This window comes from Panthera pardus, unplaced genomic scaffold (assembly GCF_024362965.1).
Source record: "Panthera pardus isolate Hobbes unplaced genomic scaffold, ASM2436296v1 HiC_scaffold_12, whole genome shotgun sequence".
In the NCBI taxonomy this organism is placed as follows: domain Eukaryota; kingdom Metazoa; phylum Chordata; class Mammalia; order Carnivora; family Felidae; genus Panthera; species Panthera pardus.
The window spans coordinates 114,931,502-115,003,590 of record NW_026526677.1 but is presented as its reverse complement, the minus strand read 5'-3'; the positions used below and the strand labels follow the sequence as shown (position 1 = coordinate 115,003,590).

Sequence of the window (72,089 nt, the reverse complement as noted above, 5' to 3'; positions counted from 1 at the left end):
CTTGGTGTGGGAGGAGGTCACCCATGCAGATTGCCACTTTTCAATGAGGGAATAGTGATGCCATTATTAAATGTGACGTTTCATGAATGGTTATTTTCAATTTCACAGCTGAAGTAGCAGACAACTCTTAAGGTAAGTGTTCGGGTTAGCATTACCATTAACGGTTAGGGTAAAGGTTAGGTCATGCTTCCACACCCACCCCGTCGTCTCTAGTGTGTATTCATGCAATAGCACCGCCCCTCAGTGTGGGAGAATATTCGTGCGTGTGTCCCGCCCCCTTCAGCGTGGGAGGGTGTTCACACATATGCCCCATCCTCTTCAGCTTGGAAGTGCGTTCACGCATTCTCACATTTGCACCACCCGTCCCAAGTTGAGGGAGGGTGTTTCCACATGTGCCCTCTCTCCCTTGGCATGGGAGGTGGTTCACACATGCTCCTCATCCCCTCGGTAATGGAGGGTGTCACCCATGAACAGTGCCACCCCTCGGAGAGGGAGTACTGTTGCCACTATTAAATGTCACCATTCATCAATGATTCTTTTCACTTTCACAGCTGAAGAAGTATGCATCACTTAAGGTAAGGGTTAGGGTTAGCATTGCATTTAGGCTTTAGGGTAAGGTTTAGGTCATGCTTGCTCCGCCTCTCTGCGAGAGGTGTTTCACTAATACTCCCTGCCCCCCTTGGCACAGATGGGCACAACCCTCTGTCCGTGTAGAATGGTGTTCTCACGCACAACCCTCCTTGGCGATGGAGGGCTTTTGTTCACGCACCCTGCCCCATTAGTGCGGGAGTTTGTTCTCACGTGTGTAAGGCCCCCCTCCTGGTGGAAGGGCGTTCACCCATGTGCACCATCCCCCCACTTTGGCATGGGAAGGTGTTGACCTATGTGACGTGACACGTCAGCATGGGGGAGTATTCACGCATCTGCCCCGTCCCCCTCTGCCCGGGAGGGTGTTCATGCATGCGCACAGCCACCAGTCAGTGAGGGACGGTATTCATGCATGCGCACAACAACCCCTCCATGAAAGAGGGCATTCACATATGCGCCATGCATCCCTCAACAAGGGAATGGTTCAAGCATGTGCCCCATACCCATTTTGGCACGGGATGGTGTTGACCTATGCACCTTACCCCCTCAGCGCTGGAGGGTGTTCATAGATGTGCACAGCCCCCGTTATGGCGGAAGTGTGTTCACACTTCTGAACAACCCCGGCTAGGGGAGGGATGCCATTCGCACGTGGGCCCCGCCCCATACCACTGGGTGCTGTTCACACATGTGCACAGCTCTCCCTACTGGCGGAAGAGTGTTCACACATGCACAAAACTCCTGCTCCAAGAGGTAGGGCGTTTCCACATGAGCACAATCCCCATCAGTGAGGGAGGGCATGCATGCATGCTCCTTACCCACTACCGCAGGAGGCTGTACAGGCATGCGCACAGCCCCCCCCCCCTACTGGTGTATGTTCATACATGCACACAGCTACCCTCAATGAGGGAAGGCATTTGCACATGCGCCCCCCTCCCCTGGGCAAGGAAGCGTGTTCAGGCATGCACAGAACCACCACCTCAGCCAGGGAGGTCGTTGGTGCATGCACCCTGCTCCACTTAGCACAGGAGGTGCTTCAGGCTTCCGCCTGGCCCCCTGTCAGCATGTGAGTCGGTCACCCATGCACAGCGCCACCCCTCAGGGAGGAAGTACTGATGTCACTATTGAATGTGATGTTTCATGAATGGTTCTTTTCACTTTCACAGCTGAAGAAACACGGCCAGGGAGGGCGTTGACGTATGCTCCCCGCTCCCCTCGCCAGGATGGTGTTCACGCATGTGCAAAGCCCCCCCCTCCTTGCCAAAGGGGGATCAGGCATGCCCATAACCCCCGCTCTGTGAGGCAGACCATTTGTACAGGCACACAACCCTCCCTCAGCAAGGGACAATGTTCATGCTTGGCCCCACTCACCTCAGTGGGAAGGGTGTTCACACATGCACATAACCCCCCTCAGCATTGGAGGGCATTCAAACATGTGCCCCACCCCACTTGACACCAGAGGTGGTTCAGGATTCTGCCTTGCCCCTGGTTGGTGTGTGAGATGGTCACCCATGCACAGTGCCACCTTTTAGGGAGAGAGTAGTGATGTCACTATTAAATGTGATATTTCACGAATGGTTCTTTCACTTTCACAGCTGAAGAAACACACATCTCTTAAGGTAAGTGTTAGAGTTGGCACTGACATAAGGCGTAGGGTAAGGCTTAGGTAGTACTTCCTCCACCCTGGGTATGAGAGGTTTTCAAGCATTAGCGTCCCCCCACTTTGGACAGGAGGGGGTTAACACATGCGCCCTCCCACATCAAGGGAGGGGGTCACCATTGCGCCACTGTCTCTGCAATGGAGGGGTGTCACTCATGTTCTTTCCCACACCTTGGCACGGGAGGGGATCATGCATGTGCCCCTTCTGCACCCCTTCTTCGGCGATGTAGCCTTGATGTTTCTTTTAGGCCAGACGTATTTTGCACTGCCTCAGCCGTTCAGTGGATTAAGTGTCCCACTTCAGGTCATAGTCTCACAGTTTGTGGTTTCAAACCCTCGCTTCACCTCTATGCTGATGACTCTGAACATGCAGCCTGCTTCAAATACTGTGTCTCACTCTCTGTCTGCCCCTTCCCCACGTGTGTTCTGTCTCTGTCTGTCTGTCTGTCTCTCTCTCTCAAAAAACAGTGAAGCTAAAAACATTTTAAAGCAGCTCCATCAGTCTACTTGTCTTCTTGCTCTATTCCCGCCTCTTCATGGGAAGGTCCATTTCACCGATTGGAAGAGACAGTAAAACCCTCGTGTGGTCATTCAAATGAGTCACTATTTAGGAAACAAGTGATTATGCTACTTTTCCACGGTCAGGATACCATGGCCATTTCATGAATGTCCCTAGGCAGGCGGGGCCTCTAAAACTAGAAATGCTAGAGGTGATTTTACTGGTAAGCAGGTGGGGTTTGTGTTCACTGAGTTCCTTTTACTTCCTTTCATCTTTCCTTGATTGCCTATCTGTGTTGGGTCAACAATTGGTTTGGTATTGACTTTACAGTTAGGTTATTTTTATCTCATGGTTAACTATCCATGGTTATCCGCTCTGATAGAGCTTAAGCAAGTACAAATATTTCTTGTTGCACATACTAGCATTATTGTTTCCTGTGTACCTGCAGCTGTTTCTCCCGGCCCACAGGGAGCAATCACTTCCCATCCAGCACCACCTGCTTTGTCTTCCTATGCCTAGCAGTGGCTTCAGATGGGGTTGTGCCCATCTGTGCCAAGGGGGGCAGGGAGTATTAGTGAAACACTGGCTTCAGATGGGGTTCTGCCGGTGCCTGCAGAACTTCCCTTGTTCTGTTCCCTTGTTCTGTTCTACTGTTTTGTGTGTGGGTGGAGGGGGGTTATTGTTTTTTTTTTCTGTGTGTGTTTGTTTTTTTTTCAGTTTCGATAGCATTGATTTTTGCTGTAATCTTTATCATTTCTTGTCTTCTGCTGGTTTTGGTTTTATTTGTTTTTCTTTTTCCAGCTCTTTAAGGTATAAAGTTAGGCTGTGTATCTGAGACCTTCGTACCTCTTTTGGAAGGCCTGGATTGCTATAAACTTCCTCTTATGACTACCTTTGCTGAATCCCAGAGGTTTAGGGGTGTGGTGTTATCCGTTTCGTTGGCTTCCATGTACGTTTTAATTTTCTCTTTAACTTCTTGGTTCACCCATTCTTTCCTTTTTTTTAATTTTATTTTTTATGTTTTAAAATGTACATCCAAATTAGTTAGCATATAGTGCAACAATGATTTCATGAGTATATTCCTTATGCCCCTTACCCATTTAGCCAAACCCCCTCCCACATCCCATCCAGTAACACTCTGTCCTACATAGTTATGGGTCCATTCTGTTTTGTCCCACTCACTGTTTTTATTTTATTTTTGTTTCCCTTCCCTTATGTTCATATGTTTTGTCTCTTAAAGTCCTCATGTGAGTGAAGTCATGTGATTTTTGTCTTTCTCTAATTTCACTTAACATAATACCCTACAGTTCTAACCACGTAGTTGCAAATGGCAAGATTTCAGTCTTTTTGATATGTATATATATATATGATTTATATATATATATATATATATATATATATATATAAATTATATATATAAGTGATATATATATATATCACATATTTATCACTATATATATATCATATACATATAAGTGATATATATATCACTTATATTTATCACTAACTACATATATATATATATATATATATATATATATATATCACTTCTTTATCCATTCTTCCATTGGTGGACATTTGGGCTCTTTCCATACTTTGGCTATTGTTGATAATGCTGCTATAATCATGGGGGTGGTGCATGTGTCCCTTCAAAACAGCACACCTGTATCCCTTCGATAAATGCCTAGCAGTGCAATTGTCGGGTTGTAGGATAATTCTGTTTTTAGTTTTTTGAGGAACCTCCATACTGTTTACAGAGTGGCTGCACCAGCTTGTATTCCACCATTCATTCTTTAGTAGTATGTTCTTTAGTCTCCAAGTGTTTGTTATCTTTCCAAATTTTTTCTTGTGGATGATTTTGAGTTTTATAGCATTGTGGTCTGATAATATGCACGGTATGATCTCGAACTTTTTGTACTTGTTGAGGGCTGATTTGTTTTCCAGTATGATATCTATTCTGCAGACGTTCCATGTGTCCTGGAGAAGAATGTACATTCTGCTGCTTTAGGATGAAATGTTCTGAATATAACTGTTAAGTCCATCTTGTCCAGTGTCTCACTCAAATCCATTGTTTGTTTGTTGATTTTCTGTTTAAATGATCTTTCTGTTGTCATAATGGGGTGTTGAAGTCCCATACTATTATGGTTTTATTATCATTGAGCTCCTTTATACTTGTGATTAATTGATTTATATCTTTGGGTGCTTTCACATTGGGAGCATAAATGTTTACAACTGTTAAGTCTTCTTGGTGGATAGACCCCCTCAATATGATACAACACACTTATTCATCTCTTGTTACAGTCTTTATTTTGACGTCTAGATTGTCTGATATGAGTAAGGCTACTCTGTCTTTCTTTGGCGATCATTAGTATGATAGATGGTTCTGCCGCCCCTCACTTTCAATCTGAAGGTGTCTTTAGGTCTAATATGGGTCTCTTGTAAACAGCATATAGATGGATCTTGTTTTTTTCCCCACCCTGTTACCTTGTGTCTTTCGATTGGAGCATCTATGCCATTGACGTTTAGAGTAAGTACTCACAGATATGAGATTATTGCCATTATGTGTCTTGTAGCATTGGATTTTGTGGTGGTGTTTTTTTGTGCTATCCAGTCTTTGGTACTTTTGGTGTTTTTTTATTCTTTTTATTTTATCTTTTCTCCCCTCAGGGAGCCCCCTGAAAATTCCTTGAGGAATTGCTTAGTGGTCACGAACTCCTTTAAGCTTTATTTGTCTGGGAAACTTTTAATCTGTCCTTCTATTTTGAACGACAGACTTGCTGGATAAGGAATTCTTGGCTGCATAGTTTTCTGATTCAGCACATTGAGTATATCTTGCCACTCCTTTCTGGCCTGCCAAGCCTCTGTGTGTAGGTCTGCTGCAAACCTGATCTTTGTTGTCTTCCCTTGTTGGTTAAGGACTTTTTTCCCTTGCTGCATTCATGATTCTTTCCTTGCCTGAGTATTTTGTGAATTTGAATATGATATTCCTTTTACTGGTGGATTTTTGTGGAATCTTATGAGAGTCCTCTGTGCTTCCTGGACTTTAATGTCTGTGCCTTTTCCTAGGTAAAAAAATATATATATATCCGCTATGATTTGCTGACTTAACACTTCTATCCCTTTGTCTCTCTCTTCATCTTCTGGGAGCCCTCTGATTCTGATGTTGTCCTTTTTAATGAGACAGGGTTAGGTGTAGGTTGAGGGTTATGGTTAGGGTTAAGGTTAGGGTTAGACTTAGGACCCAGGATGCTCCAGGCACTGAAACCCCAACAGTGCACTTGTCTCCACGAAGGGCTGAGTGGAGTACACAAGGGAGGGTACCAGTCAGGATTAGTCTTTGGGTTCCAAGACCAGACAACTCTATGGGACGTTCTTCAGGTAGGCCTAAGAAATACTCTCTTGTAGGCACACTCGCGCTTTGGAAATCACATGGTGATGTTTCAGGTTCCATGCCAAGTGTTTCTGCACCTATTTTCGAACCCGTGTGCGTGTTGTAGTCAGACTTTGGAATTGGGTCCCATGGGGAGAGAGCCATAGCTATGGTTAGGGTTCGGACCAGGGACATCGACAGGGCTGAGATGACACCAGTATCATGAATTCCATGGAGGACTGAGGTGACGGCACATGCACAGCTGTGGGCCTGCTTTAGAGTTAGTGTGATAGATAGGGTTAGGAGCAGGTTGAGGGCTAGGGTTAAGATTACGGTTAGGGTTAGGGTATGTCCCAGGAGACTCCAGGCACTGACCCCACATCAGAGCAACTGTCTCCCCGAAGGGCCGAGTGGAGTACACAAGGGAGGATGCAGGTCAGGATTAGTCTTTGAGTTCCAAGTCCAGACAAATGTATGGGCCACCCTTCAGGGAGGCCTCAGGAATTCTCTTGGGCAGCTGCAGCCAGGCCTTTGAAAGGACATGGTGATGTTCCAGGTTTTTTGCCGAGTGATTCTGTACCACTTCATGCGCCCAGACTCGTGGTGTTTTCAGACTTTGGTATTGGGTCCCCATGGGGAGAGACCTTAGCTAAATTTAGGGTTCGATTGAGTGACATCACCAGTGCCGAAGCGAATCCAGTCTTGTGATCTCCATGGAGGGTTGAAGTGAGGGCCCATGTGAAGGTGCAGGTCATGAGTAGGCTTTGAATTGAGATAGGGTTAGGGTTTGTTGAGAGTTCTGGCTAGTGTTAGGGTTAGGGTTAGTTTCCAGGGGGATGCAAGCGCTGACCCCACAGCAGTGCAGTTGTCTCCCTGAAGGGCTGATCGTGCTCGTCAGGATTAATTTTTGGGTTCAAAGGCCAGACAACTGTATGGGCCACTGGTCGGGTAGGCCTCAGGAATTCTTAGGGGCAGCTACAGTGGAGCTTGGAAACAACATAGTGATGTTCCAGGTTCTATGCCAGGTGATCCTGCACCGCTTCAGGACTCCAAGTGTTGGGGTTGTCAGACTTTGGTATTGGGTACCCATGGGGAGAGAGCCTTAGCTAGGGTTAGGGTTCGATCCAGGGACATCGCCAGTGTTGATGAGACCAGTCTCGTGACCTACCTCGAGGGCTGAAGTGGGGGCCCATGTGATGGTGCGCTTCAAGTGTAGGGTTAGAGTTCGAGATAGGGTTTGGTTTCACCTGAGGGGTCTGGTTAGGGTTTCTGTTAGGTTTAGGTCTCAGGAGCCTCTAGACACTGACCCCAAGGCAGTGCAGATGTTTCCCCAAAGGGCTGAGTTGAAGACACAAGGGAGGGTGCCGGTCAACATTAGGCTTTGGGTTCCAAGGCCAGAAAAATGTATTGGCCACCCTACAGGTAGGCCTCAGGAATCCTCTCATGCAGCTGCAGTCGCGGTTTGCAAATTACATGGTGAATTTCCATGTTCCATGCCGAGTATTTCTGCACTGATTGTTTATCTCATGTGCGTGCTGTTGTCAGACTTGAAATTTATTCCACATGGGGAGAGAGCCTTAGCTAGGGTTAGGGGTCGGTCCTGGGAAGTCACCAGAGCTGAAGCTACTCCAGTTTCATGATCTTCCTAGAGGGCTGAGTGAGGGCCCATGCGAAGTTTCAGGTGAAGTACAGGGTTAGAGTTAGAGATAGGGTTAAGTGTAGGTTGAGGGATATGGTTTGGGTTTCGGTTTCAGTTAGGGTTAGGTCCCAGGAGGCTCCAAGCACTGATTCCACAACAGTGCTGTTGTCTACCTGAGGGGCCGAGTGGTGTCCCCAGGGAGGGTTCAGTCAGGATAAGTCTTTGGGTTCCAATTCCAGACAAATGTATGGGAGACACTTCGGATAGGCCTCAGGAATCCTCTCGTGCAGCTGCAGTCGTGCTTTGGAAATGACGTGGTGATGTTCTACATTCCGTGTAGAGTATTTCTACACTGATCTCGAAACCGTGTGTTTGCTGTTGTCAGTTTTGGAATTGGTTCCCACGGGGTTAGCGCCTTAACCAGGGTTAGGTTTAGGTCCAGGGAAGTCGGCAGGGCTGAAGCGACTCCAGGTTCGTGATCTCCCTCGTGGGCTGAATTGAGGGCCCAGCAATGATGCGGGTCAAGTGTAGGGTTAGAGTTCAAGATAGGATTAGGTTTCGGCTGAGGGTTCTGTTTAAGATTACGTTTAGGGTTAGGGTTAGAATTAGGTCCCAGGAGGCTCCAGGCACTGAAAGCACAGCAGTGCCGTTGTCTCCCCGCTGGGCTGAGTGTACAAGGGAGGGTGCTAGTCAGGATTATTCTTTTGGTTCCAAGGCCTGACAACGCTATGGGTCACTGGTGTAGTAGGCGTCAGGAATCCTGTCAGGCAGCTATAGCCAGGCCTTCGAAAGCACATGGGGACCTTCCAGGTTCTATCCCGAGTGATCCTGCACCGCTTCTGGAGCCCAGGCATGTGGTGTTGTCAGACTTTGGTATTGGGTCCACATGGGGAGAGAGCCTTAGCTATGGTTAAGGTTCTGTCCCTGGACGTCGCCAGGTCTGAAGCGACTCTGGTCTCGTGATGTCCCTCCAGGGATGAAGTGAGAGCCCATGCGACGGTGATGGTCAAGTGGAGGGTTAGTGTTTGAGATAGGATTAGGTTTCGGTTGAGGGTTCTGGTTAGGCTTAGGTTTAGGGTAGTGTTAGGACCCAGGATGCTCCAGTCTCTGAACCCACAGCAGTGCAGTTGTCTTCCCGAAGTAATAAGGTGAGGGCACATGGTAGGGTGCTTGTCAGGATTAGTCTTGGGCTTCCAAGACCACACAACTCTTTGGGCCACTGGTCAGTGAGGCCTCTGGAATCCTCTCGGGATGCCGCAGCCGGGTCTTTGAAAGGACGTGGTGTTGTTCCAGGTTCTATGCCGAGTGATCCTGCACCGCTTCTGGACCCCAGGTGCATGGTGTTGTCACACTTGGTTTTGGGTCCTCATGGGGAGAGAGGCTTAGCTAGGGTTAGCTAGGGTTAGGGTTTGGTCCAGTGACATCGCCAGGGCTGAAGCAACTCCAGTCTTGTGATCTCCCTCGAGGGCTGAAGTGAGGGCCCATGCGACAGTGCGGGTCAAGTGTAGGGTTAGGGTTACAGATAGGGTTAGGTGTAGTGTGAGGGTTATGTTTAAGGTTATGTTTAGGGTTAGGGTTAGGTTCCAGGAGTCTCTAGACACCCCACAGCAGAGCAGTGTCTCCCCAAAGGTCTGAGTGGAGTACACAATGGAAGGTGCCTGTCAGGATTAGTTTTTTGGTTCCAAGTCCAGACAATTATATGGGCCACCCTTCGGTTAGGCCTAAGAAGTCCTCTAGTGCAGCTGTCATAGCTCTTTGGAAATGACGTTGTGATGTTACACGTTCCATGGTGAGTATTTCTCCACCGATTCTTGAACGTGTGCATGTTGTTGTCAGACTTTGGAATTGTGTCCCCATGGGAAGAAAGCCTTACCTAGGGTTAGGGTTCGGTCCAGGGACATTGCCAGGGCCAAAGTGACACCAGTGTTGTGAATCCATGGAGGGTGACGTGAGGGCACATTCACGGCTGTGGGTCTGGTATAGAGTTAGTGTGATAGATCGGGTCAGGGGTAGGGTGGGTTATGGTTAGGGTTATGGTTAGGGTCAGGGTTATGTCCCAGGAGCCTCCAGGTACTGAACCCACAGCAGAGGAGTTGTCTCCCTGAAGGTTTCAGTGGAGTACACAAGGTAGGGTGCCGGTCAGGATTAGTCTTTGGGTTCCATGGCCAGTCAAATGTATGGCCCACCCTTCTGGTGGGGCTCAGGAATCCTCTCGTACAGCTGTCTCCCCGAAGGGCTGAGTGGAGTACACAAGGGAGGTTTCCAGTAAGGATTTGTCTTGGGTACAAAGTCCAGACAAGTGTATGGAATGCTCTTCTTGTAGTACTCATAAATCCTCTGTTGTAGCTGCAGTCGTGCTTCAGATATGACATGGTGATGTTCCATGTTATGTTGAGTATTTCTGCACCGATTCTGGAACCCATGTACGTGCTGTTATCAGACTTTGGAATTGGGTCTCCATGGGGAGAGAGCCTTAGCTAGGGTTAGGGTTCAGTACAGGGACGTCGCCAGGGCCGAAACGATACCATTCTCGTGAATTCCATGGAGGGCTGAAATGTGGGCACATGGGCGGGTGTGGGTCTGGTTTAGAGTTAGTGTGAGCGTTCGTGTTAGGTTTAGGTGTAGCGTTAGGGTTACGTTTCTGTTTATGGTTGAGATTAGTTCCCAGGAGGTTCTAGACCCTGAACCTACAGCAGTGCAGTTGTTTCCCCGAATGGCTGACTGGAGTGCAGAAGGAAGGGTACCGGTCAGCATTAGTCTTTGCGTTCCACGGCCCCACACCTATATCCGCACTCTTCGGTAGGCCTCAGGAATCCTCCTGTGCATCTGAAGCCCTGCTTTGGAAATGACATGGTGATGTTCCACGCTTCACACATAATTATCCTGCACCGCTTCTCAACCAATTGTGCCTGCTCTTGTCAGACTGTGGAAATTCGGTCTCCATATGCAGAAAGCCTTAGCTACAGTTAGGGTTTTGGCCAGGGAAATCTCCAGGGCTGAAGTGACACAAGTTCTTTGATCTCCCTGAATCGATGATATGAGGGCACACGCATGGTGCGAGTCAGGTGTAGGGTGAGTGTTAAAGATGAGGTGAGGTTTAGGTTCACGTGTATACTGTGGGCCACTGTTAAGATTAGGGCTTGGTCACAGGAGGCTCCTGGCACTATACCCCCAGTAGGGCCATTGTCACCCCACAAGGCTGAGTAGAGGGGTCTAAGGAGGTTCCCAGTCAGGCTGAGTTTTGGGTGCCAGTGCCACTCCTCGGTTAGACCTCAAGAAGTCCCCTGTGGAGCTCCTTCTGGTCTTTGGAAATGACATTGTGATATTCCAGGTTCCATGCCATGTATTCCTCCTCCGCTTCTCGGCCCCATGTCCGTCATGCCCTTAGACTTAGGAATTGGGTCCCCATTAGGAGAAAGCTTTTGCCAAGGTTAAGGTTCGTTCCATGGATGTTGCCAGGGCCAAAGCGACACCAGTGCCGTGATCACCCTGAGGGCTGAATGAGGGTCCATGCACGGGTGCGGGTCATGTGTAGGGTTAGGTTTAGAGTTGGGTTGAGGTTTAGTTTGAGCGGTATGTGAGTGTCACAGTTAAGGTTAGCGTTAGGTCCCAGGAAGCTCCAAGCGCTGAACCTCCGCAGGTTAGTGGTCTCCCCAGAGGATTGTGTGTGGACCTCATCAGAACGGGCTGTTCAGGCTTAGACTTTGTGTTCCAGGAGCAGCCTCGTGTGTGTGCCATCTTCAGTTGGGCCTCATCAGCCCCCTTGTGCTGCTCCATGAGGGCATTGGAAATTTCATGATGATGTTCGATGTTCCATGTCGAGTAATTCTGTACCGCTTTGGGCCATTTGTTTGTGGTGTTCTCAGAGATAGGAATTGGGTCCCCATCTAGAAAGATTCTTAACTAGGGTTAATGTTCTGACCAGGGACTTCACCAGTGTGTATGTGACACCATTCCTGTGTGTCGTGTGCGTTGGGTTAGGGTTTGGGATTGGGTTTGGTGTTAGGCGTTAGGGTTATGGTTAGGGTTGTTGTTAGGGGTTACTGTTAGGGGTTAGAGTTAGGTTTATGCATTAGGGTTATGTTTAGGGTTATGGTTAGTGTTTAGTGTTATGGTTAAGTGTTAGGTTTAGGCATTAGGTTTGGGCTTGAGTTAGGCTTAGGTTTAGGGTTATGGTTTGGGTTTGAGAGTTAGGGTAATGGTTAGATGGTGGGGTTAGGGTAAGTTGATAGCATTAGTGTTAGGGTTTGCGTTAGGTTTAGGGATAAAGTGAGGTCTAGGTCTAGGACTTGGGTTCGGGTTATGGGTGTGGAGATTCGATTAGCGGTTAGGGTTAGTGTTCGAGTTTTATGGTTAGGGTTAGGGTTAGTGTTAGGTTTTAAAATTTTAGGGTTAGCGGGTAAAGTTAGAGCATTAGGGTTATGGTTTTAGGGTTAGAGTTATATGGTTAGGGTTAGAGGTTTAGGCACAAGGTCACAGTTAGTTCAGGGATTGTTTACTTTCTCAGTTCGGTAGGGTTAGTTTTGGGTTTAGGTGTAGGGATAGGGACAGGGTTTAGTATTAGGGTTATGGTTAGGGTTAGCTGTTATGTTTAGGTGTTGGGATTTGTGTTAGTGTTAGGGTTAGGTCAAGGACAAGAATTAAGTTATGTTTGCACTCCCACTTGGAACGGGGAGATGTTTATGCGTAGACATCGACCTGGATCTGGGAGGGAGTGTGTTCATTCTTTTCGCCCCTGTGTCTCTGCACCGGAGGTTCTTTTTGCCTTGCCCCATTCTTGCTTGGCTCTGGACTGTTTCACATCGCCACCCTGCCTCTCTAGGTATGGTAGGATTTCACGTACTGCCTCATCCGTTTTTGATGCATGGGGTGCATAGTTTTAATCTCTATATCATTTGTTTCTTTTTTGATTTTAATTATTTTCTTCATTCTGTCCTTTGTGAGTTTTGTTTGTTGTCCTTTGTCTGGTTTTTATTTTATAAAGTTATGGAGTTTACTTCAGTGTTTTTTTTTTTGTTTGTTTGTTTCTTTTTGCCTGAGGCAGACTTGTATTGTTATAAACTTCCCTGTTAGAACCAGTTTTCCTGCTTTACAGAAGTTTGGATTCTTCTGTTTTCATTTTCATTTGTTGCCATGTTTTTTTTTTTTATTTTCTCTTTGATTTGTTGGTTGAGCCATTGTTTGTTTAGTGGCATGTTAACTTCCATGATTTTGTGCCTTTTCCAGATTTTTTTTTTCTTGTTGTAGACTTCTAGTTTCATAGCTTTGTGGTCTGAAAAGACACATGGTATGGTGTCAATCAGTTTGATTTTGTTTTGGCTTGTTTTATGACCTAATATCGAGTGTGGGGAATGTTATGTGCACGTGAAAAGAATATGTATTGTGCTGTTTTAGGATGGAATGTCTAAAATATATCGGTTAAGTCCATCTGGTCTACTCTATCATTCAAAATCTCTACTTCTTTGCTGATTTTCTGATGGAAATATCTCTCCATTGATGTAATTGGGGTGTTAAAGTGCCCTACTATTATTGGATGACTATCAATTCTTTAGTTTTGGACTGTTTTGTGTATTTGGATGCTCTCAGTTTGAGCGCATATATGTTTACAATTGTTCTATCTTTTTGTTCGATTGTATCTTTTATTATTATAGTGTCCTTTGTCTCTTGTTACAGTTTTATTTTTAAATCTATTTTGTCTGGTAAAGGTACTGCTAGTGCAGATTTCTTTTGAAACCTTAGTTCTATAATTAGTCTCTTGTAGGTAGAAGATAGATGGGTCCTATATATTTACTCATTCTATCACCCAGTGCTTTTTATTATGAAGAGAGTGAGCACAGGCATGGGAGGGCGGGGTGGGGGGAATGAGGGAAGAGAGAGACAGAGAGAGAGTGAGAGAGAGAATGAGAATGTGAATGAATCCTCACCAAGTTCCATGCTCAGTGCAGAGCCCAGTTGGGGCTCAATCCCATGATCCTGCGATCATAGCCTGAACCGAAATCAAGAGTCGAAATCTCAAGCGATTGAGCCATCCAGTTGCCCCTATCTGTCACCCAGTGCCTTTGATTTGAGAATTTATTCTGTTTCTATTCAATGTAATTGATAGACATGTACTTGTCCTATTATTACTTGATATTGGTTATTTCTGATTTTTTCTGATCCTTTGTTCTCTTTCTCTTAATTTGATTTGCTGGGTTTCTTCACAATTTCACAGTTGAAATTGTTTGTCTTTATACTCTGCATATGTATTAGTAGTGTTTGATTTGTGGGTATTATTAGGTTTGTACCTAACCACTTCTGTATATAGGAGTCTATATTAAGTTGATAGTTGTTTAAGTTTGAACCAGTTGTTTACTCCTCTCCTTCCCGTGTTGTAGCTATGTAGTGTTCCTATTTTGAAACCTTTCATATTGTGAATACCTTGACTGATGTTTTACAGATATACTCATTTTTATTGCTTTTGCGTTTCACACTTTAATATTGTCACTTTAGGTGTTTCTTTTCCACTTAAAGAGTCCCCTTTAACATTTCTTGCAAGGGTGGTTTGTTGATTGTGAACTCGCTTAGTATTTATTTGGGAACCTCTTGATCTCTCCTTCCATCTGAATGATAGTTTGCTGGATAGACTCTTTGGCTGCAGATGTTTTCCATTCGGCACCTTTACCAAACCGTGCTGCTCACTTACGGTTTCAAAGTTTATTCTGAAATACATCCAGTGATAACTTTATGGGGTTTCCCTTGTAGGTAACTGTCAACTTTTGTTTTCTTGCTGTGAAAATTTTTCTTTATCACGACATTTTGGGTTTTAATTACTATACGACTTGGTGTGGACCTGCTTCTGTTGAATATAATGGGGGTTCTTTGTGCCTCCTGCTCTGTATCTCTTTCCTTCCCCGCATTAGGGAAGTTTTCATTTATTGTGTCTTCAAATAAATTTTCGGATTCTATTTCTCAGAGTTCTGAGAATGAGAAATAGGACAGAAAAGACTTATTGAAGGTTCTCTGATGAGTCACTGGCTTTGCATGCGTGGAGGATAGATTTGAGACTCAAATGAACAACCTGCCTTTAACTTCTAAGAACTAGAAGAAAAAAACAATCTATGCCCAATGTTCTCAAAAGGGAGAAATTAATCCATATGAGAGTGGAAACCAATGAAACAGACCATGAAATCAATAGAAAATATGAAGAAGACCAACAGTGGGTTTTCAGAAGAGTGAAACAAAATTGTCAGGACTATACATAGACTATGCTAAGACATAAAGAGGACCAAATTCAAAAGAATTATACATAAAAGAGAAGATATTATGCCTTATACAAAAGAAACATAAAGCAGACAAAGTGGCAACAGTGGCCAAATTAGATGACAGAAAACTACCTACCTAGAAGAAATGGATAGGTTCTTAGAAACACACAACCTACCAAGATTGTATCAGGAAGATATGGAAGGTTTGCACAGACCCATTAAAGGAAGACTGTATCAATACAAGAAGATAACCAATGTAAGTAAATTGAATCAGTAATCGATGTTCTGCCAAGGAAGAAAACCCCAGGACCAGGTGGATTCATTGGTGAATTTAACCAAACGTTTGTAGAAGAACTAACAAAGCGTCCGACTTCAGCCAGGTCACGATCTCGCGGTCTGTGAGTTCGAGACCCGCGTCAGGCTCTGGGCTGATGCCTCGGAGCCAGGAGCCTGTTTCCGATTCTGTGTCTCCCTCTCTCTCTGCCCCTCCCCCGTTCATGCTCTGTCTCTCTCTGTCCCAAAAATAAATAAAAATGTTGAAAAAAAAATTTAAAAAAAAGAAGAACTAACAGCAGTCCTCTCATTGATTCAAAAGGAATGAACACCACCAAACTCATTTCATGAGACTGGAATTACCCTGGTAGGAAGCCAGAAAGGATACTACCTGAACAGAAATCTATAGGCCAGTATCCCCGTGATGAATATAGATGAATCATTCCCAGTAACATACAGCAAACCAAATTCAGGATCACATGAAAAGGATCATTGACCGTGATGAAGGGTTTTTTCCCTGTAAAGGCAGGATGTTTCAGAAATGCATATCAATAAATGTGACCCCTCACATAATTGAATGAAATAAAAATCAACCAGAAACCAGACTCTTAACTATAAATAGCAAATGGAGGGTTACTATAAGTGAGGTGGGCAGGGGAATGGGTTAAATGGGTGATGGGCTATGGAGGGCGCTAGCAGTGAGGATCACTGGGTGTTGTATGTAAGTGATGGATGACTACATTCTATACCTGAAATTAACATACACTGTATGTTAACCAATTGGAATTTAAATAAAAACTTGAAAAAATAAATACTGAAGAAATGCATACATAAATTTAAACTAAACTAAATAAATACATTTTATTTTATTTTTTTTCAATATATGAAGTTTATTGTCAAATTGGTTTCCATACAACACCCAGTGCTCAGTCCAAAATGTGCCCTCCTCAATACCCATCACCCACCCTCCCCTACCTCCCACCCCCCATCAACCCTCAGTTTGTTCTCAGTTTTTAACAGTCTCTTAGGCTTTGGCTCTCTTCCACTCTAACCTCTTTTTTTTCCTTCCCCTCCCCCATTGGTTTCTGTTAAGTTTCTCAGGATCTACATAAGCGTGAAACCATATGGTATCTGTCTTTCTCTGTATGGCTTATTTCACTTAGCATCACACTCTCCAGTTCCATCCATGTTGCTACAAAGGGCCATATTTCATTCTTTCTCATTGCCATGTAGTACTCCATTGTGTATATAAACCACCCTTTCTTTATCCATTCATCAGTTGATGGACATTTAGGCTCTTTCCATAATTTGGCTATTGTTGAGAGTGCTGCTATAAACATTGGGGTACAAGTGCCCCTATGCATCAGTACTCCTGTATCCCTTGGGTAAATTCCTAGCAGTGCTATTGCTGGGTCATAGGGTAGGCCTATTTTTAATTTTTTGAGGAACCTCCACACTGTTTTCCAGAGTGGCTGCACCAATTTGCATTCCCACCAAGAGTGCAAGAAGGTTCCCGTTTCTCCACATTCTCGCCAGCATCTATAGTCTCCTGATTTGCTCATTTTGGCCACTCTGACTGATGTCAGGTGATATCTGAATGTGTATTTCCCTGATGAGGAGCGACATTGAGCATCTTTTCATGTGCCTGTTGGCCATCTGGGTGTCTTCTTTAGAAAAGTGTCTATTCATGTTTTCTGCCCATTTCTTAACTGGATTACTTGTTTTTCGGGTGTGGAGTTTGGTGAGCTCTTTATAGATTTTGGATACTAGCCCTGTGTCCGATATGTCATTTGCAAATATCTTTTCCCATTCCGTTGGTTGCCATTTAGTTTTGTTGGTTGTTTCCTTTGCTGTGCAGAAGATTTTTATCTTCATAAGGTCCCAGTAGTTCATTTTGCTTTTAATTCCCTTGCCTTTGGGGATGTGTCAAGTAAGAAATTGTTACGGCTGAGGTCAGAGAGGTCTTTTCCTGCTTTCTCCTCTAGGGTTTGGATGGTTTCCTGTCTCACATTCAGATCCTTTATCCATTTTGAGTTTATTTTTGTGAATGGTGTGAGAAAGTGGTCTAGTTTCAATCTTCTGCATGTTGCTGTCCAGTTCTCCCAGCACCGTTTGTTAAAGAGACTGTCTTTTTTCCCTTGGATAATCTTTCCTGCTTTGTCAAAGATTAGTTGGCCATACGTTTACAATAGCATCCAAAACAATAAAATTTATTGGAATAAATTTAGCCAAGGAGGTGAAAGATCTCTACAGATAACTACAAAACCTGTGTGCAGAAATGGAAGAAATTCAATTTGCATGGAAGAAACAGAACACACAAGTCAGTGAAAAGCCACCCCATGTCCATCTGTAGGAGGAATTAATACAGATACAACGTCCATACTACTCAAAGCCCTCTAGAGATTCAGTGCTACCTCTATCAAGACTCTGATGCAATTTTTATGCAATTAGAAACACATATCCTCAAATGTATTTGCAACAACAAAAAGACCCTAAGTAGCCAATGCAAGAAAGGACAAAATAGGAGGCATCACACTTCTCGATTTCAAGCTTCATTCTAACACAAAGAAGTCAGTTATGTCACTGGCATAAGCACACACATAAGACAATGGAACGGAAATTGAGAGCCCAATCTAAACCCATGCATGCACAGTCAACTAGTATTTGACAAGGGAGTCAAAAATACACAGTGGAGAAGGATAGTCTCTTGAATAACTGGTGCTGGGAAAATTGGATATTCACATGTACAAGAATAAAGGTTAGCACTGTATGTTACACCACTCCCTAAAGAGTGAAAGGAAGAAACATAGATGTGGTTAGAGAGAAACAGTGACAAAGAGGAAGTACAAAGAGGAAGGTAGACACCTGCTCGAGGTATGTGGATGGCATTAGATGCATCAGGGGAGAGGGGATGTATGAGATGGCTCTGCGTGCTGGGGCAGAAAGGGATTGTATCGTGGGCATCAGAGTTCCATGACCCCAAGACTCCAACATCCCTGGGTCCAAGCTCTGTAGAAGCCATTGGAATTGAACAGAAGAGTATCCCTCATTTCTTCTGGAATTGTGAGGCTCAGCCTCATGTTCTGTCATGGAGAGGGATGTCTTGAGGGAGATTGTGCTGCTCTTTGGCAGGTATACTCCAAGTCTGCCCTGTGGGGAGGTGTCCTGGGGCCATCTCTCTCACTGCCCCAGGCCCTGTTGGATTTCCCCTCCCCCCCACCAGCTGGCCTTCCTCAAGTTCTGAACCCAGGCATCAGGCATCATGTTGTCCCCAGGTCCTGAAGTCTGTACCTGGAAGAGGTGGAATGCTGATATTGATTTTAAAAAATTGACAATAAGGTCCATATCCTCCCTCTGGGACTAGCGGTGTGCATCCCAATCGTGGGTTGCTATCCTCCTGTCCACAACTAATCTGAGGATTCCAGAAGGTAGGTGAACACTTTAAAAACTCTAGTCTTCTCTTAAATCAAATTCAAAGACATTTTCTTGTCCCAGATTTTTTTTAATGCTGAAGAGATGGCAATTAGTAATTGAAGGCATAACGGTCCTATAGGATATTTACCTATATGACTGGTGGACATTATTTCATCCATCCATGTCCCTAAAGCACATTTCATTGGAAATATTATCCAAGGATACATACAGTAAATTCACAACTGATTCATAGCTCCCTGTAAGTTTCATTCTGACCTTGTCACATATGTGTCATCAAAAATATTATTAGTGACTTTTCAGATAAGCTCTTCACATCAAGATGGTGATGTTAGAAAATCTGGTATAAATGGAATTTCACAAATTCCAAATTAGGAATTATTTTTCATTTTTAATGCTTCTTTTTTCTTTTTTTGAGAGATCCCGAGCTGGGGAGGGGGGAGAGAGTGGGAGATACTGAAACTAAGGCAGGCTCGAGGCTCTGAGCTCTCAGGACAGAGCCTGACGCGGGGCTCAAACTCATGGACTGCAAGATCACGACTTGCGTCAAAGTCGGACGCTTAACCGACTAAGCCACCAAAACGCCCCAGGAATTATAGTTTATTGGCAAAGAAGGAGAAATTAAAAATAGTGTAAAGGATGTGTATTTTTAATTGAAATATTGTTCACACATTTGTTGTATGAGTTTTAGGCATACATTGTAGTCATTCCATATGTCTATAAATTATATTGTACTTAAGCACAAGTGTAGCTATCCTGTGAAACCATGCAACAGTATTATTACAGGATTGATTCCATTCCATTGGCTGTCCCTTGTATCCCTAGGACTCATTCATTCCATAGCTGATGCCGGTATCTCTCTCAAAGGTGTTCATTCTTTATCTAACCTAAGTATTTTGGTGGTAAACACAATTACCACTTGCTCAGCAAGTGTAAATTGGCGGTCTATTTTTCTGTGAACATTGCTTAAAACATTACAAATGATGTCATTACGTTAATAAATTCGGTTTCATTCTTCACTCACAAGAAAGGAGAAGGAAAAGATTTCTTTGTGTCCCAGGCCCTGTCATTAAAACCTTTCCCAATGTGGAGAACAGGTTTAGTTGCCCAGGCACCTTCAGTGTCTCAGCTGAGTGATCAGGGCCTTCCACATTGCAAAAATGCCCATGATGGCCAACAGAGAGAGCTCGAGCACCGCAGACCCGGAGAGGCGGGTGTCTCTGCCCAGGCAGTGATGGCCAGCAGAGGGCGCAACATCGGCTTTTCTGACCCAGGGCACCTGAGAGCAGGAAGGGCGTTGATTGCTCCCAGAGTACTCAGGGCCTCTGCCACTGCCTCAGTACAGAGAGCAGAGCTGCATTTCCAGCAGGTTGTGCCGCCCGCCCCAGGGGAGATCTTGGGAGCTTTGTAGCAACTTGGCATCTCCTGAGTCGCCAGAGAGAATTTGTCTTATTGTACTGAGTGCTGAGGAGTGGGCGCTGGGTGGCTTCCCTGGGCAAGCTGGTTGCTGAGCTGCACAGGCCCTTGCATTTTCTGGGCTGTTCCCGTGTTTCATTCCTCCCCTTCCCGGACAGTATTTGAACAAGACATATTTTACTAAAGGTCTCGTGGATTGCGGAGTCCCACGACATCACCTCATCGATGCAGTTGATGGTTTGTTCCAGATTCAGGCCTGTTTCCGGGAAGAAACCCTGACAGATTCAGAAGAATGGGAGCTGCATTCCGTTAGGACATGAATACATGAAATGCTCGTCTTGGGAACTCCTAGAAGAATGAGCTGGGACCCACTTTCCGAGTCCTGCTAGAACCAGTGACCGAGGTAAGGGCACAAACTGTCCCCCACATCATACATGCCTTTTAAAAAGTTTCATGGTTATTTTTCCAACCTAATTAAGTGATTGCAAACTACAGAAAACCTGGTAGGTACCTGTCATTAACGTACGTTATCTTTAATTTAAATTGCAGTGAGTAAAGTTACAGTGTAGTATTAGTTTCAGGTGTAAAATATAGAGCAACCCTTCCACACGTCATCCGGTGTTCATCCCAGGTGTACTTCTTAATCCTCAGCAGCTGTTTCACCCATTCCCCGCCTTGCTCTGGAAGCCCTGTTTGTTTCCTAGTTAAGAGTCTGTTTGTCACTGTCTCCTCCCCGCCCCCCCCCCCCCGCTTTGTTTTGTTTTATTTCCATGTGTTAGTGAAATCATCTGGTATTTGTCTTTGTCTGAAAGGCTTATTTCACCCAGGGTAACATTCTCTTGCTCCATCCAGCTCATGGCAAATGGCAAGATTTCATGTTTTTACGGCCTAGTAATATTACATTCCATATACCACATCTCAATTTATTCATCAGTTGATGGATGCTTGGATAGTTTCTGTAATTTGGCTGTTGTAGGAAATGCTGCTGTAAACATCATGGTGCATGTATCCCTTTGAAGATTTTGTATTCTTTGTGGAAATACCTTGTAGTGAAATTGCTGGATTGTAAGGTACTTCCATTTCCAGTTTTTTTTTTTTTTTTGAGAAATCTCCATAATGTTTTCCAGACTGGCTGCACCAGTTTGCATTCTTACCCACAGTGCAAGAGGGTTATTCTTTCCCCACATCCTTGGCAACACCTGCTGTTTCATCCTTCATTGATTTTCGTCATTGTGACAAATGTGATGTGTTATCTCATTGTACTTTTGAATTGTATTTCCCTGAAGATCAGTATTGTTGAGTATTTTTTCATGTGTCTCTTGGCCAGGTATATGTCTTCCTTCGGAAAATGTCCATTTTTGTCTTCTGCCCTTTTTTAATCAGATTTCTCATTTTTTGGGTGCTGTATAACTGTATATATTTTGGGCACTAACCCTTTATCTGATGTCGTTTGCAAATATCATTCTGTAGGTGTTTTAGTTTTGTTGATTATTTCCTAGGTGATGGAAGGTTTTAATTTTTATGAAGTCTCGTTATTTTTGCTTGTGTTTCCTTTACCTCTAGAGATATATCTACAAAGACGTTTGTACAGGCAATGTCAAATAAGATACTACCCGTGTTATCCTCTGGGATTTTTATGGTTTCAGGTTTCACATATAGGTCTTTATCCATGTTGGATTTATTTTTGTGTATGTTGTAAGAAAGTGGTCCGTTTTTGTTTTGTTTTGCAGGATGCTGTCCAGTTTTTCCAAAACCATATGTTGAGGAGCCTTTTTTTTAAGTTTATTTACTTACTTTTGATAGAGAGAGCATGAAGTAGAGGGGCAGAGAGAAATGGAGACAGAGAATCCCACGCATGCTCTGCACTGTCCTGAGATCATAACCTGAGCTGAATTCACAATCACATGCTTTGTTGACTGAGCCACCCCTGTGTCCCCAGACTATCTTTTTTTCCATTGGATGTTCTTTCCTGCTTTGTTGAGAATTAATTGACCATATAGGTGTGAGTTCATTTCTACATTTCTATTCTATTGATCTATGCCTCTGTGTGTTGTTGTTGTTGTTGTTGTTGTTGTTGTTTTGCCAGTTCCATACTGTTTTGATCAGTATAGCTTTGTAATATAACCTAAAGTCTGGAATTGTGATGTCTCCAGCTTTGCTTTTCTTCTTCAAGTTTGTTTTGGCTGTTTGGGGACTTTTGTTATTCCATACAAATTTTGAGATTATTTGTTCTTGTTCTGTCACAAATGTTTTTGTTAGTGTGATAGGGATTTCATTATATGTGTAGATTGTTTTGAGGAGTGTAGACATTTTAACAGTATTTTGTGCTTCCCATCCATGAACATGAAATGTATGTCCATTTCTTTGTGTCTTCTTCCATTTATTTCATAGGTGTTTCATAGCCTTTAGAGTACAGGTCTTTCAACTCTTTGGTTAGGTTTATTCCTGGTTTCTTGTGGTATTTGTGAGCCTGTCAATGGGATTGATCCCTTACTTTCTCTCTGTGTTAATTCATGATTTTTGTTAGAAATGCAATACATCTATGTAGCTTGATTTCTGTATATTGTGACTTGTGGAATTCATATATCAATTCTAGCAAGTTTTAAGGGAATCTTTCATGTTTTTTATAGAACACATCATGTCAGTTCCAAATAGCGAAAGTGCTACATCTTCCTTGCCAATTTGGATGCCTCTTATTTCTTTTTGTTGTCTGAGTGCTCTGGTTAGGGTTTCCCGTACTATGTGGAATAACAGTGGTGAGAGGGGTCATCCCTGTTTTGTCCCTGACCTTGGAGGAAAAATTTTCAATTTTTCCCCATTGAGGTGAGATGAGCTGTGGGTTTTTCCTAGATGACCTTTATTATGTGCAGGTAGGTTGAGTCTCAATGTACTTTGCTGAGGGGTTTTATCATGAATGGATGTGACATTTTGTCAAATAGTTTTCCTGCATCTGTTGAAAGCATCGTATTGTTCTTATCCTTTCTTCTATTACTGTGGTGCATCATGTTGATTGATCTGTGAATGTGGAACCACCCTTGCAGCCCAGGAATATATCCCACTTGATTATGGTAAATGATTCTATTAATGTATTGTTGACTTTAATTTGAAGGTATTTTAATAAGAATTTCTGCATACATAGTCATCAGGCTATCGGGCTGCAGTTTTATTTAAAAATTTTTTAAACATTTTTTAAATGTTTATTTCTTTCCTTTGAGTACATAAAAGTGAGGGAGGGGCTCAGAGATAGGGAGAGAGAGAATCCTGGCCATGCCCTACACTGTCATGGCAGGGTCCAACATGGGACTCAAACCCACGCACCGCAAGATAATGTCCTAATCCGAAATTAAGAGTTGAACAGTAAACAGCCCGAGTCACACAGGCGCCCCACCAGTTTTCGGTTTTAGTGGAGGCTTTATCTGGTTTTGGTATCAGGGTAATGATGGCCTCATAAGATGAATTTATAAGTTTTCCTTCTTTTTTATTTTTCGTAATAATTCGAGGAGAATACATCTTACCTCTTTCTTAAATGGATGGTAGAATTCATCAGTTAAACCATCTGGCCCAGAACTCTTGTGTTGGGGGGAGATTGTTTTATTACTGATTTGATTTCTTTCTGTTTTCAGATTTTATGTATCTTCCTGTTTCAGTTTTGGTAGTTTGTGTGTTTATAGGAATTTGTCCATTTTTCTCAGAGTTTCCAATTTGTTGTATATAGTTGTTCATAATATTAACTTCTAACTGTATTTTTGTGGTGTGGACTGTTATTTCTCCTTTCTTATTTGTGATTTTATTTATTTGAGTCCTTTCTCTCTTCTTACTGAAAAGTCTGCCTAGAAGGTTTTCATGTTGATTACTGTTTTCAAAGAACCAGCCCCTGGTTTCATTGATTTTGTCTAGTGTCTTTTTGGTTTGAATATCCCTGATTTCCCTGTGAATCTCTATTACTTCTTCCTTCTGCTGTTCTTCTTCTGATATGTGACCTAGAATATGATCAATTCTGGAGAATGTCCCATGTGCGCTTGAAAAGAATATGTACTCTGCCATTTTAGTATGGAGTGTTCTAAATATATCTGTTAAACCCATCAGGTCCAGTGTGTCATTCAAAGCCATTGTTTCCTTGTTGATTTTCTGTTTACAGCTTCTGTCCATTGATGTGAGTGATGTGCTAAAGTCCTCTACTATCGTTATATTATAAAAAATGAGTTCCTTTATGGTGGTTGTTAAATCTTTTATATACTTAGTGATCGCATGTTGGGTGCATCAAAATATACAATCATTGGATCTTCTTGTTTCATTGTCCCCTTTAGTATGAGATAGCGTCCATCTTCATCTCTTGTTATGGCTTTATTTATTTATTTATTTATTTATTTATTTACTTACTTATTCATTTATTTATTTTAATTTAAGTCATAGTTGACATACAGTGCATTCTCGGATTCGGGAGAAGAATTTGGTGATTCATCCCTTACATACAATACCCAGTGCTCATCACAACAAGTGCTCTCCTTAATACTCATCTGACATCTAGCCCAGCGCTGACCCATTTCCCTCCATCAACCTTCGTTTTCTTTCTCTAACATTAGGAGACTCATGTGGTTTGTTACCACTCTTCTCGTTTCCTTCCCCCTTCCCATGTTTTCATCTGTTTTGTTTCTTCAATTCCACATGAGTGAAATCCTATATTTGTCTTTCTCTGATTGACATATTTCACTTAGCATAATACATTCTAGCTCCATCCACATCATTGCAAATGGCAAGATTTCATTCTTCTTGAAGTTGAGTTATATTTCTTTGTATATACATATGTTTGTATATATGAACGTACACATATGTACATATATATATATATATATGTGTGTATACATACACACACACACACACACACACACACACACACATACACACAAACCACTTCTTTATACCTTCATCAGTTGATGGATACTTGGGCTTTCTCTGTAGTTTGGCTACTGTTGATAATGCTGCCATAAATACTGGGTTCATGAAATGTCACTCTTAGGTATTTACCCAAAGTGTACCAAAATAGAGTCTCGGTTTTAAAGGTTATTTTGCCTGATATAAGTATTGCTACTGGCTTTCTTTTGACATTATTGGCATAATAAATATTTCTTTATTCCCTCACTTTAAATCTGAAGGTGACTTAAGTCCAAATAAATCTTTGTAGACAGCATCTAGATAGGTGTTGTTTTTGTTTGTTTGTTTGTTTTGTCCATTCTGACGCCCTATCCAATGTCTTATGATTGGAGCATTTAGTCCATGTACATTTAGAGTGGTTATTAATAGGTATATATTTAGTGCCATTCTACTAGTTGTTTTGCCATTGTTTCTTGGTGTTTTCTCTGATCCTTTCTTGTCTGTAACACTTTTAGTCCTAGATTTCCACTCAAAGAACCCGATTTAAATATTCTTTTCTTTTGACTGGTAGTACATTTCTTTACTTCTTTTTAATATCTCTCTTTTTTAAATTTAAGCTCAAGTTAGTTACTTTATAGTGGAATACTGTTTCAGCAGTAGAATTTAGTGATCCATCAAGTACAAAATATACCCAATACTCATCCCAAGTGCACCCGTAATGCCCATCACCCATTTAGCCCATACCCCTATTCAATAACCCTCCTGGAACCCTGAGTTTCTTCTCTGTATTTAAGAGTCTCTTATTGTTTGACTCCCTCTCTGTATCTTATTTTTCCTTTCCTTTCACTACGTTCATCAGTTGTATTAAATTCCACAGATGAGAGAAATCATATGATGTGTGTCTTTCTCTGACATATTTTGCTTAGCATAATCAAGTCAGGTTCCATCCATGTTGTTTCAAGAGCAAGATTTCATTCTTTTTGATCGCCGAGTAATATTCCATTGTATGAATATACCACATCTTCTTTATCCATTCATCTGTCAATGGTCATTTGGGCTCTTTGCATAATTTAGCTATTGTTGATAATGTTGCTATAAACATTGCAGTGCATGTGCCACTTCGACTCAGCATTAGTGTATCCTTTGGATAAACACGTGGTAGTGCAATTGCTGGGGCCTAGTGTAGTTCTATTTTTAGTTTTTCTGACAAATCTCCATACTATTTCCAGAGTGGCTACACCACTTTGCATTTCCACCAGCATTTCAAAAGCGTTCCCTTTCTCTGCATCCTTGGCAAATCTGTCTTTTTCGGAGATGTTAATTTTAGCCATTCTGATAGGTGTGAGGGGATATCTCATTGTGGTTTTGATTTGTATTTCAGTGATGACGAGTGAGATTGAGCATCTTTTCATGTGTGACCAATCTGAATGTCATCTTTCTTAAAGTGTCTCTTCACGTCTTTTGCCCATTTCTTCACCGGATTATTTGGTTTTTGGGTGTTGAGTGTGATGATTTTTTATAGATTTTGGATACTAATCCTTTATCTGATATGTCACCTGCAAATATCTTCTCCCATTTCATTCAGTGGCCTTTCAGTTTTGCTGATTGTGTCCTCTGCTGTGCAGATGCTTTTTATCTTTAGGTCCCAAAGTTCATTTTGGTTTTTATTGCCCTTGCTTTGGAGACATGACAAGCAAGAAGTTGTTGTGGCCAGTATCAAGGAGGTAGATTGCCTGTTTTCTCCTCTAGGATTTTGATGGTCCCTTTCTTACATTTATATCTTTCATCCATTTTGAGGTGTGTGTGTGTGTGTGTGTGTGTGTGTGTGTGTGTGTGTGTGTGTGTGTGTGGTTTAAGAACATAGTCCAGGTCCAATCTTCTCACTGTCCAGTTTTCCCAGTACCATTTGCTGAAGAGACTTTTGTTTTTCCATTGGATACTCTTTCCAGTGTTATCAAAGATTACTCGGCCATATGTTTGAGGGTCCATTTATGGGTTCCCTATTCCATTCCATTGATGTCTGTGTCCGTTTTTGTGCCCGTACCATACTGTCTTGATGATTGCGGTTTTCTAATACACCATAAAGTCCAGATTTTAATGTCTCCAGCTTTGTTTTCTTTTTCAACATGACTTTGGCGATTTGGGGTCTTTTCTGGCTCCCTACAAATTTTAGGGTTGTTTGTTCTAGTTCTGTGAGAAATGCTGTTGTTATTTTGATAGGGATTGCATTGAATGTGTCGATTGCTTTGGGTGGTATTGACATTTTAATAATATTTGTTCTTCTCATCCATGAGCATGGAATGTTTTTCCATTTCTTTGTGTTTCTTCCATTTCTTTCATAGATGTTGTATGGTTTGTTCCTTTATTTTTTTAATGTTTGTTTATTTTTGAGAGAGAGAGAGAAAGAGAGAGCACATGAGCAGGGGAGGGGCAGAAAGAGAGAGAGAGAGGGAGACACAGACTCTGAAGCAGGCTCCAGACTCCGAGCGGTCAGCACAGTGCCCATCACGGGACTCAGACCCACAAATGAGGGATCATGTCCTGAACCGAAGTTGGCACTTAACCGACTGAGCCACCCAGGCGCCCCTCTATTGTTTTAAGTGTACTGATCTTTTACCTCTTTGGTTATGTTTACCCCTGGGTATTTGATGGTTTTCAGTGCAGTTGTAAAGTACATCAATCCTTGATTTCTTTCTGCTGACTCATTATTGGTGTATAGAAATGCAGTCAACTTCTGTATATTGATTTTATATCCTGAGACTTTCCTGAATTCCAGTATCAGTCCTAACAGTTTTTCCATGGAGTCTTTTGGATTTCCTTGGAAAGTATCATGTCTGTGAAGAGGGAAAGTTTGACCCTCCTTGCCAATTTGGACGCCTTGTATTTCTTTTTGTTGTCTGCTTGCTGAGGTTAGGACTTCCAACAGTTTGTGGAATAATAGTGGTGAGAGTGGACATCCCAGTCGTGTTCCTGACCTTAGGGGGAAAGCTCTCAGTTTTTCCTCAATGAAGATGATATTAGCTGTGGGACTTTTGTATCTGGACATACTGATATTCAGACAAGATCTTTCTATCCTTCCTTTCATGAGTACTTTTTTTTTTCATCAAGAAAGGATGCTGCATTGTGTCAAATGCTCTTTCTGCATCTATTGAGAGGATCATATGGTTGTTATCCTTTCTTTTATCAATGTGATGTATCACATCAGTTGATTTGCAGATATTGAATGGGTGGTACATCCCAGGAATAAATCCAATTCATTGTGGTGAATAATTATTTGTATGTATTGTTGGATCCGGTTCACTACTTTTTGTTGAGAATTTTTGCATCCAGGTTCATCAGGGAAATTGGTCTGTAGTTTTCTTTTCTGGTGGGGTCTTTGTCCAGTTTGGACTCAAGGCCAAGCTGGCCTCATAGAATGAGTTTGGAAGTGTTCCTTCCATTTCTCTGGCCATGACCGTATCTTTTTCTTTCATTTGGGATGCATTCCTCTTGTCTTGGCATTTTGGCTGAGTATTTGCCTTCTCTGTGTTACAAAAGCTCATTATGTTAGCTGCCTGTGAGATGAATGGCTTTATGAAAAGGAGGTCATCTAGTGTCCAGGGTCTGACCATCAGGGAGTGTCTGTGGTGTGTGTTGCATACACTGTTTTGTGTTCTGGCTGCACTGTCCTTCAGGCCAGTTGTATGGACAATGTATGGTCCTTGGCCAGAATGTGCTGAGTTTTATCTAGGTCAGCTCCGATCTGCTTCCTAAATGAGACTTGAAATGACTGCCACTCGAAGTGAAGCTCTGCAGAACTGTCTGGTCAAGAGAGGTGATGTGGTCATGGGCTTCCGCTGGTCTCCTGGGGAAGGGGACACCTCCATTGGGACTGAAGCAAGCCTGATTGACCTAGAAGGCCAGTCTCACCAGAGCACAGGAATGTGGGGTTGATGTAAGCATGTTAGGCAGCCAGTGTGGGGATGACATTGTTTCCAGCAGATGGCTCTGTGTTTATGCTGTGGGGAAGAGGAGGAAAATGGTCCCACACACCTCCTCTGTCCTAGCTCCTTTGTCCCCTTGTTGTGAACACTGCCTCTCAGGGATGCTCTCCATGATGAGTGTATAATCGCCCCACTGCGTGCACCAGGCGATGTACAGGTCACTGTTTCCATACCATCTGCCTGTAAGTAGTTTGCTGCCTTTTCTCAAGGATTAGGCCAGTGCCCTCAGGGCTGTATCCCAGCCAAGCCTGCTAACCTTTGAAACTCCACATTCTCGGGGTCTGGATCGCTTGGTTAAGTGTCCGAGTCTTGATCCTGGCTCAGATCATGACCTCGTGGTCATGGGCTTCTCTCTCTCCCTCTATTCCTGCCCCTCCCTTGCATGTGCTCTCTTTCTCTCTCTCTCTCTCAAAATAAATAAACTTAAAACAAATTTAGTGGCATGGAATACCTTATTTAGGCGAGATTTCCTCCCTGAGGGAATGGCGGGGGTCTGTCAGTTAAATTTCCAGCAATGACTAGGAATTTCATTGCTGACTGGTTAAAGGTTACATTCCTACAGGAATGAATTTAGGGATAGTGACATGAGGCCTTAACGTAAGTAACTCCATGATGGTCCTGTGAATTTTCTTTACATTCCAAACCCATATTTTTGCACATCAATTTTTTTTATTAAAAACATAACCCTAAATAATATTTTAGCCATCTACTGCCAGCCCGATGATCATATCCTGTAAAACTGTGACCATTTCCTAATCATAGATGAAGATCAACTCTGTGGCTCTAAGATTTTTGTGACTCTAAATTACATTGATGTATGTTACTTAGATCTTTGTGAGTCTAGGTTACTGCTGGCCTCCTGAAATCTTTGACCCAGGGACACCCAGCCAGGTTTCTGAGCCATCACTTAGGCACAGAAGCACCCTTTCCAAGTCACCTCTTCCTAAAGTGTGTCTTTCCCTCTGGTGCTTCTGGGTCTTACCCTTTTGCAGATCACAAGCTGTGATGGACATCCCCTCATGAAAACCTGTCAAAGTGGACGAGAGAAACCTGCTTGCCTGTGACTGCCACTTCATGGTCACATATTTTCCTTCTGAAACCCCTTGAACACCCTATCATTCTTCCAGACTTTGAACATCTCTTTGATTTGGAAATATTTCATTCTCTTGTATTCCTGCTAAAAATATGCGTGAAAATATTAAAGCAAGGATTCTTTACAATAAGTGAGCCAGTCACAATGATCCATCTGGCCGTGTGTACGTATGTTTTCTTTTTTGGACACTCTTCAGGCATGATGTGAAGTACATCCTGTAAAATCTGAGTATCATTCATTATCTAGGATAACCGACTTTATGGAAAGCCATTTAATGACATGTTCATTCAAGATCCGAAAAACACTTAATTTACATACCACATAATACAGTGGTGTATACATACGTCATTATCTTAAAATATGTAAAGTGGATGTTTCTATGAAGCGTATATCATGCATTCAGTTTTCTGTACCATGAATGCTATTATTTAAATTACACAATAGTAAGAACAACAAGACTAGGTACATGGCCATCACTAGTAACTAATACTAGAACTAGTCATATAATATTAGGTGTTGAAAACATAAAACCATGATTACTAATAGTATTTTCAATCATGGTGGGCTTCTAGTTACCAGAAAAATTGGGAAGATATTATTGAGTCTCCACATACATCAGAGTGTTTTCTGACTATTGATGTCCTCTAAGTCGATACATGATCACAATCAATATCCCAAAGAGATATGGTAGTATTAACTAACTTTATATTTGTATTCAGATTGCTTCAGTTTTAACCTCTTCTGTCCCAGACTCATCCCAGCTGGCACATTACAGTCATCCTGTCTCCTTCGGCTCCACTTGGCCATGACAATTTTTAGATTTTTCCATATTTTTCATGATCTGCAAAGTTTTGAGGGTACGTTTGTAGAATGTACTTTGTAGAATGATCTTTGGTTGGGATATGTCTAACGTTTGTTCAAATGCTTAGGCTGACTACTGTGTTTTGGAGCAGAAGATCCAGAGGCATAGTTCCATCCATAATTATCACTTCACATAAAGGTTGTTTACTCTGAAGATTTGGGTCTTTTGTGGTTCTGTACAAATTTTAGGACTGTTCTAGTTCTATGAAAAATGTTGTTGCTATTTTGATGGCGATTGCATTAATTGTGTCAGTTGCTTTGGGAAGTATAGACATTTCCATGAAATTTGTACTTCCGATCCATGAGTATGGAATATCCTTCCACTTTTTTGTGTCATCTTGTATTTCTTTCATCACTTTTTTATAATTTTCAGAGTATAGGTCGCTCACCACCTTGGATAGATTTATTCATAGATACCTTATTATTTGGTGTACAACTGTAAATGGGACTGTTTTCTTAATTTCTCTCTCTACTGATTCGTTATTGTCTAGAAATGCAACAGATTTCTGTACAATGATTTTGTATCCGGTGACATTGCTGTATTCATTTATCACTTCTAGCAGTTATTGGGTGGACTCTTTGGGGTTTTCTATATATAGTGTCATGTAATCGGCAAAGTGTGAAAGATTCACTTCTTCCAGATTTGGATTAGTTTTTCTTTTCTTCCTTTCTTTTCTTTTCTTTTGTCTTTTCTTTTCTTTTTTTTCTTTTCTTTTCTTTTACTTTAATTTACGTTGTTTTGTTTCGTTTCATTTTGTTTAGTTTCATTTCATTTGATTTATCTGCTGGCTGTAGCTTGGACTTCCAGTGCTATGTTTATTAAAAGTGGTAAGAGTAAACATCCTTGTGTTTTCCCCGACCTTATAGGAAAAGCTCTCAGATTTTCTCCATTAAGGTTGATTATAGCTTCAGGGTTTTCATAGAAAACATTTATTGCATTGATGTATGTTCCCTGTAAACCTACTTTAGGGGGTTATAATCATGAATGGATGTTGTAGTATGTCAAATGCTTTTTCTTCATGTATTGAAATGACCGTATGGTTCTTTTCTTTTAACGTTTATTAATTTTGAGAGAGACAGAGTGTGAGCAGGGAAGGGGCAGAAAGAGAGTGGGAGACACAGAGTTCGATGGAGGCTCTTGGCTCTGAGTTTCAGCACAGAGTCTGATGTGGGACTTGAACTCACGAATCATGGGGTCATGACCTGAGCTGATGTCAGACTGCTAAAGGATTGAGCCACCCAGGTGCCCCGATCATATGGTTCTTATCCTTTCTCCTGTTGATATATTGTATCACATTGATTTGCAAATACTGAACCACCCTTGCAGCTTGGGAATAAATCCCACTTAATTGTGGGATATATTTACAGTTGTTATATCTCCTTTTGGACTGTACCCTTTACTGTTATATAACGTCCTCCTCTGTCTCTTGTTATGTACTTTGTTTTAAGTGTATTTTTTCTGATACAGTATTGCTACTCTAATTTTTTTTTTCATCCGTTCTTACACCCTATGTCTCTAGATTGGAGCATTCATTCCATTTACCTTCAAAGAAATGATTGCTATGTATGTATGTATGTATTGCCATTATATTACCTGTTTTCTTGTGGTTTCTAATGATTTTCTCCGATCCTTTCTTGTCTGTCTTTCATGTTTTGCTTATTTTCTTTAGTGAAGTATTTTAATTTATTTATCTTTATTCTTAGCATATTTGTGACTGGTTTTTGATATATGGTTACTGCTGGGTTATTTACATAACCTCTTCTGCGTTTAGCAGTTTGTATGAAGCTGATGGTCATTTACCTTGGAACCCATTATGTTCTTCTCCCTAGGTTTTTGGTAGATGTTATTATATTTCAAATCCATATCTCTGAGTTCCTTAACTATTTTTTACAAAAATATTCATGTTTTACTTGATTTGTGTCTTTTACCTCTATAGTGTCACTTTTGGTCTCTCCTTTCCACTCAAAGAGTCCCTCTTCATATTTCTTGCAGGACTGATTTAGTGGTACAAACACCTTTAGTTTTTGTTTGGGAAAGTCTGTGTCTCCTTCCATTCTGAATGATAGACTTGCTGGATAGAGTATTCTTGGCTGCTGATTTTTCCATTCAGCACTCTGAATATGTGATGTCACTTGCTTCTCGCCTGCCAAGTATCTGTTCAGAAATCTGGTAGCTAGCCTTATGGGTCTTCCCTTCTAAGTGAAGGTCTCTTTGTGTTGCTGCATTTAAGAGTTTTTCTTTATTGTCACTGTAATTTGCAAGTTTGCTTACAATATGTCTGGATGTTGGCCTGATTTTGTTCATTTCGATGTGAATTCTCTAGCCTCCCGCATGGGGATGTTTGTTTCCTCCCCCAATTAGGGCATTTTTCAGCTATTGTTTCCACAAATAAATTTTCTGCTGCCTTTTCTGTTTCTTCTGAGACTCCTACAATATCAATATTGTTATCTTTGCTGTAGTCACTGAGCTCCCTTAGTCTCATCTCACGTTGCAGAATTCTGTTCTCTCTCTTTGGTTCAATGTGATTAATTTCCATTACTCAGTCTTCGAGGACACTGGTTTGCTCCTCTGCTTCTTCCATCCCTTTGTTAGTTCCAGCAAGCATGTCTCTCCTTTATCGTGTCCTCAATGTCTACTGTACTATTTCTTATCTTAGTCAGTCTCACTCTTCTACTCATTTCACAACTCTAATGAGTACCCTTATGATCATTGCTTTCAAATCTGTATCAGGTATGTTACCTACATCTCTTTGGCTTAGATCTCTGGCTGTGACTTTGACTAGGTCTTTCATTGTGGATAAACATCTCTGTGTGTCCATTTTGTCTGTCTCTCTGTCTCTATTTGTCTGTGTTAAGAAAGTCAGCTGTACCTTCTGCTCTTGAAACTAATAACGTTATGAAGAAGAGGTCCTGGAGAACTCAGCAGTGCACATCTCCGTTTATAGGACCTGGACCTTCAGGAGGCTATCGTATAGGTACTGTTCACAGCCTGCTGCTGTGTCTGGGTTACTTTTCCTGTTAGTGCAGGTGTCTGCACTGACTGCGTGCTGTTTTGGGCTGTGCTTTGTCTCAGTGGTGTTAGTGGGACCCAGGCAGGCCAGCTGTGGGGTTGTATGTCCGCTGGATAACTTGGGCACAGGGCAGGAGTGTTAGCAAAATTTCACAGGGCTACAAGTCCTATGCCAGATTTCCCGATGTCCTTTGGTGGCTGGGGGCTGTGGCCCAGCGGTGGAAGCTAGGGGCTTGAGGATATGCACAGAGCATGTCTGTGCCTGGGGACATGTGGCTTAGTGAGACAGATGAGGGTGTCTGGATATGTACAGCTGGGTGAGGTGCAGATGTGCACAGCATGTTGTGGCAGCTATGCATGCAGCTTGTCAGACAGGGTACCCTTGTGGTTTGAAAAATGTTTGCCCTGAGACCAGCAGGCTTGGTTTGGTGAGTCCCCTAGTGAACCCTTGGGACTGGTGCACTGCTAATGGGTTAGTTAGCAAGTGTCTGTGCAGCCTCACCCTCTTGTGGGTGCTTCTATGCTTATTCTGGGAGGCTGGGGGAGAAGAGTGGTGCCTGTGAGCTCCCTCATTGTTGGAGAAGTCCTCCAACACACTCCAGAATCAGCATGAATACATCTGTCTCCTGTTTCCTCGGCATTGTGTAAAATGCCATGTTTACATTGCCTCTCTACACATGCAGGGATATGGCTATCACTCATCCTCCTGGATCTCCCAGTGCTGGGTCAGCTGACCTCCAAACCTCCTGTATCTGAACACAAAGGCATTCAGCCCCTCTAAGTTTTAATGCCCAATGTTATGGAGATTAGTCTTCCCTGTATGACCTCCCTGGTGTGAGGGCTCACTTTTTCTGCCCCTTATGCAGGCAGACAGCCTCCACCTTTCTGACATTCCTAACCTTTCTGATGCAGCTTCTCTCTACTTCGGTGTGGAGTTTGTTCTGCCAGTCTTTGGATCGCTCTTTGGTTCATGGACTTGAATGTGGATGTTATGCATTGAAAATATGGGACAGGGTGAGCTCAGGGTCCTCTTACTTTGCTATTATTAATTTTTTAAATGTCTTATTATTTTGGATTTTTGAGACATGGGAAGACAGACTCATATCACACATGCACTTCAGGATTGGAAAGGAACTTTCCCACATTTGCTTCTATTATTTTATGTTTTGAAACTCTCTTTAATGAGATATGATTACATATAACAAACCTCAAGTTAAAGGGTATACTTTGATGAGATTGAGGGTACAGGACCATGGGTACAGCACCATGAAATCATATGGTTTCTCCCTAAACCTTCCATCATGATCCCTTTGTGTCTAATGCTAATGTTGCTTTTGAAGTAAGGACTACTTTTTATTCCACGTTTTCACATATTGCCCAGGTGTCTGAAAGCTGGCATTGGGGTATCTCCTTTTCCGATAGTCTATATTCCCATAAGTTTTGAAGTCGGTTTACCTTGGACTTTTGCTTCTATTGTATCTCTCTGTATGTTCACATGCTCTCGTTGCAATACTTTAATGATTAGGTCTTCATCATCGCTTTAATTTTCACCAAATGGTATGAGCTGCAGTTCCACTTATGACAGAAGGCACAGGCTTCCTGTGATATGTATTCAAGAGCAAGGCAGATATCCTGAGCACTTGAGCTGAGAATGTCACCCTGTCTTTTTGCCAGCCCTCTTCCCTTCCCTGCGAGACAAGAATCTCCTTTTGTTCACACAGAAATGTGGGTGAAGTCAGTAGAAAACGTTGCCTTCTCTCCTCTTCCCTTTATATCTCAAAATCCTTGCCACTATCTTCTGCCTTTCCCTTTCTCTGACTCATTCTCTCAGGCCCACTGTTCCACTCCAGCCATGATCAGGGTGTCCTCCAGCTGCTGGCCTCTGCCCTGTCCATCCCTCAGTGAGAAATCTGGAGTAGGATTATGCATTTCACAGGACTGATCAAGAAATATGTGATCCTCAGAGCCCTCCTGCACAAGGTTGCTGTCGTGGAGACATGGCATCCTGGGTGAGGATCTGACGCCATGTGTGGCCCCCTCACTCATCTCCCACAGTCACTGCTGGTCCCTGATCCTTACCCACCATTAGAAATCAGCCATATGCTAGGGTCAGGTACCTGTCTATCTGACCCCAAGCACCAGGAGTCAGTGAATATTTCTAAAATAAATGAGCACAAGCACCCCATGCATCTAGATATAGGAAGTTACCATCACCCCAGAAAACTCTCTCGGGCTCCTCTGCAAAAAGGGCGATCTTGCTACTATCCTCCATCACTGGAATTTCTGCTAGTTTGTTACCTGTGTGTATAGGAACCGCACTGTGTGCATTCGATGGGGGGTGAGAGTAGGTCCTCCTAGAAGCAAACACTGAAACAGAGACAGAACAGTAAAAGTACTATTAAGGGATACTAAGAAAAACAAAGTGGAGAGCGCAGGGTGAGCAGAGAAAGCATGCGGGCAGATCTGACACATTTTTAAGATATATAATCACCATACTCTGTCACCTCACACAGTCCTCTTCAAATTTCAAAATAGTTGTCATATAAGACAGTGAGATTTACGAGATTTGGGGTTATTTCCCTATGGTCTTATGTTTTCCTATATGCATTCCCTCTTCGGTACTTAATCTGTGGCCTCAGATGAACACTTTAGTGTGTGGATGCATCTGCGAGTCTATATGTAATGGAATATGATTGTCTTCAGATCTCAGATGTAGAACTCTGATATACACATTCTCGTAATTATCTTTTTCTTTCTTTGTCTGGTAAGGCCTGAATCTTAATAGAATAAGTGTGCCGTTGTCTTCTTTAAAGTGGCAATCCCCAATCCCTGGGAAGAGGCGTTAACCATCTGGTTTAATGAACTTCTGTGACCATATTTTTTTGATGATCATTTGTGTGGAGATATCTTAATTGAAACTGTGAGAAGGGTGAGTGGATATTTCCCAGACATTTTGCAGATGCATTCTGTATTCAATGTCTTCTTTTCATTATGTCCTTAGAAACAATTATTACCCCTCTTTCACAGATAACCCATCTCAGGCTCTGTGTAGGTCCCACTGAGAATTGGTGTTCTGGCTGAGATAGCAGGAACACAGGGAAACCCTCGGGATATTGTGATAGAAGTTTAAGGAGATAGATGCAATGCCATTGTCAGGTTATGTCAGGGGTCCAGCAGGGGTGGCATCTGGGCATCCCTGAATTGTAGGTCTACCCAGGCTAAAGGCCAATGCAGGCACTCAGCTGATCTAGATCCTGTCTTCACTTTTAGTCTCACTGAAGGATATGAACTTAGGCAGACAAGCATTTCCTTAAGACCAAGTTAAATTTCCTATATATCCAGGGCATTTTTTTCACCCATAAATATCCAGAACCTTCAGACAACGCAGGGAGACAACAACCTTTTTAGATGATCACCTGGGTGCACTTTGACAAATATGACATTTTGGAGAGGAAGCTTGCATTGTGCACTGAGAGTGATCCCACATAGCAGCTCCGTGTGGAACTCATGCTCCCTGCTCAGGCTGTGGTCAGGAATGGCCTGCAACTGCATCTCACTGAACCCAGTACCCTCCCCTCTGCACCTCCTCAAACTCTGCTTACTGTCCTCTAATTTCTCAAATTTCTATTCCTGTGTGATTCAAGTTTCCCCCATTCCTTCACTGGTGCTTCCATTGTGGTGACCACAAGGTCTGTGTCATATAATGCATGTGCCCCATTTCACACAGGACACCTAAGGCACCTACACTTAGGGGTGCATCTCATCCTTCACAGAACTCAAAACATTGTGTCTGTAAAATATGCACCAGTACGCCCGATACATCTGTCTTTGTGTAAAAATCCTCTTTCTTTTTGACAGGAGAAACCTAAAGCTGACCTCATTACGGGAAAATGATACAGTCCATTGAACATATGTCCTGAGAAACTTGAGATATGTTACAAAGTCCTCAGGCAGTTTTGCAGTTGAATTGCCAAGCCCTAACAACCATCTCTACATTTTTCCCACAAAGTGTTTCACGAAGTAGATGAATATGCTTTAGAAATCCCTAACCACTTCAGTTTATCTACCCAAATAGAGGAGGCGGGGGATGGGGGGGGTGGTTCATAGCCCATGACTGGTGATGAAGGACTGTCCATGGGGTTGGGGTTAGGGTTAGCGGTTCGGGGTTAGTGTTAGGATTAGGATTAGATGGTTAGATTTAAATGTTAGGATTAGGGTGAAGGTTAGGTTTAGGGTTTAGGGGCTAGGGTTGGGGTGATGGTTAGTGTTAGGGTAGGGCTTACGTGTTAGTGTTAGTATCAGCATTAGCTTCAGGGTTAGGGTCACGGTCAGGGTAGTGTCAGGGTCAGGGGATAGGGGTTAGGATTTAGGTTTTATTGTTTAGAGTTTAGGTTTTAGGTTTTGGGGTAGGTTTTAGGTTTTTGTGGTTACGTGTTAGTGGTTAGGTTTTAGGGTTATGGTCAGTGTCAGTGTTTGGTTTAGGGTTAGTGTTTAGGATTTATGGTTTACGGATTAGGGTTAGAGTTTAGTGTTCAGGTCTAGGGTTTAAGTTTATGGTTACAGTTAGGATTTGGATTAGGATTTGGGGTTTAGGGTTCAGCGTTTCGGTGTAGGGTTTAGGGTTAGTATCATTGTTGCGGTTCGGGTTAGGGTAGGTCAGTGCCATGGTTTGTGTTAGGGATAGGATTTAGGGCTATGATTCAGGTTAGGGTTTGTGTTTGGGTTAGGGTTAGGAAAAGTAGTTAGGATTAGGTCCTAGCACATTGCAGGGACTGATCCCACAGCATTGCAGTTGTCTCCCCAAAGGGCTGAGTAGAGGTTCCAAGGTCAGTTTCCTGTCAGGATTAGTCTTTTGGTTCCAATCCAGACAACTGTATGGGAGAATGTTCTAGCAGGCCTCAGGAATATTCTCGGGCAGCTGCAGCCAGCTTTTGGAAACGACATGGTGATGTTCCAGGTTCTAAGCCAAGTGATCCTGCACCACTCCTGTACCTAGGGCGTGGTTTTGTCATACTTTGTTATTGGGTCTGCATGGGTAGAGAGCCTTAACTAGGGTTATGGTTTGTTACACGGACGCCGCCAGGGCGTAAGCAACTCTAGTTTCGTGATCTCCCTCTAGGGCTGAATTGCGGACCCATGCGACGTTGCTTCTCAACTGTAGGGTTAGGGTTGAGATAGTGTTAGGATTCGGTTGAGGGTTCTGTTAGGTTTAGGCATAAGTTTAGGGTTATGTTCCAGGAGATCTAGTCGCTGAAACCAGAGCAGTGCAGTTGTTTCCCTGAAAGTCTAATTTGAAGGAACAATGGAGGGTGCCGATTAGGATTAGTCTTTGAGTTCCAAGGCTAGACAACTGTATGGGCCACCAGTCAGGTAGGCCTCTGGAAATCTCTCTGGAGCTCCAACCGGTCCTTCAAAAGAACATAGTGTATTATGTGTCCTATGAGGAGTGATGCTGCACCGCTTGTGTTCCCCAGGCATGTGGTGTTGTCATACGTTGTTATTGGGTCTAATAGCGAGAGAGCCTTATCTAGGGTTAGGGTTCGGTCCAGTGACGTTTCCAGCTCCAAGTGAAACCAGTCTTGTCATCTCCCTCGAGGTCTGAAGTGAGGGCCAATATGACGATGCGGAGCAATTGTAGGGTTTGGGTTCGAGTTAGGTTCTGTTTCAGTTGAGGTTTCTGATTAGGTTTAGAAGTAGGGTTCAGGGTTTGTTCCCAGGAGGTTCAAGGCGCTAAACACATAGCAGTGCACTTGTCTCCCTGAAGGGCTGAGTTGAGGGCACAAGGGAGGGTGCCGGTCAGGATTTGTCTTTGGGTTCCAAGGCCAGACAATTCTATGGGCCACTGGTCGGTTAGGCCTCAGGAATACTTTCGAGCACCTGAATCCCAGCCTTGGAAATGACATGGTGATGTTCCAGGTTCTATGTGGAGTGATCCTGCACTGCTTTTGGACCCCAGGCGCGTGGTGTTTTCAGATTTTGGTATTCGGTCCCCATGGGAAGAGAGCCTTAGCTAGGGTTAGGGTTTGGTCCAGGGACGTCACCAGAGCTGAAGCAACTCCCGTCTCGTGATCTTCCTCGAGGGCTGAAGTGAGGGCCTAGGTGATGGTACGGGTCAAGTGTACGGTTTGGGTTCGAGACTAGGTTAGGTTTTGGTTGGCGGTTCTGGTTGGGGTTAGGGTTATGGTTAGGTCCCAAGAGGCTCCAGGCACTGAACCTACAGCAGTGTGGTTGTCTACCCAATGGGCTGAGTTGAGGGCTCAAGGGAGGGTGCTGGTCAGGATTAGTCTTTGGGTTCCTATTCCAGATATCTCTATGGGCCACTTGTTGGGTAGGCGTCAGGATTCCTCTCAGATAGCTGCAGCCGGGTTTTGGAAACGACATGGTGATGATCCAGAGTATATGTTGAGTGATCCTGCACCATTTCTGCACCCCAGGCGCTTGGTGTTGTCAGACTTTGGTATGAGGTCCCCACTGGGAAAGAATCTTAGCTTGTGATAGGTTTCGGTCTAGGGACGTCGCCAGGGCCAAAGCCACTCCAGTCTTGTGATCTCCCTCGAGGGCTGAAGTGAGAGCCCATGTGACGGTGTGCTCAATGTAGGGTTAGTTTTCGAGTTAGGGTTAGGTTTTGCTTGAGAGTTCTGGTTAGCATTAGGTCCCAACAGGCTCCAGGCGCTGAAGCCACAGCAGTGCAATTGACTCCCCGAAGGGCTGAATTGAGTGCACAAGGGAGGGTGCCCTCAGGATGAGTCTTTGGATTCCAAGGCCAGACAACACTGTGGGCCAGTGTTCGGGTAGGCCTCAGGAATACTCTTGGACAGCTGCCACCGGGCCTTGGAAATGACATGGTGATGTTCCAGATTCTATGCTGAGTGATCCTGCACCGCCTCTGGACCATAGGCTCGTGGTGTTGTCACTTTGGTATTGGGTCCTTATGGGGAGAGAGCCTTAACTAGTGTTAAGGTTCGGTCCAGAGACAACACCAGGGCCGAAGCGACTCCAGTCTCGTGATCTCCCTCAATGGCTGAATTGAGGGTCCATGCAACGGTGTGAGTCATGGGTTTGGGTTCGAGATACCGTTAGGTTTCTGTTGAGGGTTCTGGTTAGGGTTAGGGTTAGGTCCCAGGATTCTCCCTACACTGAACACACAGCAGAGCAGTTGTCTCCCTGAAAGGCTGAGTTGAGGGCACAAGGGAGGGTGCCGCTCAGGATTAGTCTTTGGGTCCCAGACCATACAATTCTATGGACCACTCATCAGTTAGGACTCAGGAATTCTCTTGTGCACCTGTACTCAGGCCTTGGAAATGACTTGGTGATGTTCCAGTTTCTATGCCGAATGACCCTACATCGCTTCTGGCCCCCAAGCACATGCTGTTGCGAGACGTTGGTGGGTCCCCATGGGGAGAGAGCCCTAGCTAGGGTTAGGGTTCGGTCCAGGGATGTCCCCAGATGCAAAGCAACTCAAGTCACGTGATCTCCCTCGAGGGCTGAAGTGAGGGCCCATGTGACGGTGCGGGTCAAGTGTAGCATTAGGTTTCGGTTGAGGGTTCTGGTTAGGAATAGTGTTAGGTCCCAGGAAGCTCCTGGCACTCAGTCCACAGCAGTGCAGTTGTCTCCCCGAAGGCCTGGGTTGAGGGCACATGGGAGGATGCTGGTCATTTTTAGTATTTCCGTTCCAATTCCAGACAACTGTATGGACCATTGGTTGTGTAGGCCTCAGCAATCCTTTCGGAAAGCTGCAGCCGGGCCTGAGAAACAACATGCTGAGGTTCCAGGTTCTATCCGGAATGATCCTGCACTGCTTCTGGACCCCAGGCGTGTGGTGTTGTCAGACTTTGGTTTTGGGTGCCCATGGGTAAGAGCCTTAGCTAGGGTATGGTTCCATCCAGGGTTGTCGCCAGGCTGAAACAACACCACTGTTGTGAATTCAATGGAGGGCTGATGTGTGGCTGTGAGTCTGCTGCAGAGTTAGTGTGCTAGATACAGTTAGGTTTAGGGTGAGGGTTATGTTTAGGTTCACCGTTAGGGTTAGGTCCCAGGTGAGTGAAGGCAGTGACTCTACAGCAAAGCAGTTGTCTTCCTGAAGGCCTGAGTGCAGTACAGAAGGGAGGGTTTTCGTTAGCATTAATCTTTGGGTTCCAAAGCCAGACAAACATATGGCCCACCCTTCGGTTAGGCCTCAGGATTCTTCTCGTGCAGCTGCTGTCGTGCTTTGCATATGACATGGTGATGTTCCACGTTTCATGCCTAGTATTTATGCACCGATTCTCGATCCCATGTATGTGCTGATGTCAGACTTTGTAAATGAGTCCCCATGGGGATAGACACTTAGCTAGGGTCAGGGTTCAGTATAGGGAAGTCGCCAAGTCCGAAGCGACACCAGTGTTTTGAATTCCATGGAGGGCTGAAGTGAGGGCACATACGCGGCTGTGAATCTGGTTTAGAGTTAGTGTGCTAGATAGGGTTAGGTGTAGGGTGAAGGTTGTGTTTAGGGTTACAATTAGGGTTAGGGTTAGGTCTCAGGAGGCTCTAGGCACTGAACCCACAACAGTGGTGTTGTCTCCACAAAGGGGTGAGTGGTGTCCCCAAGGGAGGGTGTCAGTCAGGACTAGTCTTTGGGTTCCAAGGCCAGACAAATGTAAGGGTCACCCTTCAGGTAGGCCTCAGGATTCGTCTCGTGCAGCTGCAGTCGCGCTTGAAATGAGATAGTGATGTTCCACATTCCATGTCGAGTATTTGTGTACAGATTCTCGAAACCTTGTGCATACTGTTGTCAGACTTGGAATTGGGTTCTGACGGGGAGAGAGCCTTACCTAGGGTTTGTGTTAGGTCCAGGGAAGTCAGCAGGAGTGAATCGACTCCAGTTTCGTGATCTTCCTCGAGGACTGAATTGAGGGCCCATGCGAGAGTTCGGGTCAAGTGTAGGATTTGGGTTAATGTTAGGGTTAGGTGTAGGGTGAAGGTTATGGTTAGGGTTACGTTAGGGCTAGGGTTAGGTCCCAGGAGTCTCTAGGCACTGACCCCACCGCAGAGCAGTTGTCTCCCCGATGGGCTGAGTGGAGTACACAAAGGAAGGTGTCAGTCAGGCTTAGTCTTTGGTTTCCAATGCCAAACAAATATTGGGCAAGCTTCATATAGGCCTCAGGAATCCTCTCGTTCAGCTGCAGTTCCGCCTTGAAAATGACATAGTGATGTTCCACGTTCCATGTCAAGTATTTCTGCACTGATACTCGAACCTATGTGTGTGCTCTTGTCAGACTTTGGAATTGGGTCCCCATGGGGACAGAGCCTCAGTTAGGGTTAGGTTTCGGTCCAGGGGCATCACCATGGCAGAAGCCATAGCAGTTTTGTGAATTCCATGGGGGGCTGAAGTGAGGGTACGTGCGTGGCTATGGGTCTGGTGTAGCTTATTGAGGTTGATAGGGTTAGGTGTAGGGTAAGGATTATGTTTAGGATTAGGGTTAGTTTTAGGTCCCAGAAGACACCAGACACTGATCCCATAGCAGAGCTGGTGTTAACCCGAGGGGCTGAGTGGAGTACACAAGGGAGGGTGCCGGTCAGGATTAGCCTTTGTCTTCCAAAGCCAGAGAAATGTATGTGTCACCCTTCGTGTAGGACTCAGGAAGCTTCTCGTGCAGCTGCAGTCGCGCTTTGGAAATGACATGGTGATGTTCCACGTTCCATGCCAAGTATTTCTGCACTGATTCTCGAGCCCATTTGTGTACTGTTGTCAGACTTTGGAATTGGGTCCCCGAGCCTTAGCTAGCATTAGGGTTTGGTCCAGGGAAGTTGCCAGTCCTGAAGCAACTCCATTTTCGTGATCTCCCTCGAGGGCTGAATAGAGGGCACATGCGAGGGTGTGGTTCAATGTAGGGTAGGGTTAGATATAGGGGTAGGTGTAGGGTGAGGGTAATTGTTAGGGGTGCAGTTAGGGTTATGGTTTGGAAATAACATGGTGATGATATATATTCCGTGCCAAGTATTTCTACACCTGTTTTCGAACCTTGTGTGTGCTATTGTCAGATTTTGGACTTGTTTCCCCATGGGAGAGACACTTATATAGGTTTAGGGTTTGGTCCAGGAATGTCACCAGGGCCAAAGCAACTCCAGTGTTGTGAATTCCATGGAGCTCTGAAGTCAGGGCACATGCGCAGCTGTGGGTCTGGTGTAGACTTAATGAGATAGATAGGGTTCGGTGTAGGGTGATATTTATGGTTAGGGGTACTGTTAGGTTTACGTTTAGGTCCCACGAGACTCCAGACACTGACCCCAAACAGAGCAGGTGTCAACCTGAAGAGCTGAGTGTAGTACACAAGGGAGGGTGCCTGTCAGTCTTCGTATTTGGGTTCCAAGACCAAACAAATGTATGGGCCACCCTTTGGGTAGGCCTCAGGATTCCTCCCGTGCAGCTGCAGTTGCACTTTGGAAGTGACATGGTGATGTTCCAAGTTCCATGCCAACTATTTCTGGATCAATTCTTGAACCAGTGTGAGAGCTGTTGTCAGACATTGGAATTGGGTCCCAATGCATACAGAGCCAGAGCTAGGGTTAGAGTTCGTTCCAGCGGTGTGGCCATGGCCGAAGAGACTCCAGTGTCGTGATCTCGCTGGAGGGCTGAATTGAGTGTCCATGCGAGTGTGCAGGTCAAGTGTAGTGTTTGGGTTAGAGATAGGGTTAGGTGTAGGTTGAAGTTTACGATTAGGGTTATGATTAGGGTTAGGGTTAGGTCCTAACCCAGCAAGCTCCAGGCACTGAACGCACAGCAGAACAATTGTATCCCCGAAGGGCTGAGTATAGGACACAAGGGAGGGTGCCTGTCAGGATTAGTCTTTGGGTTCCAAGGCCAGGCATATGTATGGGCCACCCTTCGGGTAGGCCTCAGGAATCCTCTTGTGCAACTGCAGTCATGCTTTTGAAATGACATGGTTATGTTCCATGTTCCATGCTGAGTATTTTTGCACCGATTCTCGAATCCTTGTGGGTGCTGTTGTCAGATTTTAGAATTGCGTCCCCATGGGGAGAAAGCCTTAGCTAGGGTTAGGGTTCAGTCCAAGGAAGTCGACAGGGCTGAAGCGACTCCAGTCTAATGATCTCCCTCGAGGGCTGTGTTGAGGGCCCTAGAGCAGGTGGGGGTCAAGTATAGGGTTCAATTAGAGATAGGGTTAGGTGTAAGTTGAGGGTTATGTTTAGGGTTATGGGTAGGGTTAGTTTTAGGTCCCAGGAGGCTCCAGGCACTGAACCCACAACAGTGCAGTTGTCTCCCCGAAGGGCTGAGTGGAGTACATAAGGGAGCGTGCCGGTCAGTATCAGTTCATAAGATCCAAGACCAGAGAGATGTTTGGGCCACCCTTGGAATAGGCCTCAGGAATCCTGTCGTGCAGCTGCAATCACACCTTGCAAAAGAAATGGTGGTGATGTTCCATGTTCAATTCCGGGTATTGTTGCACCGATTCTCGAACCCGTGTGCGTGCTGTTGTCAGACTTTGGAATTGGGTCTCCATGGGGATAGACACTTAGCTAGGGTAAGTGTTCGGTACAGGGAAGTTGCTAAGGCTGAAGCGACACCAATGTTGTTAATTCATGGAGGTCTGAAATGAGGGCACATGTGCGGCTGTGGATCCGGTTTACTTTTCATGTGCTAGATAGGGTTAAGTGTAGGGTGATGGTTATGGTTAGGGTTATGTTTACGGTTAGTGTTAGGTCCCAGGAGGCTCTCCATCCATGTAGTTTCAAATGGCAAGATTTTATTCTTTTTGATGGCTAAGTAATATTCCAGGGTGTGTGTATGTATGTATGTGTATACACACACACACGCACACACACACATATACATACCGTGTGTGTGTGTGTGTGTGTGTGTATGTACGTCTGTATCCATTCATCCATCGATGGACATTTGGGCTTTTTCCATACTTTGGCTATTGTTGATAGTGGTGCTATAATCATGGGGGTGCATGTGTCCCTTCAAAACAGCACACCTGTGTCCCTTAGATAAATGCCTAGTATTGCAATTGCTGTGTCGTAGGATAGTTCTCTTTTTAGGTTTTTGAGGAGCCTCCGTACTGTTTGCCAGAGTGGCTGCAGCAGCTTGCATTCCACTATTCATTGTTCAGTAGGATGTTCTTTATTCTACAAGTATTTGTTATCTTTCCAAATTTTTTCTGGTGGTTGATTGCGAGTTTCATAGCATTGGGGTCTGAAACTGTGCACGGTATGATCTCTATCTTTTTGTACTTGTTGAGTACAAGTAAACATAAAATTATTTATGTTTACTTATTTTAGAGAGAGAGACGCAGCATAAGCGGGGGAGGGGCAGAGAGAGAGGGAGACAAAGAATCCGAAGCAGGCCTCAGGCTCTGAGCTGTCAGCACAGAGTCCGACACAGGGCTCAAACTCACAAACCATGAGATGACGACCTGAGCTGAAGTCAGATGCTTAACTGAATGAGCCTCCCAGGCACCCACTTTAATGAAATTTTAAATGACACCGTTCAAAGTGCACTTGCTACCTTGCAAACTCAGAGAGAGAGAAAGAAATGTGAAGAATCAGGAAGTGGTTAAGAGTTGGCTGCTGAGTTTTACCGTAATTTGGCTTTGGAGGGTTTTTGTTCATTGGGTGAAGTGAGCACAGCATATTTGCCTGCCATTTACCACAGTAGACAATGGGCCTCTGGGAGCCAAAACTCTTTCTGACCAATGAGCTGGAATTTTACTAGGACCGCCAAGATGAGATTTGCTATTTCAAGGACCAGGAGTTATCTTTTATTTTCACAACTAGGTAATTATCACATCATTCAACTTTGCCCTCCAAGATATGTAGAAAATACCCAAATATAGTTGAGAGAGAAAGGGTGATAGCCAAAGTGTATAATCCTTTCCCTTTAAAAAATATGTTTAAATTATGCTTTATGATTTTTTTTAAATTTTAGTGAGGGGGCATGCAAGTGGGGGAGAGGGGCAGAGGGAAAGAGAGAGAATCTTAAGCAGGATTCACACTCAGTGTGGAGCCCAACACAGGTCTGGGTCACATGATCCTACAATCATGACCTGACCCAAAATCAAGAATCTGATGCTCAACTGACTGAGCCACCCAGGTGCTCAATAGTCTCTTTCTCTCTGAATGCTGAATAGTAAATTTTCAACGTGAATGGGGGATAAACATGCATACATACATACATACATACATACGTATATCACTAAGAAAGCCATGAGTTGTTAGACATGAACTATTTTCCATCATCTTTGTCTTCTAGTTATATTCATGCCTCAAGGTGTTTGTTGATTGCAATGCACGATCTTGCTGTGTGAGGTACAAACTGTTGTGTGATCAGTTTTCCGTGAAAGTCTTTCCTCATATCTGTCTTAACCACAAGATGCAAATGTTGAATTCAAGGATGTAGAGCTAAGAGCCTTGAGGTCCAATAACTGTCAACTAGAAGTTATATTCTCTGTTGGGGAGAAATCCCCATATGATGGCAATGACTTTGCATTGGTAAGGGAAAGAATACTTTCATGCCTTCGTGGTTCTTGCCTTTTTTCTGTCTCACCAAAATCAAGACTCAGGTCATGTGCACGTTTATCAAGAAAACACCTTTTTTTTTTTTTCCAGAAAATAAAAACGCCCTGGAAGACAAGTGTGATGCATTGAGGTCTGTGAAAGCCACAAAGGAAGCAAAAGTCAAACAGCTGAAGGAGAAAGCACATAACCTGGAAGAATTCTATGAACAAAGAAAAGTGCCTACAAAAAAGTAACATGGGGGCGCTTGGGTGGCTCAGTCGGTTGAACGTCCAAATTCGGCTCAGGTCATGATCTCACGGTCCATGAGTTCAAGCCCCATGTCAGGCTCTGTGTTGACAGTTCAGAGCCTGGAGCTTGCTTTGGATTCTATATCTTCCTCTGGCCCTACCCAACTCGCACTCTGTCTCTATCAAAAAATGAATAAACGTTAAACAAAATTTAGAAAAGTAAGATGTTCATGTGAGAACTGTCACAAGGACCGGATTGTATGGGAGAACATGGCAGCCAGTAGAGATAATTGTATTTCTTTTGGAACTGGGTCCAGAGTATTTTTGCCCAATGCATTCAGTAGTATTGGACCTTCCCTTCCTACCTTGCTTTCTGTAATGTAACCTGCATTTTCCTTTCTGTCCTAAGTGCTTGCCACACATTGTGTCATGTTTTGGGGGTGGAAGAGGGAAGGTACCATCATTAATAACTTTAATACCTGGATCCACTCTGGATCCACCTACAATGTCCTACAGGTTTCAATCGCATCACACTGTTTTGTCACCCAGCAATTAGGTCATTTTTCTTCAGGACCAGACATGGGTCAAAAATGTGTGGGGAAAAAAATGAATTATCTTGCTGCAGAAACAATGGAAGTTGCTTTCTGGAAAGTGGGTAGGGGTACCAGCAGTACTGGATCCCTGCATCCATTCTGCCAGTGAGATTGCTCACTGCAGGCCCAATCCCTAAGAAAGTCAAGTTGTTTCCTGTCCCCTGACTTTTTAAGTGTAACTCTTCTGAGTCTTGGCCAAAGCCCGCAGCTTCACTAGGGCTCATCTTTGCTGGCCGCCCCTGAACTACACTTGTTTACTTCTAAGTCTGTGCCCATAAAGTTGTTCAGCTTCTTTGCCATTCAAATGTATGCCCCCCACCTCAATGATGAGTCCTAGGGAGTTTGGGTCCAACTGCCAGGCTGGCTTTGTCCTGGGCTTCCTTCTTCTCCATCTTGGTCTTGTGTGTCTTTGTGGGGTTGTCAGACACTTGGTGCATTCAGTAACATGTTTCCTCCTTTGTACAGTATTTCCTTTTGTTCTCAGGAGGAGATGCGGGACTTTAGAGTCCCTCACTCGTGTTGGAAAATGAAGTCTTCTCTTCCCTGGAGACTCACCTTATATTTGTCCTTCCCACAGCTGGGGCTGGGGTTAGGGCTTGCTCTGTCTCACTGGCATCTTGTTTTTGTTAACTCGTAAGCACTTTCTGTGAGTGGGTGCAGCACCCTGACCACCTCTCTATCTTCAACCCCTTACAACAGAGCCACTACATTACAACCACTCCAGCGAGCATTTGCCGAAGGACTGCCTGAGAGGCCAGAAGGAAATGCATGTTCCTTTCTCTGTCTAGTGCTTTTGTGTCATTTTCTAAGAGATTTTCAATTTTGCATGTGATTCTTGAGTACATCAAGTGTCAAGTTGAAACCATCTCAATCAACACCACAAAGAAAATAGTCTGAGGGTAACACAGCAACCCAGCCTTGCCAAGCATTGCCTTTTGCTGCCTTCATTATCAATGGAATGAGTCTTGTTAAAGTAGATTTGGCTCCATGAAGTTGAGAGTTTTCCACCTGAAATCTCTTTCCTGGAAGTAATCCCAGACTGTGTGACAGTTCATATCATGTTGTACGTCAGGAGATGATGTTGTTCTAAGATTGGCCTTTTGAAGGTGGAGGCAGGGGTTGCAGTCCTGAACTCTAGCGATGTCTGGGAGTGAGCTGCAATGTTAGTGAAACCATATTCTGGAAGGTCGTCTTTCAGGTGATTGCCTGTGTCATGGTACAACTTTTGGACTGAGAATCAGGGCTCCCCATGGAGGTGTAAGACTAGTGATGATCCCCTGTTTCATCCTAATGGGTACAGTTGGTCAGATATGGTTTTTCACTCACTGATGAAATGAGTCTTCACCATCTCAAACAAAAGACCAACTCTGGGAAGGCACAAAGTACAATGTTATTTGATGACTTTATGATAAAGGAGAGGAAACGAGAACTAGAAAGACAGTTCCAATAGTAGAGACGTGGCAGCAGACAGAAGTTGAATTTTCTTGAACTTAAATGGGGTGCTCACTTCATTTCTCTGATTGGGTTGTCAGTCTGTGCATTTATGGGAGAATTGGGGGAAAGGATATTTGCATAGGACTTCAAGAGTGCTGGGAGGTAAAAAGGGAGAACCTCTGGACCTTGTTCCTGACTGTGTATGTATCTTTCCCATCATAGGAAGCTGAAAATGACACTGTGAACTGGCGGCAAAGAAGAATCAGCTGGCAGCTGCAGGTAAAATTTGAAAATAGCTACTTAAGGGGCGCCTGGGTGGCTCAGTCGTTTAAGCGTCCAACTTCAGCTCAGGTCATAATTTCACAGTCCGGGAGTTCGAGCCCCGTGTCAGGCTCTGTGCTGACAGATCAGAGCCTGGAGCCTGTTTCAGATTCTGTTACATCTCTCTCTGTCCCTCCCCCGCTCATGCATGTGCTCACTCTCTCTCTGTCTCAAAAATAAACATTAGGAAAAAAAAGAAAATAGCTACAGAAGAAATAAACAAGTACAAGTGAGTTCAACTAGTAATTACCAGCAGCTCATGAAACCGCTGTTCATTTTTTGGTTTTTAATCTTTGTGCAGTGTTTAAAGTCAACATATGCATAGAGTATTAACAGATAAAAAAGGTAAGTTTAGAAAGAATAAAACAATTAAGTTTATAAACATTTGCAGATCTCAAGTAGTGGCCAGACTGTGTGGAAACTTTGTCCATGCTAACATTCCTCGGAGGTGGTGTCAATTGTCATCATATGTAGGAAAGCAGTGTGTCATACAATGAATCATACCCATCAACGTGGTAGTGCCATTTCATGGCCCTCATCTTTGCAACCCTGGGAAACATGGTGAGGATATAAGTTATAGAAGAATAGATCTTTATGATAAAAGACACTTGTCACATGATGAGTTAGAGAAAGATTGAAAATGGGAAGGAATTCTATGAACTCTGAACCCTACAGGCATGGAATAATGAGTAAGAAAAAGATGTAACAATAGCTTTGATCCTACTGGTCATTGATAATCATGTGCAAAGTGTTTCATGTGTAAGAATAAATTGTATCCTGGGACAAATATGAGGTTGTTGGGAACGTGGGCAGCTTATTTAAAATCATACCCAATATCGGGCCTTATCTGACAAGAGCAATTGTAACTCACAGGCAACAAATTGAACAAACACGGGAACAGCTGCAGCAGGCAGAGCTCCCCTTTAGATACCAGGTAACCTGAGTTCTGCCTGACATACTGAACCCTTAGCACCTCACGCGGGTGAGTGTAGTGGCCCTAGGAATCCCTGACCACGGGCTTTTCATTGTTGGCTTTTTCAGCTTGCAGTTCATGAGAAGAATGCTCAGGACAACTAGGTAAGTGTTTTCTTGTTTCCTCCTCTTTCTTTGGTGCACAGTGTGGCACCACCTTCCGACTGAAGGTGGATGTGTTTTTTCTCCCCCAGATCAAGACTCAGATCTGGGACAGGGAGATGGCGGAGCAGGGCAGGGAGGTCGCTTACTTGAAATACAGGTGTGGTCATTTGACTTGCGTTTTTATGGGTGTTTCCAGGGATGACGCCTGCACTGTTTGTTGTCTAGTAGACGACGCGGTGTTGCAACTCTTATAGAAGTCCATTATTTTTCTGTATCCAAGACTGGACGGGATGGAAGCAAAGAGGCTGCCTGAGGGATACATGAGGCAGAAACCAATCACTGCAAGAACCCTCCACGGAGAGGTAAGGAGCACGTTGTGATGTGCCACAGTCTAATTTCTGCTGTGCAGCCTGTTCCTGTGTGTGATCATCGTGTGGTCTGGAAAGAATCACAAGCAGTAAGGACGGCAGGTGGTCTGAAGGGGTGACAGAAGGGTGTTCTCCTCTGCTGCCGCAGACAGTGAGGCACTTGTCCCTGTGACTGGTGGAGCTCATGCCCCTCCTCTGACGGTGACCCTCCCACCTCCTCTAACACAATCAGCAAATCTAAAAGGCAACTGAATGGAATGGGAGAAGATATTTGCAGGTGACATATCAGATAAAGGGTTAGTATCCAAAATCTATCAAGAACTTAATCACACCCAACACCCAAAAACCATATAATCCAGTGAAGAAATGGGCAAAAGACATGAGGAGACACTTTAACAAACATGATATCCAGATTTGTCACACGTGAAAAGATGCTCAACCTCATTCCTCATAAGTGAAATACACATCAAAACCACAATAAGATATCCCCTCACGCCTATCAGAATGGCTAAAATTAACATCTCAGGAAACGACAGATGTTGGCAAGAATGCATATGGAAGGCTTTTGCAATGCTGGTGGAAATGCAAAATGGTGTAGCCACTCTGGAAAATAGTATGGAGATTCATTACAAAAACCAAAAATAGAACTGCACTAGGACCCAGCAATTGCACTACTAGGTATTTACACAAAGGATATACTAACGCTGACTCGAAGTAGCACATGCACTCCAATGTTTATAGCAGCATTATCAACAATAGCTACATTATGCAAAGAGGCCAATTGACCATTGACAGATGAATGGATAAAGAAGATGTGGTATATTCATACAATGGAATATTACTCGGCGATCAAAAGGAGTGAAATCTTGCTATTTGCAACAACGTGGAGTGAACTGGACTTTATTATGATAAGCAAAATATGTCAGAGAAAGACACACATCATATTAAATTCCACAGATGAGAGAATTCATAACACTGAAGAACGTAGTGAAAGGAAAGGAAAAATAAGATACAAACAGAGATGGAGTCAAACGATAAGACACCATTAAATATAGGGAAGAAGCTCAGAGTTCCTGGTAGGGTTACTGAATAGGGGTATGGGCTAAATGGGTGATGGGCATTAGTGACAGCACTTGGGATGAGTACTGGATATATTTTGTAATTGATGGATCACTAAATTCTAATCCTGAAACTGTGTTCCACTATAAGGTAACTAACTTGAGCTTAAATTTTAAAAAAGAAGAAATATTAAAACTAAGTAGAGAAATACACTACCAGTCAAAAGAAAAGAATATTTAAATCGGGGTGTTTGAGTGGGAATGAAAGACCAAAATTGTTACAGACAAGAAAGGATCAGAGAAAACAAGATACAATGGCAAAACAACTAGTAGGGCACTAAATATATACCTATCAATAATTACTCTGAATGTAAATCGACTAAATGCTCCAATCAAAAGACCTTGGATAGGGAGTCAGAATGGACAAAAAAAAAAAAAAAGAAAAAAAAAGAAAAGAAACAAACAAACAAAAAAAACCACCCAAGGCCTATCTAGGTGCTGTCTACAAAGCCTTATTTGGACTTAAGTCACCTGCAGATTTAAATTGAGGGAATGAAAAAACATTTATCATGCCAATAATATCAAAAGAAACCCATTAGCAATACTTATATCGGACAAAAAAACTTTAACCCGAGACTGTAGTTTGGTACCCTTTAGGTCAATACCAAGTAGTAAAATTGCATGCACCCAAAATGTATAGCAGCTTTATCAACAGTAGCCAAATTATGGAGAAAGCCCAAGTATCCATCAACTGATGAAGGTATAAAGAAGTTGTGGGGCCTGTGCATGTGTGTGTCTGTGTATTCATGTATATGCCTGTGTGTATATGTATGTATGTACATATATACATATGTTCATACATACATACATATACGTATGTATATATACATACATACGTGCATACATACATACATACATATATACAATCAAATATGTCTCAGCTTCAAAAAGAATGAAATCCTGCCATTTGCAACGATGTGGATGGAGCTAGAATGTGTTATGCTAAGTGAAATGTGCCAATCAGAGAAACACAAATATATGATTTCACTCACGTGGAATTGAAGATACAAAACAGATGAAAACATGGGAAGAGGGCAGGAAAAGAGAAGAGTGGTAACAAACCACATCTGTCTCTTAATGATAAAGAAAATAAGTGAAGGTTCATGGAGAGTGATGGGTCAGCTCTGGGCTATATGGGGGACCTGTATTAAGAAGAGCACTTGTTGTGATGAGCACTGGGTGTTGTATGTAAGGGATGAATCAGTGAACACTACTCCCAAATCCGAGAATGCACTGTATGTCAACTAAGACTTAAATTTAAAAAATAAATAAAGCTGTAACAAGAGATGAAGATGAACCCTATCTCATACTAAAGGGCACAACCAAACAAGAAGATCCAATGATTGTACATTTTGATGCCCCTAACATGCAACCACCAAGTATATATTTAACAACAACCATAAAAGAACTCATTTATAATAATGTAACGATAGTAGAGGACTTTATCACATCAGTCACATCGATGGACAGAACCTGTAAACAGAAAATCAACAGGGAAACAATGGCTTTGAATGACACACTGGACCAGATGGGTTTAACAGATATATTCAGAACACTCCATACTAAAATGACAGAGTACACATTCTTTTCAAGTGCAAATGGGGCAATTCTCCAGAATTGATCACATTCTAGGTCACAAATCAGACCTCAACAGGTACCCAAAGACAGATATCAGACCAAGCATTTTTTCTGACCACAAAGCTAGGAATCTCGAAGTTAACCATGCACGCGCGCGCGCGCACACACACACACGCACACGCACACGCACACACAGGGGGAAAGGCCACAAATAAAGGGAGGTTAAATAACATGCTACCAAATGAATGGGTCAAACAGGAAATCAATGAGAAAATACACTGAAACAAATGAAAATGAAAATACACTCAAAAAAATATTTGGAATGTGGCAGAAGCAGTCTATGATGGAAGTATACAGCAGTACAAGGCTACCATTAAAAGCAAGAAAAATACCAAACAATCCTAACTTATAACTAAAAGAATGAGAAGAACAGCCAAAGGAAGGAAATAATAGAGATTAAGGCAGAAATAAGGGATATAGAAACCAAAAAGACACTAGACCCGGGGCGCCTGGGTGGCTTGGTCGGTTAAACGTCCGACTTCGGCTCAGGTCATGATCTCACGCTCCATGAGTTCGAGCCCCGCGTCGGGCTCTGTGCTGACAGCTCAGGGCCTGGAGCCTGTTTCGGATTCTGTGTCTCCCTCTCTCTCTGCTCCTCCCCTGTTCATGCTCTGTCTCTCTCTGTCTCAAAAAAATAAATAAACGTTAAAAAAAAAAAAAAAAAGACACTAGACCAAATCAATGAAACCAGGGGCTGGTTCTTTGAGAACAGTAATCAACATGAAGACCTCTTAGGCATACTTTTCACAAAGAAGAAGGAAAGGACTCAAGTAAATAAAATCTCAAATAACACAGAAGAAATAACAGTCAACACCACAAAAATACAATTAGAAGATAATATTATGAAAAACTATATGCAACAAATTGGACACTCTGAGAAAAATGGACAAATACCTAGAAACACACAAACTACCAAAACTGAAACGGGAAGATATATAAAATCTGAAAACAGAAAGAAATCAAATCAGTAATAAAATGAATTTCCCCCCAACACAAGAGTTCAGTGCCAGATGGCTTCACTAATGAATTCTACCATCCATTTAAGGAAGAGATAATATGTATTTTTCTTGAATTATTACAAAAAATAAAAAAAGAAGGAAAACTTACAAATTCATCTTATGAGACCACCATTACCCTGATACCAAAACCAGATAAAGCCTCCACTAAAACCTAAAACTGCCGGGGCGCCTGTGTGGCTCGGTCGGTTTAGTGTCCAACTCTTAATTTCGGATTAGGACATTATCTTGCAGCGCATGGGTTCGATGCCCACGTTGGACCCTGTGCTGACAGTGTGGAGAATGGCCAGGATTCTCTCTCTCCCTGTCTCTCTGCCCCTCCCTCACTTTTATGTACAATATGTCTCTAAATAAATATTTTAAATATGTTAAAAAGTTTTTAAATAAAACTACAGACCAATACCGCGATGAGTACGTATGCATAAATTCACATCAAAATACCTTCAGAGTAAAGTCAACAATACATTAATAGAATCATTTACCATAATCAAGTGGGATATATTCCTGGGCTGCAAGCGTGGTTGCGTATTCACAGATCAATCAACATGATGCACCACAGTAATAGAAGAAAGGATAAGAACAATATGATGTTTTCAAGACATGCAGGAAACGATTCGACAAAATGTCACATCCATTCATCATAAAACCCCCTAGCAAGTAGATTGGGACTCAACCTACCTGCACATATAAAGGTCATTTATGAAAAACCCACAGCTCAGCTCATCCTCAATGGGGAAAAATTGAAAGTTTTTCCTCCAAGGTCAGGGACAAGACAGGGACATCCCTCTCACCACTGTTATTCCACAGAGTACTAGAAGTCCTAGCCACAGCAGTCAGACAACAAGAAGATATAAGAAACATCCAAATTGGCAAGGAAGAAATAGAATTTTTGCTATTTGGAACTGACATGATGCTCTCTATAAAAAAACATGAAAGACTCCCCCCAAAATTGTTAGAATTGGTATATGAATTCAACAAATCAAAATATACAGAAATCAATGTACATAAATCTACTACATTTCTGTAGACGAATATTGAATTAACAGAAAGAGAAAACAAGGGATCAATCCCATTGACAGGTGCACCAAATACCCCAGATACCTGGAATAACCCTAACCAAAGAGGTAAAAGATCTGTACTCTAAAGGCTATGAAACACTGATGAAAGAAATGGAAGAGGACACGAAGAAAAGGAAATACATTTCATGTTCACGGATAGGAAGAACAAAATACTGTTAAAAGGTCTACACTCCACAAAACAATCTACACATATAATGAAATCCCTATCACACAAACAAAACATTTGTTACAGAACTAGAACAAATAATCCCAAAATTTGTATGGAATGACAAAGACCCCAAACAGCCAAAAGAAATTGAAGACCAAAACTAAAGCTGGAGACATCACACTTCTAGACTTTAGGGTATATTACAAAGCTGTACTGAACAGAACTGTATGGTACTGGCAAACAACAACAACAACAACAAAAACTCAGACGCAGAGATCAATAGAATGGAAACCCAGAAATGAACTCACACATATATGGTCAATTAATTCTCAACAAAGCAGGAAAGGATATCCAATGGGGGAAAAAAGACACTCTTGGGACACATGGGTGGCTGCAAAGCATGTGATTGTGGATTCAGCTCAGGTCATGATCTCAGGAGAGTGCAGAGCATGCGTGGGATTCTCTCTCTTCATTTCTCTCTGCCCCTCTTCTGCATGTTCTCTCTCTCTCTCTCTCTCTCTCTCTCTCTCTCTCAAAAATAAATACATAAACTTTAAAAAGTCTCAACATATCGTTTTGGAAAAACTAGACAGCAACCTGCAACACAAACCAAAAACACAAACGGACCACTTTCTTACAACATACACAAAAATAAATCCAACATGAATAAAGAACTATGTGTGAAACCTGAAACCATAAAAATCCCAGAGGATACCTAACACAGGCAGTATCTTATTTGACATTGGCTGTACAAACATCTTTGTAGATATATCTCCTGAGGTAAGGGAAACACAAGCAAAAATAATGGGACTTCATAAAAATAAAAAGCTTCTGTCACAAAGGAAATAATCAACAAACCTAAAACACCTACAGAATATTTGTAAATGACATCTGATAAAGGGTTACCGTCCAAAATATATAAAGTTATACAGCACCTCCAAAATGAGAAATCCAATTAAAAATGGGCAGATGACATGAATGGACATTTTCCCAAGGAAGACATAAACATAGCCAAGAGACACATGAAAAGATGCTCAGCATTACTCATCTTCAGGGAAATACAATTCAAAAGTACAATGAGATAACACGTCACATCTGTCAGAATGACTAAAAACAATGAATGATGAAACAGCAGGTGTTGTCAAGGATGTGGGGAAAGAGAAACCCTCTTGCATTGTGGGAAGGAATGCAAACTGGTGCAGCCACTCTGGAAAACATCATGGAGATTCGTCAAAAAAAAAAAAATGGAAATAGAACTATGTTACAATGCAGCAATTTCACTACGAGGTATTTAAAAAAAGAATACAAAAATAATTCTTCAAAGGGATACATGCACCATGATGTTTACAGCAGCATTTTTTACAACAGCCAAATTACGGAAACTGATCAAGCATCCATCAACTGATGATTAAACTGAGATGTAGTATATGGTATGTAATATTATTTAGCCGTAAAAACATGAAATCTTGTCATTTTGCACGAGGTGGGTGGAGGGAGAGAATGTTATGCTGGGTGAAATAAGCCTGTCAGAGAAACACAAATAGCAGATGATTTCACTAACACATGGAAATGAAACGAAACAAAGGGGGGCGGGGAGGAGACAGTGACAAACAAACAGACTCTTAACTAGAAAACAAACTGAGGGGTTCCACAGTGAGGTGGGAGAATGGTTGAAACAGCTGCTGGGGATTAAGAAGTGCACCTGGGATGAGCACCAGGTGACGCGTGGAAGTGTTGCTCTATATTGTACACCTGAAACTAATATTACACTCCATGTTTACTAAGTGCAACTTAAAGTAAAAGATCACATAAGGTTAAGACACCTACCTACCAGGTTTTCTGTAGTTTTCAATCACTTAATTAGGTTGGAAAAATAACCATAAATTTTTTAAAAAGCATGTATGATGTGGGGGAAAGTTTGTGCCCTTACCTCGGTCTCTGGTTCCAGCAGGACTTGGAAAGTGGGTCCCAGCTCATTCTTCTAGAAGGTCCTGAGAAGATCATTCCGTGTATTCACGTCCTATTCTTCTGAATTTCTGTCAGGGTTTCTTACCGGAAACAAGCCTGAATCTGGAACAAACCATCGACTGCATCTATGAGGTGATGTCGTGGGACCCCGCAATCCACGAGACCTTTAGTAAAATAGGTCTTGTTCAAATACTGTCCGGGATGTGGAGGAATGAAACACGGGAACAGCCCACAAAATGCAAGGGCCTGTGCTGCTTAGCAACCAGCTTGCCCAGGGAAGCCACCCAGCGCCCCCTCCTCAGCACTCAGTACAACAAGGCAGCTTCTCTCTGGCGACTCAGGAGATGCCAAGTTGATGCAAAGCTCGCAAGGTCTCCCCTGGCGCAGGCGGCAGAACCCGCTGGAAACGCAGCTCTGCTCTCTGTCCTGAGACAGCGCCAGAGGCCCTGTGCCCTCTGGGAGCAACAGCAGCCCTTCCTGCTCTGAGGTGCCCTGGGTCAGAAAAGCCGATGGTGCGCCCTCTGCTGGCCATCACTGCCTAGGCAGAGGAACCCGCCCCTCCGGGTCTGTGGTGCTTGAGCTCTCTCTGCTGACTACCATGGGAATTCCTGCAATGTTGAAGGCCCTGGTCGCTCAGCTGAGGGACTGAAGGTGCTCTGGGCAACTCAGCCTGTTCTCCACATTGGGAAGGGTCTTAGTGACAGGGACTGGGACACAAAGAAATCTTTTCCTTCTCCTTTCTTTTGAGTGAAGAATGAAACCAATTTTATTAACATAATGACATCATTTGTAATGTTTTAAGCAATGTCCACAGAAAAATAGACCGCCAATTTACACATGCTGAGCAAGTAATTGTGTTTACCACCAGAGTGTTTAGGTTAGATAAAGAATTGACACCTTTGAGAGAGAGAGGTAACTGCTTCCAGCTATGGAATAAATGAGTCCTAGGGATACAAGGGACAGTCAATGGAATGGAGTCAATCCTGTAATAGTACTGTTGCATGCTTTCACAGGATAGTTACACTTGTGCTGAAGTACAACATAATTTATAGACATATGGAATGACTGAAATGTATGCCTAAAACTAATACAACAAATGTGTGAAGAATATTTCAATTAAAAGTCGACATCCTTTACGCTATCTTTAATTTATCTTTTTTTTTTTTTTGCCAATAAAAAATTATCATTCCTGGGGCGCTTGGGTGGCTTAGTCAGTTAGGCGTCCGACTTCCCCTCAGGTCATGATCTTGCAGTCCATGAGATTGAGCCCTGTGTCAGGTTCCATCCTGACAGCTCAGAGCCTGGAGCTTGCCCCAGATTCGGTGTCTCCTGCTCTCTCCCCCCTTCCTCCCTCAGACTCTCTCCAAAAAAGAAAAACAGAAATATTATAAATTTTAAAAAAATCATTCCTAATTTAGAATCTGTGAAATTCCATTTATACCAGATTCTCTAACATCACCATCTTGATGTTGAGAGCTTATCTGAATAGTCACTAATATCTTTGATGACACATATGTGGCAGGGTCAGAATGCAACTTACAGGGAGCTACGCATCTGTTATGAATTTACTGTATGTATCCTTGGCTAATATTTCCAATGAAATGTGCTTTAGGGATACAGATGTATGAAATAATGTCCATCAGTCATAGAGGTCAAATTCCTATAGGACCATTATGCCTTCAATTACTAATTGTCATCTCTTCAAAATTAAAAGAAAGCTGGGACAAGAAAATGTCTTTGAATTTGATTTAAGAGAAGACTATGGTGTTTTAAAGGGTTCACCTACCATCTGGCATCCTCAGTTTGGCAGTGGATATGAGGATAGAAACCCACGATCTTGATGCACACCGCTAGTTCCAGAGGGAGAATATGGACCTTCTTGTCAAATACTTTTTTATAATATCAGCAGTTCAACTCTGCCAGGTCCAGACTGCCGGAACTGGGGGCAACACAATGCCTGATATCTGGATTCAGAACATGAGGAAGACCAGCTGGTTAGGAGCGCCGGGAAAATCCAACAGGGCCTGGGGCAATGAGGGAGATGAGTCCGGGTCCCCTCCCCACAGGCCAGGCTCTGGCGTTTACCTGCCAAAGAGCAGCACGCTCTCCCTCAAGACATGCCTCTCCATGACAGAACATGAGGCTGTGCCCCCACAATTCCAGGAGAAATGAGGGATACCCATCTTTTCAAATGCAATAGCCTCTGAAAAGCTTGGCCCCAGGGATGTTGGAGTCATGGAACACTGATGCCCATGATACCTGCCATTTCTACCCCAGCACTCAGAGACACTTCATACATCCCCTCTCCCCTGGCCCACCTCACCCCATCCATATTCCTGGACCAGGTCTCTACTTTCTCCTTGTACTTCCTCTTTGTCTCTGTTCTCTCTAACCACATCTCTCTCTATTTCTTCCTTTCACTCTCTAGGACTTGCCCAATTCCCCTATCACAAATTCAGTGTCTCTCTCCCTGCCTGTCTCTTTCTCCACCTCTCCCCAGGTTTCAGGATATCTGCTCTGTGCATGCAGCCCTGTCCAGGAGCGCAGGGCACTCCTGTCTCTCCCTCTCTCATGTCTTGTTTTGCCCCAGGCCCTGATCATAATGGAGGAGAATCCCCTGTACAGCAGCTGCTCATGTTGACATTTGCTAGAGCAATGCTGGCAGCATGTGGACAGCCAGACATTTACCGTTGGTGGCCCAGCCATGACCCAAAAGCTCCTGGAGGGATGGCTGCTTCCCTAAGCTGGGAGGAAAAAGGGGCTCACAGGGTTCAGTGTCCCTGGGGCAAAGTGGATTGGTTTGGCCTATGTAGAAGGAGCCATATGCTTACACCCAACTCTCCTGGGTGGTGTCGAAGGAACCTAACTCAGACCATGGAGCTCTGCCCTCCTCATCCCTCAATAAGGCAACAGGGGAAGCTTTGTGGGATATCATGTGACTCACCACAAAAGCTGCGCCATTTGCCCCCTTGGAGGCCACCTGGATTGGTGCTATTGGGGGCAGCTGGAAGGTGCACAAGGGCACAAGAGCTGAGTTAATGCAAGGCCTCCTTACTGGTCTCCTGAATCCATTCCTCACCATCGCAAGAGACCCTTTCCTGGAGACAGATACCTGCCCTCCTCATCAGCACAAACCCCATCAACTAGCACGCACGCTGCGTGCTCATGAGTATCTATCTACAGATATAACAACCGCGACCAGATCTCCCTAAAGGATGTATCCAACTCCTCAGATGGAACTATAGGTCCCTTCCAGGCATTACAACCCCAAAGAATGATCTGTCTTCCTCCACCAATCGTGTACATACTATGTGTTGGCTAACTGTGTATACAGGAACCCCAAAGTGTACACTTGATGGGGAATGAGTGTTGATTTTCCTGGAAGCAGACGCTGACACAGAAACACAACTGAGACAAGTGTATTAGGGGACATTAGGAAGGACAAAGTGGAGTGGACAGGGTGGTCAGGGAAAGCATTCAGACCAAGGGACAGATTAGACACCGTCTCTAAATATATAATAACCACAGCTGGTTTGTAATGGTTCATCGTCCTCTTCAAATTTCAAACGGATTGTCCTCTACGTCAAAGTGATTTTGAGTCATTGCAAAGGGATCTTCTATTCTCTTGTATGCATTTTGTCTTCTACAATACATCTGTGGCCTTGGATGAGCACATATTTGTGTGGCTGCATTTGTGTGTCTACCTCAGATCTTAGGTGTAGATGCCTGAATATACACATTCTCATACTTATATTTTCCTTCTTTGTAAAGCAGGACCTGAATTTTAATAGAAAAAACACACGGGTCTTTGTTGTATCTTTTGAAACAGGAATTGCCAATCTCCCAACCTCAGGCATTATATCCTTAGTTTCATGAAACTGAATGAACATCTGTTGATTATCCTCTGTGTGCAGATACATTCATTTCCACCCTGAGAAGGGTGAATGCCCACTCATCCCATACATTTTACAAATTCCTTATGTGCTTAACCACCTCTTCATCGCACTGACCTCAGAGACCAACATTGTTCCTTCTTCTCAGATTACAATGCTGAGGCTATGAGATGGCCCCACTGAGAGCTGGCATTAGGGCTGAGACAGCAGGATCACAGGCGGTGCCTCTGGAAATTGTGAGGGAAGTTTCAGAGGTGCAAACCTTCATTCAGGGTCATGACAGTAGGTTGAGGGGTGCAGTGACAAGATTCCAGCAGGGGCGTTTCCTGGTCAACCCTGATTTCCCTGCTAAGAGTCCTATTCAGGCCGAAGGCCAAGGAAGCCACACAGATAATCTACAACCTTTCATCACATTTAGTATCACAGAGGCACACAAACTTAGCAGACAAGCATCCCATAAGAACCAAGGTAAACTACAAATCTCCAGGGCATTCTTTCACAAGGATCCAGAACCTTCAGGAGACCCTCCAAGGGAAACAACAGTCTTTATTTAGATAATGAACTAGGTGCACTTTGGCCACAATGACATTTCAGAGATGATACCTGCATGAACTATCCTTGAACCCATACAGCAGCTCGGTGTGGATGTCACCCTGCGCTCACTCTCCCTGCCCAAGTTGTGGGCCCTGCCACAAATGGCCTCCAACTCCATCTCACTGAGTCCAACACCCTCCCCTCTGCACCATCTCAGCTCTCCCTTCTCATGCACAGTCTCCAATTCATTCCCATGAGATTCATGTCTCCGTCTCTTGTCCTTGAGGACCCATTACTGGAGCTGCCATTATTGTAGGCCAGAATCTCCATGTAATTTAACGCATGTGACTCTCTCCCCATTAGGACAGTTGAAGCCCCTGATGGTAAGGGTTTGCCTCATCTCTCACAGAGCCAGGGACATGGACTGTGTACTGGGCACATCTGCAGAACTGATATGCCTGCTTTTCTATTAAAAGACTCTTTCCTTCTCCATAAAGAATATATGCAGCCCAGCTCAATAATGGAAATGACACAGCCCAACATATGTATGTCCTGAGAAACTTGAGGAATCTTAACAGTGTCCACATCCAGCAGCACCCTTGCATTACAAAGCATGTGAGGCCATCTCTACGTCTTCTCAAAGACTCAACAGCATAGAAGCTGAACATGCTGAACATGTCAACTCATACAGCTCAGTTCATCTCACAAATAGTCGAGGTGGAGGTGGTGGGTCCTGTCACTGAGAACACCAAGGAGCTGGAGGTAGCCCATAGAACCCATGAACAGTGATAAAGGGTATCTGTGGGGGATGGACCTGGGAAAGAAGGAGGTCCTCTTGCATCCATAGGGACCTACAGAACAGAAGTGACAGGTGTGTTGGTATGACAGACAGAAGCAGAATGCCCACAGGAGCTGAAACACAATGAAGCAGGTGTCAACACCTGACCCCTTGTTCATTCATGGGTTCTAGTAGAACAGAGCATCGGTGTCAGAAAACCCTACCCTCCCATGAGGTCCCACCTATAGCCTGAAGTTACCAGATGCCACAAGGAAAAACTACTGTCGCCACACGTCACTGCACATGTTTACAAATGCAGAAAGCCAAGGAGTCCTATTCTAGAAGATTGATGGCAGTAATGCCAGTCTAATAAAGGAACGTATTCCAGAGAGGCAGGCATCTGTGTCCAGGACCCCTCTGGTGTCCTCTTCCACCAGATCTGCAGACTTTTTATTTGCACATTGAAAACAGACAGAACATGAAGGAATGAAAGAAATGACCAGAACCACACAGAGATCCATGGCCACCCCAAGGTCAAAGCTCAACCTGCCATCCCATTTCTGTCCTCACTCTGCTTCCCTCCCTGAAAAAGACATCTTCTGTGCAAGGCCACAGAGACCTCTGAGGATATGGGGATTCCTGGAGTCCTGCACGGGGCCTGGAAATGTGTTTTTGAGGGAAACACATTACCTGTGCATATTCATTGGCCTCAAGTATGTTTATCTTAATTCACAGGTAATTCAGCTTTTAAATACAATATGAGTTGCAGAGCTATTTTGTGCCATTGTAAACGGGAGGTAGAAATTCTACATAAAAGAATGAACAGAAACATGTCTCAATTTCAGGTGCAAAACTCCCTTAAGGTATCATGACACAAAGTACCAATTACAACTGCTCCCGGGACACAAGAGAACCTGCTCATATAAACACAACTGAAGAACTCTGTGAGGTATTGGCCCTGCAGGTAATCACTGATTCTCTCCCTTCACGACTGCAGTTCCACGTACATTTTTTTATTACACGTGCCACTTCTTGAAAATTCAGAATATTTCCACCTAGGGGACAACTGGAGAAATTCTCTCTTGTACATTTACCAACACAGAAGGACCAGTAATGAATTCTGAATTTTTTCTAAGAACCCTCAGCACTGCACAAAGCACACAATATAATGTTGGAAAGAGTTTTTATCTATTCCAGTCATGAGGCTCATAGCAGACATTCTGAACAAATTCATGGCCTACACTGAAATAGGAAAAAATGAAAATAATCAGGATAATCCCATGTAAAGAAGGTGCGGAAGGAGTCAGACGCTCCAGAAGACTTGAGGGTGCAGTGAAGTGTCATCCTCCTCAAGTTATTTCCACAAATGCTAAGTGAGAGCCACGTGGTCCTCAGCCTCCACACACCTGTGGCGTCCAGAGGCACTAGCTAACATGACGATGTTACATTGGAGAGGTCTGGAGGCTTGTGAGCACATAAATCAAACAGTAAAGACACCAGAGGACAAAGAAAACCAGACAAGGCCAGATAAAAGTTTCCAGAAAGCATTTCAACTGAAACGGGCAACAGAATTTACCTTGTCTTTCTCTGCATCCTTGGTAGAGACACAAATGATGTTTCCCATGGGAGGGAGCTGCATCACGTCTTAGGTCTCATAAAGGATGGAGGTGGATGGAGGTTGATTCTGACTTGCATAGACTGTGTAGAAGAAAATCAAACCATTCACAACATGTTTCATTATATTCAACTCATTCACACTCTCGCATCCCTTACCAGGGACAGAGCGTTTTTCATGTGCCTCAGGTGACCCTTGAGGACAAGAGGGAGTTCTGATCCTGTCTCTTGAGGAAGGTTCACAGGGCCCTGGTTCAGGTGTTTTTATAACTAATCAAGCAGCTGTGAACAGCTCAGGTCTCAACTCGCTAGAAAGTATGTTAGGGGTGTGTTTCATCCCTCAGAGAGCCCAGCACATGGTCTCTGTACAAGCTACATCCTAGGGAGTGCTATGTCTGTCAGCATGTATAAGGCCTCTTTCCTTCTCTATCAGAGACACGTGTTGCCCATCTCACTATGTGGAAATGACTGCCCATTTCATGCATGTCCTGAGAAACTTGAAGAACATTACAACGTCCTCACTCAGGCTGACCTGAAAGCCCTGTGGTGCCATCACTGCATCTTCTCCAAACACATAACAAGTAAAAGACAAAACGTATTTTATAAGTCAACTCATACTGGTCATATCATCTTTCCACATGGTGGAGGAGGAAGGTGAGGTCCCAGAGGACTCCAGTTTGGAGAAGGTGGGGGTGACCCTAAGCCCATGGGTGGTGATAAAGGTCAGCCCATGGGGTATGACATGGGGGGCACTTCTAGGAAAGGAGGAAACATCCTGGAAACCACGTGGACCTGCAGGACAGAAATTAAACTTTTGAGATGTGGTAGGGTAAAAGGTGAAAAATCCAACACCAACACCAACACCAATATACCTGAATCCCAATGAAGCCGAATGACACATGTCTCTTTCCTCTCCACCTGGTTTCAACAGGGCAGCATCAGTGCCACTAAACTCCACCCTTCCCACTGGGTCCCACCTAGAATTTCTAAGAGTTGGAGGAGACAAAGCAGTACATTGCTGGCAACATGGTACTAGCTGTGTCTGCAATGTGGGGAAGGAAGTGGCTAGTCTTAAAGGATCAGAGGGATAATTCCAGACTACTAAAGAAAGTCTGTTCCACACACACAGGCTTCTATGTCCAGGACTACTCTCCACCCAGCCCTTCACCACCTCAACAGCTCCGTCTTGGCATAGTAAGAGCTGAAGCGATGAGGAAGAATTTTGTTTCCGTACTGTTCATTTACATCTTTAATCCATTTCAAGTTAATTCTTGGGGTGGTATAACACAAGGTGCTAAGCTTTATTCTTATACACGTGAATATCCAATTTTCCCAGTCCCAGTTATTCAAGAGACTACCCTTCTCCACTGTGTATTCTTGACTCCCTTGTCAAATTCTAGTTGACTGTGCATGCAAGGGTTTAGTTTGGGCTCTCAATTTCCATTCCATTGTCTTGTGTGTGTGCTTATGCCAGTGACATACCTGATTTCTTTGTGTTAGAATTCAGCTTGCAATCAAGAAGTGTGATGCCTCCTGTTTTGATCCTTCTTGCATTGGCTACTTGGGGTCTTTTTTTTGGTTCCAAATACATTTTAGGATATGTTTTTCTAATTGCATACAAATTGCATTGGAGTCTTGATAAAGATTGCACTGAATCTCTAGATGGCTATGGGTAATATGGACATTGTATCTGTATTAATTCCTCTGAAAGATGGACGTGGGATGGCTTTTCACTGACTTATCTGTTGTCCTGTTTCTTTCATCCAAATTGAATTTCTTCCATTTCTGTACATGGGTGTTACACTTTTCTGTAGAGAGATCTTTCACTTCCTTGGCTAAATTTATTCCTATAAAGTTTATTGTTTTTGATGCTATTGCAAATGGATTGTTTTCTTTTCTTCTTAGATAATTTGGTTAGTGTATAGGAAAGCTACAGAATTTGATACGGTGTCTTTCTAGTTTGGAACTTTAATGCATTTCTTGATTAGATATTAACAAGTTCTTTTACACTGAACTTTATTTCATTCTTTTACCTTACTAAAAAAATGATGTTATTTGGGAATAGCTGATACACTATGTTACATTAGTTTCAGATGAACAACATAGTGATTGGATAAGTGTATACATTCTGATATGCTAACACAGTTGTAGCTACAATCTGTCACCATGCATCACTATCCCAGTACCATTCTCAATGTTCCCTATGCTATATCTTCCATCTGTAATTTATTATTCCATAACCAGAAGCCTGCATCACCCAATCCCCTTCACATATATATGGCATCCTTGTCTTGTTCCTGATCTTAGAGGAAAATCTTTCACAATTTCATTTTTGAGTATGATGTTAGATATGGGCTTCACATACATGGCCTTTCTTATGTTGAGATATGTTCCCTCTACAGGGAATTTTTAAAGAATATTTTAGCACAAATGGATACCAAATTTTCTCAGAACTTTTTTTTGTGTCTATTGACATCGTCACAGGGTTTTCTTTTTAATTTTTAAAATGTATGGGGCGTCTGGGTGGCTCGGTTGGTTGAGCGTCCGACTTTGATTCACATCATGATCTCACGGTCTATGGGTTCGATCCCCGCATCAGGCTCTGTGCTGACAGCTCAGAGCCTGGAGCCTGCTTCGGATTCTGTGTCTCACTCTCTCTCTGCCCCTCCCCTGATAATGCTCGCTCTCTCTCTCTCTCTCTCTCTCTCTCTCTCTTGCTGTCAAAAATAAATAAACATTAAGAAAATTTTAAAAAATGTATTTATTTTATTTAGTTTAAATTTATTTATGTATTTCTTCAGTATTTATTTTTTCAAGTTTTTATTTAAATTCCAGTTGGTTAGCATACAGTGTAATGTTAGTTTCAGGTATACAATGTAGTCATCCATCACATACAACACCCAGTGTTCCTCACTACTAGCGCCCTCCTTAGCCCATCACCCATTTAACCCATGCCCCTGCCCACCTCCCTTCTAGTAATCCTCTGTTTGCTATTTATAGTTAAGAGTCTGGTTTCTGGTTGATTTTTCTTTCATTCAAGTATGTGAGGAGTCACATTTATTGATTTGCATTTCTGAAACATACTTCCTTTACAGGGAAAAAACCCTACATCACGGTCAATGATCCTTTTAATGTGATGCTGAATTTGGTTTGCCTGTATATCACTGGGAATTATTCATCTATATTCATCATGGGAATACTGGCCTATAGTTTTCTGTTCAGGTAGTATCCTTTTCTGGTTTCCTACAAGGGTAATTCCATTCTCATGAAATGAGTTTATGGTGTTCATTCCTTTTGAATCAGTGAGAGGACTGCTGTTATTTCTTCTACAAATGTTTGGTCACATTCACCAGTGAATCTACCTGGTCCTGGGCTTTTCTTCCCTGAGAGAATTTCGATTACTGTTTCCATTTACTTACTTTGGTTATCTTCTTGTATTGATGCAGTCTTCCTTTAATGGGTCTGTGCAAACCTTCTATTTTTTCCTGATACAGTCTTGGTAGGTTGTGTGTTTCTAAGAACCTATCCATTTCTTCTAGGTAGGCGGTTTGCTGGCATCTAATTTGGCCATGGTCGCCTCTTTGTCTCCTTAATGTTTCTTTGGTATCAGGTGTAATGTCTACACTTTTATTTATAATTATTTTGAGTTGGGTCCTCTCTCTGCCTTAGCATAGTCTGTGTATAATCTTGAAAATTTTGTTTCACTCTTCAGAAAACCCACTTTTGGTCTTCATATTTTCTATTGATTTCATGGTCTCAGTTTCATTGGTTTCCACTCTCATATGCATTACTTCCTCCCTTTTGAGAACATTGGACATTGCAGATTGTTGTTTTTTTCTAGTTCTTTTAAGTTAAAGGTAGGTTGTTCATTTGAGTCCCAAATCTATCCCCCACTAATGCAAAACCAGTGACTCATCAGAGAACCTTCAATAGGTCTCTCCTGCCCTATTTCTCATCCTCCAAACTCTGAGAAATGGGACCAGAAAATTTATTTGAAGACACAAAAGATGAAAACTTCCTTAATGCGGGGAATGAAACAGATCCAGAAGCAGGAGGCACAAAGAATCCCCAAAATATTCAACAGAAGCAGATCCACATCAAGTCACCTAGTAATTAAAATGCAAAATGCCGTGATAAAGAAAAAAATTTAACAGCAGGAAAACAAAAGATGACAATTACCTACAAGAGAAACCCCATAAGGTTATCACTGGATGATTTTCAGAAGAAACTTTGAAACTGTAAGTGAGCAGCACGGTATGGTAAAGGTGCTGAATGGATAACATCTGCAGCCAAAGAGAGTCTATCCACAACACTATCATTCAGATGGACGGAAAGATCAAGAGGTTCCCAAATAAATACTCAGGGATTTTACAACCAACAAACCACCCCTGCAAGAAATGTTAAAAGGGACTCTTTAAGTGGAAAAGAAACACCTAAAGTGACAGTATTAAAGTGCAAAACGCAAAAGCAATAAAAATGAGTATATCTGTAAAACATCAGCCAAGGTATTCGCAATATGAAAGGTTTTGAAATATGACACTACATATCTACAACACGGGAAGGAGAGGAGTAAAGAACTGGTTCAAACTTAAACAACTATCAACTTAATATAGACTTCTATATGCACAAGTGGTTAGGTACAAACCTAATAATAACCACAAATCAAACACCACCAATACATATGCAGACTATAAAGACAAGCAATTTCAACTGTGGTACTAAAGAAACCCAGCAAACCCTAAAAAAGAGAAAGAGGAGAAAGGATCAGAAAGATTCAGAAACAACAGTCATCAAGTAATAAAAGGACAAGTATACGTCTATCAATTACTTTGAAGGAAAGAGAATAAATGCTCAAATCAAAGGCACAGGGTGACAGATAGGGGCACCTGGATGGCTCAATCACTTGAGATTTTGACTCTTGATTTTGGATCACGCTATGATGCCAGGATCACCGGATTGAGCCCCAATTAGGCTCTGCACTGAGCATGGAACATGCTTAAGATTCATCCTCACTCTCATTCTCTCTCATTCAATCTATCTTCCTTCATTCCCCCCACCCCGCACTCCCATCCCTGAGCTCTCTCTCCTCTTAATAAAAGGCACTGGGTGAGAGAATGAATGAAATATAGGACCTCTCTATCCTCTACCTATAAGAGAGTAATTATAGAAGTAAATTATCAAAAGAAAACAGCAGTAGCCATACCTATATCAGACAAATAGATTTAAAAATAAAACTCTAACAAGAGAGAAAAAAGGACAGTATAATGATAAAAGGTATAATCCAACGAAAGATACAACAATTGTACACATATATGTGCTCAACCTGAGAGCATCCAATACACAAAACACTGAAAACCTAAAGTAAAGAATTGATACTCATACAATCATAGAAGGGCATTTTAACACTGCAAAGATATCAAGGGAGATATCATTCCATCAGAAAATATACATTTGTGTATTTTCTTTTTTTTTTAATTTTTTTAACGTTTATTTATTTTTGAGACAGAGAGACACAGCATGAACGGGGGAGGGTCAGAGAGAGAGGGAGACACAGAATCTGAAACAGGCTCCAGGCTCTGAGCTGTCAGCACAGAGCCCGACGCGGGGCTCAAACTCACGGACCGCGAGATCATGACCTGAGCTGAAGTCGGCCGCTTAACCAACTGAGCCACCCAGGCGCCCCTACATTTGTGTATTTTCTAATAACAGCATGCACATGGGTTCCAGAATTAATGAAGAAATACTCGACAAGGAACTTAGAATATCACCATGTCATTTACAAAGCGCGACGGCAGCGGCACGAGAGGATTCCTGAAGCCTACTCCAAGGGTGGCAATTACATTTGTCTAGCCTTGGAACACATAGAATAATCCTGACCAGCACACACCCTGGTGACTCCACTCAGCCCTTTGGGGAGACACCTACTCTGCTCTGGGGTAACTACCTAGAGCATCCAGGGACCTAACCCTAAACCAAATGTTTACCATAACCAGGATACTCACCCTACACCTACCCCTATATATCACACTAACACTACAACAGATGCACATTGGAGCATGTGCCCACATTTCAGCCTTACATGGAATTCAAAACACTGATGTCGCTTCGACCCTGGTGACTTCCCTGGACCGAACCATAAACCTCTCACAAAACCACATGGCTAGGGTCCAGAAGTGGTAAAGGGTCACTCGGAATGGAACCTGGAACCTCACCATGTCACTTCCCAGGCCCACCTGCAGCTGCCCGAAAGGATTCCTGAGGCTTACCCTACCAGGGGCCATAGATTTGTGTGAAATTGGAAGCCAAAGAGTGGTCTTGACAGGCACCCTCCCTGTGCCCTCAACTCAGAACTTCGGGGAGACCACTGCACTGATGTGGGTTCAGCGCCTGGAGCCTCCTGGGACCTAACCCTAATCCTAACCCATCCCTTAAACGGAATCCTCCACCGAAGTCTAAGCCGACCTCGAACCATAACCCTATACTTGAGCCCCACTGTCGCATATGCCCTCACTTCAGACCTCGAGGGAGATCATGAGTCTCGGGTTGCAGTGGTCCTGGCGACGTCCCTGGACCGAACACTAACCCTAGCTAACCACGGGGACCCAATACCCCAGTCTGACAACACCACGTGCCAAGGGTCCAGAAGAGGTGCAGGCTAACTTGGCATGGAACCTGGAACCTCAACATGTCATTTCCCAACCCGGCTACAGCTGCCAGAGAGGATTCCTGAGGCCTCCCACAACAGGGGACCAGAGAGGTTGTGGTCTTGGAAGCCAAAGATTGATCCTGAGCGGCACCCTCGCATATGCCCTAAACTCAACCCTCCGGGGAGTA

At 43.3% G+C, this 72,089-nt stretch overlaps 1 long non-coding RNA gene across 8 annotated transcripts; it reads left to right on the top strand.

The window, feature by feature from the left end:
- The first annotated feature begins 20,406 nt into the window (after positions 1 to 20,406).
- Positions 20,407 to 51,505, top strand: LOC128776230 (uncharacterized). Of its 8 annotated transcripts, XR_008421344.1 has the most exons (7): positions 20,407 to 20,518; positions 47,540 to 47,678; positions 49,926 to 49,982; positions 50,898 to 50,958; positions 51,066 to 51,101; positions 51,191 to 51,258; positions 51,382 to 51,498. It is a non-coding gene; the product is annotated as an uncharacterized LOC128776230 (long non-coding RNA). The 8 variants fall into 8 exon arrangements; XR_008421343.1 differs by having other exon boundaries at positions 51,073 to 51,101; positions 51,191 to 51,505; XR_008421342.1 differs by having other exon boundaries at positions 51,191 to 51,505.
- The last annotated feature ends 20,584 nt before the right edge of the window (positions 51,506 to 72,089 follow it).